Consider the following 72089-nt stretch of genomic DNA (forward strand, 5'->3'; position numbering starts at 1 on the left):
TTGGGTTAGTATTTAAGCCAATCAGTCGGGGTGTAGATGGGGAACCCGTCAAGCTTAGGAAACATTGTTAAGATTCCTGGTGACCCGATACCCTGTTTTTTCTTCCCCGATTTGTTGAGCTTTTCTAAGTGAAACTAGGGGTTGAACAAAAAGGCCACTTGTTAGCACAGCAGTAAAGATTGTCTGGGAATGACCCACATTTTCCAAATATAAACACCCAGGTGTTATTATTTCACCAGCTTTGTTTAGCTGTGTCTTGGGTTTTTGTGAAAGACTAAGTCAGCTTCCAGGATTTGAGGGCACTAACGATGGCCCAATCTTACACAATACGCTTTCCTAACAATTAGCCGAAATGTTCTTTCTTCCCCTCTTAATATTTATAATGAATTTTAATCCCTAATAAAATTTGTTTCAGTTTCCTTTTTGTAATTTTCACACTCTTATTTAACCAAAGTAATGATTTAAATTAATTTATATTACTATTTTTCACCACACTTCACATAACAATTATAAATCAATTTAAACATTACTTTGGTTAAATAGGAACAAAACGTCTGGAATAATGATTGTAGTTAAATTTAATTAACTCACTAATACTAGGCACTTTTCATAATTCAGTGCAAAATCAGTTTTCAATTCTGGAGGTAAGGTTCAGGTTAGAGAAAGAAGAAGCCAAGGTCTGTTGTGCAATCTTCATTACATACTTTATAGAGTACTTTGTTAAGAACTCCCGTGTCCTTCAGGCCTGGGGTTTTCTACTCCCAGGAGTAGGAGAAAAGAAAGTGAAAAAAACCAAAACGGCCCCATTTTAGGTTACGTAGGTAGTATTAGGGTTAGTACAATTACCGTAGGGTTAGAGTGGGGTGTACTTGGTTAGATAGGGTTAGGTTAAGTAAGGGAAGGTAGGGTTAGGGATAGTTTAGGTTAGGTATGGTTATGGAAAAAATGGCTATCTATACGTATGTAATATGTATGCAGCGATTCTTTGTACCCATGAACCCAGAATAACCCACCCATTTGCTCACATCTGACAGAGGCGAATTCCAGACTCTCATCCTGGTCACCTTAGAAGGAAAGGTTGAAGGTTAAAAAGAGTCGGCTTCTTTACGACCAATATTGTTTAATCTCAATTATTATCTAGGTCATTAAACTTAATACTTTTTACCAACAGAAGTAGAGGAATCTCAGCCTGCACAACCCTTCACTCTATAACTTACAATGTCATGAGATTGTTATACCGTGAAATTTCCTACTGTCGTCTGCAGGGTGATGAGCCTAATGTAAATGAATTTGATCGTTACTGATCATCTTACACAACTAATGAAAGTGGACAAACTCGCAAAAGAAGCTGTTATTAAAACCCTTTTACTACTGGGTTGACTGGAAAATAATGCCAGTTTATGGTTATAAAACAAAACCAATTAAACAAATGAATTTAAACATTTTTTATTAATTAAAATGCCCTCCATCAGTCTCAATACAACTTGGCAATTTCTCTATACCCTTTGAACAAAATTTTGAGTCTTTATTATTAATAAATTCTGTAAACACATTTTCTAATGACTTTTGATCGGTATTTTTTATGTTGTAAAATGTTGTCTAGGTGTATGAAAAATGGTAGTTGGTAGGTGAGAGGTCTAGAGAATAGGGATGGTGAGGCAGAACCTCATAACCAAGAACCAACATTTTTCGTGTCACATGTGAGACATAGGGCGAGCATTGTTACATAACAGAATCATTCTTTTTCAATTGACCAAACATGGCATCAATAATGCCAATTTATGGTTCATTTGAGAGCAATACATTTCGGCATTGATTGTTTTGCCAGTTATCAAGAAGTTGTAGTAAATCAGCCCAAATGAAGCCCTCCGAAGAATCACCATCACTGTTATTTGATAAGTTGGGGCTTTGGAAAATGTGTGCAGATTCTCCTTTGTCAAGCCACTGTCCAGAACGTGTGCTATTATCATCACCAATTCTGTCGAGAAAAGTTTTTTTTTTTTTTGGCAAAGAAATGTTGCTCGAACTTCATAATGATTTTCTGGTGGCTGTTGGCATGAGACCCCACACTCGAGCTTTTTCACCTTTCCAATTGCCAGTGGATAGCGATGGTCGATTTGTTAACTGAATGATTCTCTGCAAGTTCTCGAACAGTTGTTCTGGGATTTTCTTTGATTGAGGCTATTTAAGGCAGAATTTGTTACATTATTACCAAGAAATCAATGTTGGATATTCTGTTCTCAATTAGTCTTTTAATACTCAGGAGAGGATTCAGTCAGCCAAAGACAGGGGACGTTTTTTAATTGTTACATTATTATTTTTTTTATGAGGGTTCGCAACAGCAGAGGTCATATAAACCCTCAACACCCTCAGGATGCCGGTGTTTTAGAAAAAAAGCCCATTTGTAAGTATGTCGGGTTTGAATGCAGGGCCGCTGGATTCAAACCCGGGACCTTCACCTTACAGTGATGAACGCCATATCAACGCCTAAACCATTGCGGCCACCGACGCCCCCGTTCTATTATTACAAAAAAATAATGGAACCTTTGGATAATCCATTGACTCCAAACATTTTGTTTTCACTGACTGATTTCAAGGTAAGTTATGAATTTCTAAAGCAGTTGGTTTCATGGATACTTCAAGTAATGCAAATAGTCCTTAAATATAGTGATGTTTATATTTGGGCAAAAGTATTTATCACAAAATCAAACATTTTATTAATTTTTAATAACAATTCCTTTTTATTTTATTAGCTAACTTTTCCTTTTTTTACAAACAGGCTGTTGTGGTTAGATGGTTTTTTTAAGTTTTGGTTTAACTTAACAAGACATTAAGAATTTATGTACCAATTGATATTACAACAGTATTCAGTTTTTTGTTTGAGTTTGTTATGTTAAATATTCATTGGTTTTTATAGTGTGGCTATTAGGATTGTGCAGCTAAATATGTAGGTTGTTATGTAAGAATAAAAACTGTTAAAAATTTGTTTTTTCTTAATATTGCATAAATATCCAGGCTTTAAAATGTTCGAGGGATACCTGTTTAAATAGATAAACAATAAATTTAAAAAATGTAATTAATTTAATAAACAAAAATGACCTACCAAATTTACAATATGAATACCAATCTTCTGATTATTTTATTAAGTAATTTGCAATTGAAATTGCAGTTTTTAAGTGTTATATTCAAATCAGAGAACATCTTAATGCCTGAATGACAACTGCAATCTAAAATGAATCTAATAAATAATAAATCACATTAAACCCCTGCAATTATAATTCTTGGATCTTCCACTCCGGCTTTTATTTTCTTTAGAAATAGAACAGCTTCACGGCCGTCTATTAACCTGTGGTCGTATGTTAGAGCTATGTACATCATGGGTCGAATTACAACCTGTAAAAAAATAATTTTTAATGCATGGTCGAAATGGTATTGTTTTCTATAACGTACTTGTCCGTTGATAGCAACCGGCCTATTGAATGTAGCGTGCATGCCTAAAATGGCCGATTGTGGAGGGTTGATGATCGGTGTGCCCATCAATGACCCGAAAACACCTCCATTACTGATTGTAAAAGTGCCTCCATCCATATCCTCGACGGAAATCTTTCCATCTCTGGCTTTGACCCCAAGGGCGTTGATAGCCTTTTCGATTTCTGCGTAATTCATACTTTCAACATTGCGAAGAACTGGGACAACCAAGCCCTACAAAATTTCATGATTACATTTTAAGAACATTTATCACAATAAATACATACTTTTGGAGTTGCAACAGCTACTGAAATATCAATATAGTCCCTGTATATTATTTCATTATCTTCAATTACAGCATTAACGACAGGTTGATCTTGTAATGCATAAGCAGCTGCTTTTACAAAGGCGGACATAAAACCAAGTTTAACACCGTGTTTCTTAGTAAATGCCTCCTGGTGTGTTTTTCTAAATTCCATGATGGCACTAGAAAATTAAAAAAGTAGAGAGATAGCTTCTTACAAATATAAATTTAAAGAAAGTAAATAGTAATAAAGTAACCTCATGTCTAATTCATTGAAGGTGGTTAGCATAGCATTAGTATTTTGAGCCTCTTTGAGCCTTTGTGCTATTCTTTGTCGCATCCTATTCATTTTTACCCTAAATTCTGTTCTGGTTCCACTGATTTCTTTTGTGGGATCTGCAGGAGGAACTTTCACAGCAGCAGTTTCTAACGACTGGGCATGTTTAATGGCTGCCACTGGCATTTCGGATTTGGGCTGTGCTGGTGTTTGTGGTGGTGGAGTCGGAGGCGGCCTTTCAGCAGGTTTTGGTGGAGCCGCTGGTTGGGGTGGAGGAGGAGGCGGCGGTGCAGCAGCTGCAGGTGGTGGTGGAGGAGGTGGCGGTGCAGCAGCTTCAGATGGTTGAGCACTAGCTTTAGGTTTAACAGCTCCAGCCCCTCCTACAATTTAAACTATAATTAGTTTTAATTTTCGTTTCCATACTGCAGTAAACATACCTAATGTCATTTTGAAGAGTTGCTGACCAGCTTTGACAGTAGAACCATCATCAACCAAACGCTCCGTAATTACACCTGCAGCTGGGGCAGGTACACCAATTGATGTCTAAATGATATGAAATACAAAGAAAGTACTGCATGCCCAACTTCCATAATATTTTTATAAGAATGAAGTATAGAATAATTAATTATCATCCAAAATTTAATTGGCTATCTGATACAATGCTGAGAAATGACACTTAAATCTTATATCATGATATTAATTACCTTGTCGGTTTCAATTTCACATACCACCTCGTCTTCCGAAACTGCATCTCCAACATCTGCAAACAAGAAATTTACCTTTACTCCACTCAGTTAATTCTTAAATTATTAACTTTAGCAAAAAATGGTCTTATAACAATCCCCAAGTTAATTTTGGCTAGGAATCAAGTGGTAGTAACAGATTTAATATAACTTTCTCTTCTAGCTGGGAAAAAACGCTAACTTGATTATTTTAAATGAGACTCCCCTATTTTTTTGTACAATTCAATTCTAGAGATTATTTTATGCCATTTTTACTGAAAGGAATATTTTGACAAGATCGACCATTTCTGAGTTATACCCGACGCTTGAGGGGGGTATGGTTTTTGGAACAAGAGGCAGGCCCTCCCTGTTTATTTTGAAAATGATTAACTGTAGCAAAAATGTCTTATGCAAACCCCAAGTTAATTTTGGCTAGGAATGGCATGGCGGTACCAGATTTAACATATATTTCTCATCTAGCTGGGAAATGACACAAAATTGGTTATTTTAAATGAGAATCACATATTTTTATTGCACAATTTGATTCTAGAGCTTATTTTTATGCCACTTTTACTTGAAATGAAAATTTTGATAGGATTGACCATTTCTGTGTTATGCCTGACGAAAGATAGAAAAAAAATTTAAAAATCAAAGTGAAGTTGTAAGGTATGAACTAAAAGATACTAAGAAGTTTCTAACTACAATAAATAGTTAGGGTAGAGGTAGCAGGCAGTGAAGGCAGAGAAAATAGTTTCTAGATAAAAAAAATGTTTAATTTTTTCAATTAATTATAATTTTTATCTAAGATCTTTGTTAATTAAAATAATAATTAATATGGTCAATTTGACTATTAAATACATATAAGGATTTTTAAATTGACTTAAACTGCTGCCAACCACAAACCTGGCAGCAATAGCAAATGATGGAATGGCAAACAGCATCAAAATAATTTTAATTTCACTTTAATTTTAATAACATCACTTGACTTACATGACAACCAAGTTCCGTTAATAGTCAATTTTACAGTGGATGCTTTCAGAGCAAGATCTTTAGTCCAACTAAATTTCAGTGAAAGAAACACTCCTAAAAATTTATATTCATTTACCACCTGCTTGCCCTCAAATGACCAATGCTCTGTAGAACTCAATTTTCCTTCTCTTCTAAACGACGCAATGTTTGATTTATTTAAACTGATGGTCAAATCATATTGTTGGTGTATATTAGTACTTTAATTATACTTTTACAAATTCTAATAGCACATTTTAAGACTGACCGGAGATCATCACTGAAAAGAGTGAATGAAAGAGGGCTTATCAGGCAGCCCTCTGTCTGACCCCATTCTGGTCATCAAAATACTCTGAAACCACTTCCAGTGCCCTCACACAAGATGCAGATACTGAAAACAGTGACCTTAAAACATTAAGAAACTTCATTGAGCAACCCGAATTGCTGAGTTTCAATATCAAACCTCTTCTGTCAACTCTATGTAAGGCGGCCTTGCAATCTTCAAGGCATAAGTTTTTTGCTACGTCTTGCCATCATTTCTAATATTTCATAAAAGTTCCCCTTTCGAAAACCCATTTGATAATCATTCAACAAATTTTTGGAGACAAAGTTCTCAAGATGATTAATTACTAAACAGAAAAACCTTTCACCATCGCAACTAAAATGGAAATACCCCTATAATTTTTCGTACAGTTAGCGTCATCATCCTTAAACAAAAAAAAATATATAATAGATCTGCAGTTACCAGAGTTTTTGATATGCAAATGACTCAAACTGCAAATATATAAACCTAAATCACCTAGACTACTTTGGTGTGCTTATGGGTACTCTATATTCCCCCGAACATACTATAACATTCACGCTAATAAATAAACACTTAAATTAAGGATTTTATTTCAACCTACTTATGAAAGGGCTCGCTACATGTGACCATATGTGTTTATCTGTATCAGGTATTAATAGTTGTTTAAAATCTGTAGTCAGGCCACAACGTAAGCAGGAACACACTTATCCGACGCAATGCAATGTGACATGACCCAAAGCCACCTGACACGAATCCAATGTCCAATTTTCCATAAGATTGTATTATCCCTGTGCACATCTGCCCGATGCAACTAAGTTTCCCACTGACCAGATTTTCATCGAGTACAGTTGAAGACGAAAGGTTCTGGATACTCATAGTTTTTGTAGTTTATTTCAAATCTTATGTATTTTTGTTGTTATATTAATTACAACACGTTTATTTTAATGTAAACCAAATTAAACGAGATCAAAAATTCATGAGTTTTTATAAAAATTATTTAATTATGATGATTTGGCAGAACATTTATCAAAACACCAGAATGCATTTAACTAACAATTTATTACTTGGTTTTGCTCATAATAATGCATTAAGAGCAGAAGAGGTGTTGCGATTGTGATACACACTGTGTGTCTGTGGCGTGCACTTGATGTCAAACAGATGTGCACATCCTACCAAAACAAAACAACGCGTCAGGTCATGTTGCGTTGCGTCAGGTGTGTTCCCTGCTTATTCATAGCAGTGCTCATTCCTCACACTCTATTAATATATACTTTATAGATACTTGTGCACCGCATAAATGGCAACTCTGTGTTTTTCCTTCTGTGAGGAGATGACCAACTGTCAGCCAGGTGTGGCCTATACAGACTTAATTTACAACCTAATACATTTTTCTTTCACTTATACATAGAATATTCATATTAAAACTTACTTTTCTCCCAGCGCAAGTCTCCTTCAGTCACAGACTCAGGAAAAGGGGGCACAACAACTACTTTCTCTTCACCTATTGAATTAAAAATTTGATTGAAACCATGCTAGATATATTCTTTAAAAAAATTAAACTACTTAAAATATCATTATTTGATTTTCACTTTTTTTAAAATGAGATAAGAAGTTTGCACTTACATACAATGGAAGTGAGATGAAACAACCTGTGTAAATTAATATTACTGCTTCCAAGACGACTGAAACACACACGATTCTATGTTTTACCCCAATAGTTAATTATTCCATTAGCATTTTTTTCCCCAACATATAAATAAACATTCCATAAAAAAAGTTTTTTAAACTTACACATTAAGAACTCGTTTACCAGCTCCATGGTTCAACTTGCACCAAGGTTGGTCTAAAAGTAGGATAAATCAATACATTATTCATAATGTAAATATTTAAAAAAGAAGTTAGTATTTCTCACCCTCTTGGTATGCACCAGTTGCAAAACAACATTGCAGTTGTTCATACTAAAAACAGAGATGACAATTGTATAATGCATTGTAAGCCGGCCCCTGTACTAGTATAAGTTAGGAATAGTTGTTAAAATAAGTTAGAAATAGGTATATGGACTTTCAAACATATGTTGGAAATAAGGCCATAAATCTGATGTGTCACATACCCAGTAGGGAGCAAAGATATGCTTGCCATAACCCTGTATGTTGCAGAAACGCAACAGATGAATAGTAAATAACAAAAATTGAGGAGTTATTTAGTGAGGGAAAGTTGTCGCAGAAACAGTTTATCCAATCATCCCAAACAGTTTATCAAGCTGTGGGACACTATAAATTTTAGGTGACATCAGCCAGTTGGGCGCTGTACACACTTCGCCGGAAGTCCATCGACATAGCACCAGGAGGCTACTTAATGAAAACTCCTGAGTGTTTTGAGTTATTACACTGCCAACACTTGCAAGAAGGAAGTTGACAATCTGACCCAACAGTTTTTCCTTTCTTCCTCCCCTCCCCTAATCGGTAAACCGATATAAAAGGGGATGATTTGAAAGGCAAGTCAGTCAGTGGCTCACCCAGTCAAGAGCAGTCAAGCAACCTCACTAAGTTGGGGGCTCAGCCAGCAAGGACCTAATCATTGCGACAAGTTGAATAGAGTAATAGTTGAAGATTCAGGAAGCTGCGGGAAAAAGATTCTAGAAAACGCTGAAGGATATGGAAATTGGTGTTGGCAAGGATTGTTTGGAATCTTCTTGTGAATAAGCTCATCCCCAGAATTAGAGCTGTGACTGATTTGTCTTCGTTGTTTTATTTTGTTTGTATATTATGCAATATTAATACAGGACAGGGTAACAATAAACGTTTACGAATACTATCTCTCTGATTTATTGTTCACACTGACAGGTAAAAAATTCCACCCAATTGATTTTTTTTCCGTTTTCTCGATAAAAAAAATTTACCCTTAATTTCTCTCACTGTATTTACCAATAAATATTTGTTTATGGAGTTTTAAATAGGAAATATTGATATTTCAATTAGTGGTAAACACAATCCTTAATCCAAAACAACGATAAAGGAAGTATGTGCTATTGCCATCGGAGTTCCCTATGAAACTCTGCGAGAAGCCATTACACGTTTTCGAGAAACTGGGTCCTACTATAGAAGGCCCGGTTCTGGATGCCCTAGGTAACAGAACCACAGGATGACCGTTTTTTGACTTTGAGAATTTTGCAAAAGTGGCATCTTACTTTTGTTCAAGCAATTCACCAGCTCCAGGAAGTTCAAGGTGTCCAATTTTCTGAATGCACTGCTAGAAAATTAAATCAGTATGGACTGGCTTTTCACCACGTAAGAGGACCAGAACACACACAGAGTTGCATGGGTCCCATTTGCTCGATACACAGCCATTGGTCTTTGGACGATTGGTCTGCTGTACTTTTTACAGATGAGTGTAGATTTGCTCTACAATCTCCAGATGGGCATGAAAGAATGTGGAGAAGGCAAAATGAAAAATATGAAGCCTGTAATTTTTCCCTGACGATCTGTTGTCAAGTTGTCTTTTGAATAGTTATATCATCTTTTCGAAGTCCAATTTGGTGGTTCCAGGTTTTTTATCTTGTAAAGTCCCAAATAGCAGACAACATGGGTTGCATGGGAGAGGATCAGAATTTTGTGGTAGATGGCTCTTTCAAACCGAAAAAATGGTCCTAGAGGTTTCTGAAGGCTGCTGGGTCAAAGTTTGCTGAAAAGGTGGCATTATCGTCTGCATATGTGGGGAATACTGCTTCTTGATAGTTCGCAGTGTATAATGAATAGAGTTTGGGACAAAGGAACTGCCTTGCAGAACACCTGCTTTGACATAATAGATAGGTAGAATGTTCCAATTCATACCTATTGGAGAGGATTTAAAGGGGTAATAAGTGAACTGAAGGATGCCATTTAGTTTTCAGAGCAAACCAGAGTGTATAGCCATTATATAAGCTATCATATATAGGTAGAATACTGGCTATAAAAGTTCAAGTGAATGAAAATGAAAGGATTGAATTGCATTTAAATATGTATAAAAATGTCCACAACCTCATCAAAATAACAAAGCATATCTATCTACGACTCATGCCACATTTTCAAGGCTGCATGTATATCGGCCATAACAAGTAGGGCACAAATTGCAAGTATGGAAGCTAATGAATCATGTTGATGTTACCCATCCTTTTAAAAATATGGAAAAAAAAATACTTGTAATGAATTGGTTATATGATTATCACGCCAAGCATTACTAGAAACTCAATAGACAATAACCAATAGTGTCAATGAGAAACATCAGTAAAGAATATTTATTTGTTGTATGTAGAAAAAAATTGTGCTGTGAAAACCGACGAGGAGGCTGCCCCCAGCAATTGGCTTAAAATAAAATTGTGACTTACTTTTGGGCTAAACCTGAGGCATTTAAATAAAGGATGTGTCATGCAGAGGGTATGCCTTGATTTCAAATAAAGAATGAGTGTAAATATGTTTTGTTGAAGCTTTAGTTTAGAGTAGAAATGACCTAGATGTCAATAAAAGAAGAGATAAGGCTGAGGTCTGTCTAACCCTGGACTGCCAACCATCGCAAGTTTATTCTCATGTTTTATCGTAGAAGGTCTTATTCTAAAATATGTATTACTCTTACATATTTACATTTTAAATTTGTACATAAGGCATTTTTTATGTTAGGTTCAAATTAAAACTGTTTCCACCATGTTAGAAGAAATTTTCATTCAATTACATTTTTTGTTTTAAATTATAAATGTGTTATTTTAAAAAAGAATGTCTGCACACAATCCATCACATTTAAGAAAAAAATTATCACATGATAAATCTGAAAAGCCACCACTTGTTACCTTATCAAAGTAAAACACCAGTTATCTTTCAGCCCAGGTTTTTAGCAAGGAAGCACAATCAAGATTACATATTAACAATTTTAATAATTCCTTCCCTATTTATCTATTTTTCAACGTGTCTTTTTAATCAAAACACAGAACTACTACTTGAAAATAAAACTAAAAACCATTTACTTCACGTAGATGAATATGCCTAAAAGGATGGGGCCTCTTTAGGCATATAATAAATTGTTAATTTATAAATCCCGTAATATACTTACTTTGCAAAGCAAATAGTTTTTTCTAGATGATCTTAACTAATCATACTATTGAGCTGTAGCTTATTTCAGATTTTAAAAAATAAAAAACAAGAAAAAGGAATTGAGCAATTTGACGAATTATGATGTAACCCTAATTACCTATCAATTCATAAGTGAATTATGAATACAGCATATATTCATCTGAGCTCTTGATTTACTGCATATTTTCTCTTTTTATATAGTTTCAATACAAGATGATCCAGTGGAAATGCTGCAATTTTTTTAATTGGCAAAGATTCCCGAAATTCTCAATATTAAGGCAGGTGTGACTTGACTATAAGAACATCTTGGATTAATCATCACCAGCACAAGGGGAAAACATCAACTGACTTAAGGCTACTTTTTCGAGATTCGCCGTCTTTTTTCAGGCGTATTTCAACAGAAGGGGGTTCCAGTGTCTTTCCAAAGCACAATAAAATTATTAGAATCCAATAAATGTACAATTAAATTAAAGCTACTAAATAACTATCATTATGGCATGGAAAATTCCTTCTGCTGAAGGTGAATGAAAACATAAAAGAGGGCAACAACTAATGGGCAGAATAATACAAAATGTGAATTGAGACAAAAAAAGACTTCCCAAGAAGTTAAATAAAGAAAAAGAAAAAAAGAAAAACCTATAAACTAAAAACGAGAATAAATAAAATAAGAACAATAATAAACAAACCAAATTGAAATTAAATTATGCTAACATTAAATATTCATTTAATTGACATAAAAATATCTGTATTGCCATGCGTAGTACAATCTGTTGACATATCAAAGTAAAATACTCAACTAAATAGCCTCGACGTTCATCACTGTAAGGTAAAGGTCCCAGGTTCGAATCCAGCGACACTGCATTCGAACCCGACATACTTACAAATGGGCTTTTTATCAAAAACACCAACACCCTGAGGGTACATCACCTCTGTTGTTGCGAACCCTTTTAAAGTGTGTTTCATAAAGATGTAAAATTATCCATATTATGCAATAATGGGTGTCCCGCAAGGCAAAATCTTCAGTCCCATTCTCTAGCCATTATATATACTGCATTCCTAACAATCCCTGTACAGGACTCCTCGCATATGCCTAGAAAGGCAGTCGCAATCTCTTCTGGTTGAAATAATGGTCCAAATGTTGCTGTATCACCTCCAGTATACAACTCTTTTCCTCATCCACCAACCAATGTCATCTCCTATGGGATGTTAGATTGACAAAAGACTTGGAACACTCAGACTATTGACTAAGTGAACTACTGAAAAAACAACAGATTATTAAGCCATCAGAAACTTCCACTATAATAACACCCCATTTACACAATACTACCTGTCCAATAGGCCCTTTCAAGTACAAATCAGAACATCCTTCTCCCCCATAGACTACTACTACATGATCCTAGAAGCACTCTTTACAACTGACTACGAATGAGAAGAAGAATCAAGAGGACATCAGATGCAATGTTATGGTATAATTATTCAGAACTCGTGAGATGCGGTCTGGTGTGATGTCGGTTTCAGAAAAACATTTTCTTTATCGTGCCAACGTTTCGATCTTTATTGAGATCATCTTCAGGGCTCAAAGTGTTTGTTTTCTGAGTAAGTGTGTACTTTGAACCCTGAAGATGATCTCAATAAAAATCGAAACGTTGGCACGATAAAGAAAATGTTTTTCTGAAACCTACATCACACCAGACCGCATCTCACGATTTCTGAATAATTATGGACTAACAATCACTAATCACCACACGTTATGGTATATAGATGGCTCCAAAACAGATGAAGGAACCGGACCAGGCGTATTTGTACAAGCCCAAAACATGAGCAATTAAACTCATAGGAAACACCTCATTTTTTCAAGCTGAAATACATGCCATCAACGCTTGTGCCTTGGAAAATCAAAAAAGAGGTTACTGACAAAAAATCCTTTTAAGGCTAGTACACGCTTGTAGACAAAATCGTGCTACTGTCTATAGACAAATGGCCAATTTTATCTGTAGACTGTGGCGGAACAAATCCAAGATGATCTAAGACCTTTGTCATGTGTCCACACCTGCACAGCTCAATTAAACTAATTTCCACCATAATATGATAAGTGAGATAGCGGCCTGCAGCTTGTGCCTTTTTAATTTTACACCAAAAAAGGAAAATTAATCATAAACATTGGTGGAAAAGGAACGTTTTAGCAGACAGTCCTGTGCATTTGGATTGATCCTTCTGGAAAAGTTAAAATGAGAAGATAGGTCAGGTTTCAAAACTTTCATCCAGCTAGTCACCACGGATTTTGGCACCCATAGCAAAGGATGGAATGGCACAGTGTATTAAAGACTGCAAATTTTGATTTGAAACGAGCCGACATCCTAGTTGACAGGGACCTGAGATCCTCTTAAGGGCTAATCTTGCTGTAGACGCCTTTTGCTTGAAATGTCTTGACATTGCAAGTCAGGGGAGCGAGTAGTAGTACCTTGGAAGGGTTGAGTCGATTGAACTTAGCTAATTATAAAAGTATAGTAAGACGGAAGGCTTGGAAAACAAAAACCACAAATTACTTGTATCGATCATATGTATAGCTTAAACCTCCTTGGTTTTTTAACACTGAAACTTATTCACATCTTGTGGGAACAAGTCAGTCGTGTCGATTGACTATTCATGCTGGTCCAAAAACTAAATAAATAAGAACTTCTGACCTTATAACTTTTTCGATTCGTCCGGTTGTTACATTATAACATAAAAAAATTCTTTCTTTTTTAGATTTTCTTGTTTTCTTTGGTTAAAAATTCAAGTTATATCTTTATCTGATAATCGTAGAGCGTCCAGTACTCAATTTGATCATTTATTTACAAGTCTTAAATTCATAAAAGACAGATCAAACTTAAGTTTTTGATTTGTGAATAAAATCGTTTTGAAGTTTCTCGGGATAAGTGATTAAAACATTTGCACACCTGACCTAATTTCCGATCCAAAAGAACGAACTAAAAAATCTAACAAAAGAACTAATCCTGTAATGACTTTTTCCTTTATGTTTAAATAATAATAAGCTTTAAAAGGCAATGTGTGGAAATTCTTGCTATCACATTATGAGATATGTAGGTTAAAAATTTTTTGGGAGTGGGCCAACTGCCAGGAGTAAAAAAGAAGTAAAAATACACATTCTTTAATTTGTTAGACTGTTAGGCTTTAATATGTTAGATTTGACAAGTTAACTAGAAAGAAAAGAAAAAGAAGAAAAAAAGGAGCAAACGCCCAGGAAAAAAAAAAGCAGAGGGGGAAAAAGCCGACTTTACCTTAACTGATCGATTTTGTCGTTTGAAGAGAATCGAGCGGTTTTTCGAAAATATCCTCCCGGACAGTTTAATCATCCCGGCCATTCTAAATTCGAGGGACCGTTATGTCTTGAAACCTTGGATCCGCTATACTTTGCTCGCCAACATAAGAAACCTCCGGACTGATAGCCGACCGAGAACCCCCAGGACCTGTAGCCGCAGAAAGGAAGTGCGATACTACGAACCATCAGCAGTAACAGCTGATCGCCCTCCTTTCTGCCGTCCTATTTAAAAATATAAGAAGAAAACTCTTTTCCGCTTTTATATCAAACCTTTTTTTTATTTATTGTCTTTTTTCCTCGAATATATTGATAAATAAATACAAGCCGATTTTCCCGTTAATGATAATGTGAGCTCATACACGTCCGTAATCTGATATGAAACCTCTCCGTTACCTTCATTTATCATTTGTGTTGAAAATAAATGGCAAAGCTATACAGGAATTATTTGGCTCTGCTTGATAAGTGGCCGATCGACACTACTAAACAGTCTCGGTAAGTTTCCAAAATAAAAAGTACAAAAAATCTATTAATATGTATGGAATAAATTTGAAAAGAACCACCATTCCATGGTTATGTAGTTCTACCTATTTTAGTTTGTCAGACCATAAGCTTCTTGCCATCTTCAGTGCTGCCGTCTTCAACAAACCGTTTTCCAATAAAATATTCATTACCATCTGTATATTAATACAGTTTGTAATTTTATATTAACAATACACTATGTCATGAGGGGAGTTAGGAATCATAGTTGTTCTCCCAAATTTAGTTAAAGCCTTGGCGAGGATGTCCGGAGGCCATCTCTGCTTTAGTCGTCGGATTATAGGGATGGATTATGTTGAACATGTACTGGGCTAGTGGGTTCGGGTGAGTGGAGGGTTTATCATGGAACTTAGAAAATCTGGTGGGGATTAATTTATTTATGAAAAAAAGATTATATATATAATTTGTAAAGGCATAGAACCACAGCTGCCATAAAACATTTACTTATGCAGTCTCCTCACCATGCGCTATAATGAGCGTGATATATTAAAAAACATGACTAAACATCATCAGGTGCTCATGGCACTCAATACTACTCTAGTTAATAACAAGCTATGCACTATTGTAATGACACTTTGTTTTTAGATATGGGGAGATTATTAATTTTACAATGTTTATAAGTTATAGTTAAATAGCTTATTTTATAAAAAATTTAGCAAGAGCAATTGACAATACAAAGTAATATGAGATTTATTCCTGTGGTCTGCGGGGTGATGACTTACAATTTCATCCTTACTGATCATCTTGGTCTGCCTATCCTCACTGCGTTGAGAGGGACAGACTGAAACTTTCACATGAAAAAAAGCATATTTCATCCTGAGAACTTTAAAAACAAAGGTCATTCAACATATTCATGTCCTTCCAAGGAGATCCCGTTGCTAATTCAAGCAGAAGAGGTCCTATCTCATCCTGTTCTCGTTCTTCACCAAAAGAGATCCTGTTGAAGGGCTTACATTCTTTTGTTCACTATGAGAAAAAGACTGAGTTTCTGCCTCAGCAGTTCCTCACTGTATATGGCTTGAAGTCGAAATGTTTTAGACCTAAAACTGTCCATAATAAACAACCTAATAGAAATAGACGTATATAGAAAACCCACAACTACGGATACTATGATACCAGCGGATTCTTCCCACCCATGGTCCCAAAAGGCTGCTGGTTTCATTTGGCTCATAGACCGGATGTTAAAACTTCCGCTAACACCTGATGACTATAAAAAAGAATTAAAAACTATTAAAACCTTAGCAAAAAACAACGGGTATCAAGAAATATTTATTGATAGGTTGCTAGTTAAAAGAATAAAAAAATTAACTTTAAACGAATCAACAATAGGACTCAGCCACCCCACCACAAATGAATCATTAGGTTTCCGTTGTTTGCCATACATTGGTGAATTATCGGAAAAAGTTAGTAAAATTTTTAAACAAGAAGGTTTTAGAATAGCTTTTAGAAGTACGGGTTCACTTAAAAACATCCTCTCAAAACCTAAAGACAAAGTAGACAACTTGGCAAAAAGCGGGGTTTACCAACTCAATTGTAATGATTGTGATATTAAATATATAGGACAAAGCGGTAGAGAAATAAAAACAAGAGTAAAAGAACACTTGCCTAAATCGAGCAAATTTTCGGAATTTAAGGACCATCTAAAAGAAACAAAACATAATTTCAATTCAAATCTAAATACAAGAGTGTTACATAGTTTCAACAAAGGGAAAGAATTAGATTGGTTTGAGAAATTTGAAATTAAAAAATGTAAAATTGAACATGGTGATAAATGCATTAATAATATAACAGATTTTGATCTACCTCCCATTTTAAATATGTACATAAATAATATCAAACATCCAAATAATTAAACTAATTATTTTAATTGTTATTATTTTTATAGTAATTTAATAATATTAAGTATTTACTAGTATAATATTTATTTGTGTTATAATTTCCGCGTTTCGCACGTTCAAATTGAGCGCCATTAAAAAAATCAGCTGCTAATTGGAACGTCGCGTTGGCGGAGGTATCAGCGGGTTCACTTTGGCAATTCATGTCGAGAGACGTGGTTGTAGAAGTCCTTCAACCTGATGATGAGCTAAAAGGCTCGAAATCCGGATCGTTGCAAAACAACTTACTGTGAGTAGGAACTATCTTTTTAAAAAGGATTGAACACCACACTCACTCCATCATTTATCATTTCTATGTGTTTACAGTTGATAAGAATCACCAAGCCTAGAAAAATGATCTTTTAAAATCCTAGTGTTGCATCCATTACAGAGTTGGGTGTTCATAGTCCCCATTTTGTTGAAATACTTTTTAAAAAAGTCCATTTTAAGTCTCTTGTAAAGTTGTGGTCAGCTATGCTAGGATTGAAAGTGCAAGCATGATGAAATATAGCTAATTGGCCATTGCAAATCTCTACCTTATGATTTTCATTTTAACCTCTTTTTTCATGAATCTTGTCCTGTTGAGAAGGCGATCGCTTCTCAGCCTTTTGGCTAAGATCAAAGTGTAGTTTTATTATCCATAATAATACCCAGATATTTAGTAACCTTAGAGTTAATAGATTTTTTTTTAAAGTATTGTGAAAATTGCTTTTTGAAACTTTGAACATCTTGTTCACATTTTTTTATGTTATTTTATTTATTTATTTATTTTTTAGAGATCTTGGGCAATTTATTCGAGACCGATTAAAAGAAAGTTTCAAGGCTGGTGACCTACTAAAAAAAGAAGACGAGGAAAAATGTACAACTACATATAAATGCCTAAACCGGATTGCTGATAATTATTACTGCCGACTTTATGAGAGGAGTTACATCTCATCAGCTACAGGCTTGACTGAGGAACAGTGCAAAATTATTATTTCAGATGACTTTTTGGAACTTTTAAATTCTAAAGAACGAAGTTTTATTTCTAAAGTGTTTAACCGCAAATCATAATGATATTTAGGAATATGGTGAAATTGTTTCATCGTGTAGATAATACTTTAATGAAAACCATTTCTCAAAGTTTGCATACTCCTGTTTTAAAGGATGAAGTTAATTATTATTTAAATCCTGGTAGCAACAAAATTATATTAGATATGACTTTTGGTGCAGGAGGTCATAGTAGAAATTTATTACATTCTTCAGAAGATTTGAAACTAATTTGCCTTGACAGAGACCCAGAATCATATAAGTACGCTACCGAGTTATCAGAATTGTACCCAAACAGGGTAATCCCATGCATTGGTAGATTTAGTGAAGTCCCTGACATTTTAGAAAAATTAGGTATTCGTTTTAATTCGATTGATGGGATACTATTTGATTTTGGATGTTCTTCTATGCAGATGGATTCGGACGTAAGAGGGTTTTCTATAAGTCGTGATGCCAAATTGGACATGAGGATGGATGGAGAGAGGTTTCCAGATAACCCTACTGCTGCAGAAGTTATAAAGTATGCTGATGAGGAAGATTTAGTCAAGATTTTTAAGATATATGGTGAAGAAAAGTTAGCGAAAAAGATTGCCAGAGGAATTATTGAGGCGAGGTATATGTTTACTCCTGTTTCAACTACGTTTGAATTAGCATCCCTTGTTGCGAATATTTGTGACAATAAATATAAAAAAGATAAATTACAAAGACCGACACATGTCTCTACAAAAATATTCCAGGCTTTAAGAATTTTCGTTAACAACGAACTCAACGAAATCAATTATGGCCTTGCTGTAGCGCACAAATTTTTAAAAATTGGAGGAAGGCTTGTGACCATTTCGTTTCATTCTTTAGAAGATAAAATTGTAAAACAGCACATGATTGGTCCAGAAACGTCAAATAACTTATTGAGACACAAAAGCCACATTTCAGTATCTAGTGAAGAGGAAATGTCTAAAATTACAAATAATAAATGGGTTATGCTCAATAAGCATGTAGTCACACCGACTGAGACAGAAGTTCAGACAAATCCAAGGAGTAGATCAGCTAAACTTAGAGCTGCTGTGAAAATAAATTAAATTTAATAGTGAATAACTAATTTTCTTAGATCTCTAGTGGATGAACCTTTAAAAGAAAAATAGAAGGGCGTTTTAAATGTTTAAAGATTCAGATAAAATTATGTTCATAAAAAATCTTTAATTAGCACCTGTTATGGAAAATTTAATTTTGTAAATAACAAAGTTTGTGTTAAATTTACAGAAGTTATTTTAAACAATTTCCTGTGTATTTTATATTGTGTTGATTCCTTGAAAAACAGTTTTTTTTTACCTATCCTTGCACTCAATTTTGCCTCATAATAGCTAGATGTAAAAATTACCATGGCTTTTTCTTTAGGAAGATGCCTATTTATCAACATTGACAAGAAAAAGTGCCAATAATTTAAAATTATCTTGATAGTTTCTGGTGGGTGGTATGTTGGGGCAAGATTTACTCAAGAAAATGATAGATTTGTGTGGCCTTTAACAGTGTTAAAGAATTAGGCTTATTTGTTGGAGGGCCTGGTTTGCAGAGAGCACAGTCGATAGATGGCCCTCGGATCTAAATCACAGAAGATAGATCATCCACACCCAGTAAAGGCCATATCACACTTACTTTGAAGCCTTGTAAAAAAAAATTTGCTCGATCTCACTTAATTGAAGGATGCCATTCCTTGGCTCCATATTAGTAACTATGTCGATATTAGAATTGTGCTTGAGCATGGCTGCAAGCATTTGAATCCCTTCTTCCAATTTTTGGAGAAACAGGGCTGTTTTATTGTATATAGTACTTGGTGGATATCTTGTTTTGTATATAGTAAAAGTGAATGTACTTATCAGAGTGAATTTGTTGTATGAGATGGCTGATGGTGGAAAATTGACCAAATCGACCATGAATGAAATTAGTTATATAATATGTGTAAAAGGTGGTGTAGTCTTTGATATTCCTCCATCACCCTACTTTGAGCAAATGAAAAATAGCAAAGAACATATTTAAGAACTATTGTACGTGTATGTATGTTTAAAAACTGTGTTAGAAGCTGAAATGTTTTTGCCATTGTCAACCCCTGGAGTCTAACTTTGGTGAACTGAACGCTATAGATTCCAGTGTCATATGAAACAACTGAAAGAAGTCTGTGCTGATATTGCCATAAAAAGGAAGAAACTTATAGACAGGAGTCCTTAACAAAGATTTGGGATCTGGTTATAAATTTAACATGTTTAGTGTGGCCTGGTTTTTCCATTTTCCCCCTTGCACAGAAATTTTCTATTTATCGGGGTAAATATCGATGCCAGTGTTGATATCCTTGGTGTTAATGCTGAAATTTTCCTCTGGGTGTGACTAATTTCGTATTTCTAATGGACTCTCTATTGCATACTCTGGAAGAAGCCCCTTTCACTGTCAAATTTTCATGGTAGGTACAATTATTTTACTTCTTTTATTTTGAGTTCAATAGGGATTATCCCGGCCAAGATGGTACACTAGACTCTGATCATCCTCAAGACCATCTGGTGCTGTACGCTTCTTAATTTTCCTCAAATTTGACAAGATAATATGGTATTAAAAGTCATCCCATGTTTTTTTTACCTGGTTAGAGAAGGGTATTAAAGAGCCTCCAAGAGGTGCTAATGCAAGGAAAATCTTCAGTTGACAGATATGTGTTGTAAATAATTATCAATTGGGATTTGAGTGGGTTAAGTTTGAGACCACTGTTTAAATCCCAACTAACCCAGCTAGAAAGGTTTCTTAATGAGTTGAATGGAATGGAGGATTAAATAAGGGGGACATTGTGTATAGATTTGGGTATCATCAACATATAAGTGAAATTTGGTGTAATTTAAACAAGAAGGGAGGTTGTTAATAAAAATTGAAAACAATAAGGGTCTTAAAATTGTGCCTTGAGGAACATAAAACTAAAGAGGAAGGTCAGATAAGAGTTTATTATTAAGTAGTTTGACAACTTGTTTATGACCTGACAAATAAGTGGATATTAATTTCGAACTATAGGATGAAAATCGAACAAATTTTCTGGTTAAAAATAAGTTATGCTTGACCATCCCGAAAGAATTGGAAAAGTCACTAACAGAGTGCATTTGTGAATATCTATGCCCCCTCGTATATCTTCATTAATTTTGAGTAAGGCCTATTCAAAGCTATGTTGATGTCGAAAACGAAACAATTGAAAAGGTGAAAGAAGTGAATATCAAGAAAGTTATTAATATATTTAGACATAATGATACATACATATACATGATATACACATCTAATAAGTAAAATTGTAAAATGATTTATTACTTTAAATTTAAAAAAGTGAAGAAATTTAATGGTTCAAGGTCGTGAATCAACAGGTAATCATAGTTGAAATGAAAACAATTAAGGATGGGGGTTAATTAAAAGCTTCTGCATTTCTGGATAAATATTGTGTAACTAAATGAGAAAATAAAGATGTTCAGAGAGAAGGAATAAATAAAATAAAATTTTCAGGTATCTTTTGTAATAGTATCCACACTATTAACTATTCATCACTCGGGCAAGGCACTAAGTAATTACACGTATTTATTTAACCTCTTTATTCCGTTACTCTTCAGGGCACTGATTTTGCCCATGTTTGAATCCACATTTTGAACAATTGCCCTGTTTACTATTTCATTTGCATACTGTTTTCTGTTATCTGTTCTCACATAAAATTTTTGACGCAATTCTTCTATCTCATAATTTGGTTCTGGCTGTGCTATATTCCATAAATTCGCTCTTTGCTCCAAAAATGCAAATAGCTCAGTGATCTTATTTATTTCTGTAATACTGTGATAATGATTATCCAATATATCCCTGGTTTTAGTATCCAATTTCGTCTGGAATATATAAATCAATATAGGGTCCCACTCTTTTGTAGGAACATTGCATGCTTCCAATTACTGAAGAGATGAACGAGTTGTGTTACCAACTTTCTTAAAGCGTTTTAATCATTGAGTATGCAAGTCCCTAATTCCACAATTTTTTTTGTATGTTCAAAAATAACAAAACGGTTGTTCTGATAGTGATCTTCCAATGATTTATAAGCTATATTGTAGTTTGCAGATTTTAATTCTACATTTTCTACTAATTGTGCGGCCTTCCCACCCACTGATGCACGAAGTAAATACAATTTTTGAATGGGTTGCAAACATGGGTTCTTATGTACAAATTGCTGTAAACAATTGAAAAAACTTTTTGAACTCCCCTTTAAGCCGGGAACACACTCGATGCAACGCTACCCGACGCCTTGCCACGTTTTGGTAGGGTGTGCACATCTATGCAACGTCAAGTCACACAGTGTGTATCACAAATCAGTATCGCAATTGCAATGCCTCTTTTGTTCTTAATGCATTATTTTGAGCAAAACCATGTAATAAATTGTTAGTTAAATTTTATGAGCACAACAATGTAATAAATTGTTAGTTAAATTTTATGAGCACAACAATGTAATAAATTGTTAGTTAAATTTTATGAGCACAACAATGAATAAATTGTTAGTTAAATTTAATTGTTTTAATTAAAAGTGTGTGGTGTTTAGTTTTAAATAAAGTTATTCCGGTGTTTTGATAAATTTTCTGCCTAATCATCTTAATTAAATAATTCTTACAAAAGCTCATGAATTTTTGATCTCGTTTAATTTGGTTTATATTAAATAAGAATGTTGTAATTAATATAACAACAAAATTACATATACATAGTTTGAAATAAATAAAGTACAAAAAATATGGGTGTCCTGTTCTGACGCTACTCGACGAAAATGGTGTAATTTTATGAGCAAAACCATGAAATAAATTGTTAATTAAATTTTATGAGCAAAACCGTGTAATAAATTGTTTGTCAAATTCATTATATCAAAAACTGGTATTCCGGTGTTTTGATCAATGTTCTACCAAACCATTAAAATTAATTTTTTTTAAAATAAAAACTAACGACTTTTTGATTTCGGTTAATTTGGTTTATATTAAAATAAGTTTGTTGTAATTAATATAACGACAATAATACATGTAGTTTGAATAAAAATACGTGGGTCCGGTTCTTTGTTTTAATCAATTTTCCACCAAACCATTAAAGATAGCTGAAATAAAAATCGAGAGGAAAGTGTTATTAATTTGGAAAAAATAGTATTTAGATATAAATTGGAGAACAATTAATGATGACGACGGGTATTTGATAATTCTAGGGGTAAGGCCTTGGAGCGGATCGTTCACTAGAACGATTCACCCGTTCGTTCCTGCCTGTTCCTACTTATGAGTTATGCGGGCCGTAGTTTACACTACTGTTATGTTGTTTGTATTTAAACAATTTCTGTCCTTCAACACTTTTTTCAGAAAGAGTTCTCTTTTTTTTTATTCACGACTTTGAACAATGATGAAACACTGCTAATAACCAAGACCTTTTCTCCCTCTCACAGAATTTTTATTCTGTATTTCTGTCTAGTCAAAACGAAAAAATGGTGAATTTTCTGCCTCTTGCCAATAAGGTATTTGATTATTTACTTTAACTTTAACAAGATCCGTTTTTTGGTGAAGTTTTTTACTTTTGTTTTGCTTTGCTTCATGCCTTCCCTTTTATCTTTTGAGTATTAAGACGCTTAGCTTTTAGAAAGATTAAATCGCTTACACTGTAGTCATTGCAGCCTTTACAAGGTTTTAACCTTAGTTTTCTCATTTGTTTTTTGTTTTAAATAAAAGATTTGACATGTAATTTCACTTTTTCGTTTTGCCTTGACAATAAGTTTTATTCTTTTATAGAAAGCACATTTTTCTAACAGTTGGCAGAAACATGTTCAACCATTACACAAAATTAAAAATATAGATTCAACATTTCAAATTATATCCACCTTGACTTCTCCAGGGTGTCTCACCAGACCTTTAATTTAGACAATGAGTACTCTGGGACAAGTAGTCCCACAAGGGAGCATTCTTTGTCCCATCCTATATACACTGATGGACAAATTTAACGCACCATTCAAATTATTTAGTTTAAAATTTAATCCATTAACTTTCTACATTACTTACAGGTAATTAGGAGCTATCGTAAACAAATGTAAATGATGCTTTGTTTACTTCCAATTTACTTTTGTACTGATTAATCCCATTTGCCCAAAAAGTCCGATTATGACCTTCCATTCTGCTACGTCTAAAGATTGTTTTCAATTAATCTTTTTCCTTCATTGATTTCATTTCATATTATTCTTATTCTAAAACCTTTTTCAAAGTTGTAATAGTTCACACACTATTAAAAAGTTTATCATCAAGTTATGGAACTCAGTAAATACACTTGTTAATTTAATTTCTTTATTTTATACTCTTATATTCCGGTGATCTCTGCCTTGAATTAAACGTGCTTCTCTCCTCCTGCCACCTTTCCAATTACCCCCTTAATTTATCCATGTAATATCTATATCTGTATATAACATGTAATAGTATATATATATATATATAAAACACCATCCTTCTTTCACATGAAATAATAGAATACTTTATACTTAATATAAACAACTGTAGAACTACATTATGCAATACATGATCAACAATACAGAATATAATTAAACCACAGAATTAATGGTCATAGTCCTTCCAATAGTTTGGCACGTTTCTTTGACTTGTTTTGTTTGATTATGCCTCACATCTTCATCACTATCATTGGTAATTAATTACTCAGCGTTCCTGCTACATGTTGTTTGCTTTTCGTAAATGTATCCTATTCCTTCGAATTAGCTGGCCAGTTACAAAGTCTTTCACAATAAATGAAGGTGGGGTGCCACATTAATTTTTTGATCACACCCTTGTCCCACTCCTCTTGATTTGGGTATTGGATATGTACTTCATCACCCTCATGTAATTCTACCAGGTTTTTGGATCCTCTGTTGTAATATTTTTCTGTTAGTTGACTTGTTTCATTAACTTCTCTCCTGCATCCTTATCTTAAAAATTAAAATTATATTACATCAAGGACTGCACAGTTATTTAATGGACATGATATGTGCCAGAGGTTCAAATACAATTAAAGGAGACAATTTTTTTTACATTTATTTATTTATTTTTTTTTTGTTCTTTACTTAATAATCGTTTTTTGTTTTAGAACTAGGTAATAATTTTTTTTTTTTAAGGTTTTATTTTTACAACCAAACATATTTTTGGTGGGAAAAATAAGAATAAACCTACTTGCATTAAAATGTAAGGGTGATGCGTTAATTTTGTCCACAATGTACCATTTATATTGCTGACCTGCTGATCCTTACAACCTAGACAATACCGCAATTTTATTTCCTAACTCCATTCCTATTCCTGTATCCAGGAGTATCTTGAGCTATTGAAGAACCGTGGAAAAGGTGAAACTGAATGAGGTCATGCACCTAAATTATGTTCACGTTAACAGCTCCATGTCTGTATGGTAATAGTAAAGAACTACTGACATCTACACAATAAAAATACTTAGGGCTCTACTTAGTAACTGACAATTCTGAACAAGATTCAAGCAACAAGAACTAAATAGACGATTTGGACAACTATGAAAACTTATACATTAAACTCTACAAAACAATACTTTGACCTATACAGATATATGGAGCAGAGCTGTGAGGTATGTGATGCCATGCCATCTAATGTCCAACGAATCCAAGCATTCCAATGAAAAGTCCTTAGAGGAATTCACACTATTCATACTAATAAATACATACACTCTCCCATACAAATGGGAACACAAGACATCTATTATTACTTTGTGCAATTAAACAGCCCTGTTTACTCTAAAAATCGGAATACATCCTGCCGTGCTCAATCAAAATTCTCATATTAGGAGGTATTCCTACATGATCTCTATATGGAGCCAAGGAATGATACCTTTCAATAAATTAGACATGAGCAACCTTTTTCATGCCAGTGTCAACTTCACATGACCTATTCTTAGTCGTGTGAGAATTGTTCATCTATCAGATCCTTCAAGGACCAGCTCAACCTTGTTCTTGATACATCGGAACTTCCCTGTTAATCCCCTTTCAATCATTACCTAGACTGATGAATCCTCGCACAACATTCAAGCAACAAGAACTAAATAGTTGATTTGGACATCTATGAAGGCTCATTCCAAAATCAGACATGTCAGTAAAGAACAAACTGTATAAAACATTACTTTGACCTATTATACGAAGGAGTAGAGCTGTGGGGTACCAAGCCATCTAATGTCCAATGAATCCAAGCATTCCAATCAAAAGCCCTCAGAAGAATTCTCCAAAATCCTTACTATGTCTCCAACCTCCACAATGACCTTAACCTTCATTAAAGAATTGATCCAATCCTGCTTCCTCAAATTTCACTCCAATCTTTCAACTCTATGTTCAATCCCTCTTCACTACTTCCCATCCCAAGAACCCACCACTCACTTCAATGATGATGGTACCAAGACCTCCTTGCCTTAACCCGATAACAAACTGAATGCCAGTATTGGCTGGCTTCTCATAAACCGTGTCCTCCAGGTGCAGAACTGGCTGTAGTGTTAGTGTTTTGCCCTGGATTTTATACCATTAAGAAGAATTTGTAATGTGTATAATTCATGTACAGGAAATAAATATTATAATTAAAGAAACAAAAAATTACAACCTGAAGGGCTTGGGATACATGGTGGTTAACTAAATTTCTTGAAATGATACCTCTCTGACGGGAGTTTTAAAGTCAAAGTTGATCAAGCAGTAAATTCCTATCCAGTGCTTAGCCTTGTTCCGCAAGGATCCTGGGTCCAATTCTATTCAACTTTATATCAGTGATATCAATGACAAAATTCATTGCGAAATCAATACTTTTGCAGATGATACGAATATAGCAAAAATTTCTTGACTGCATTCACTGAACTACAAATGAGTATTGATAAGATTTCTGACTGGTTGCTACTTGGGGTTTTACTCTTAACCCTGACCCGAGTTCTCCATCTGGGTGTTAAAAACCCTCGTTTAACCTACAAACGTGATGTGCTTTGGCCACTACATCATTTCAAAAAGACTTGGTGATAACAATATCAGAGGACTTAAAGTGGAATAAACATGTCCTGGACATTGTCAAAAAAGGAAGCTTTCTTTCATTGCAAGTTACATTTCGGTCACTTTCTGTAATACTAAAAATTTTTGTTCCCTATGTTTGACTTGAGTTTGAAAGTAGTATTTGGAGCCCCTACTTCCAAATAGACGTAGAAAAAGTTCAAAAACATTTTACCAAAATGTCCAAAAAATTGAACCCATAAAGCTATGTCAACCGACTTAAATTCCTAACCCATATATGTATTTAGTAGTGATAATTGACTGTATTAATTATACTTTTAATCTAAGGTCTTGGTTGAGATGAAAAAGCCAGGGTCACAAGCGGGATAGCAAATTTATATAGCGGGAATGTAGCAAAAAGAGGGAAAATTCGAAAGGTCTTAGTTTGAGATGAGGGATTGGTGTCTGTGGGGATCGAAGTCAAGATAGCTCAAGTGGTTAGAGCAGTGGCGTATTGAGCCGAAGGTCGTGGGTTCGAATTCCACTCTGACACTAGCTTTTTCATTTCAACCAAGACCTTAGATTAAAAGTATAATTAATTAAAATTAAATTCTTAAGTTTAACAACCCTTCCAAATCATGGAGAAAGACAAAATCTCATCGAAATCTATAAAATTCTTACATATAAATATGACCCTAGCCTCAAACAGTGCTCCTAGAAATTGGTTGGATCAACATTCTTCTCAAACTGCGTCGTAGAAAATTGGAATAATCTGCCTTCAAATGTCATCGACTCAAGATCAAATGTCTTTCAAATCGAATCTTGACAGTCATCTTCGTGAAAAAAAAACCTTTCTTTTTTTTTCCGTCAATTTACAATATTTTATTGTAAAATTTGGTTGCTATACCTAGGTCATTAATATTATATTGATTGTAAATTGTTATTTGTCTCCAAAGATTTTATTTTAAATGTTATACACTTGAATTTTATTGTTTGTTTCCTAAGATGTTGAGTGTTTATTGGCATTTACGTTGTTTACTCATGTAACAATAAAATAAAATTAAAAACTAATTAAATTCAAGCTTCGCCCACTTTATTCTGGGACTTAAACCAATGTATTATTAATTATGAATAGAACACATTCGCACACATTCAAAACTGATGAGGCTATACAAAGGATGTATGCATAAATGTGATCGGAGAATTTATGAATTCAGGGAAGTCATTAATGGAACAGAAAAAAAACAGAAGCAGGATTGCTTCCTTAGGGGTGAGGGGGCTTATTTGGGAATGATACAAAAGAAAAGAGTGGAACCAGTGGCGGACATTGTCGGAGAAAGATAAGGTTTTAAAGAAAGGAATCTACGGTACTAAAGGCTTTAGAAAAATGGATAAGGTCAAGAATCATGATTTTCCGTTGTTCAATTGCAGTCTTTGTAATGTTGGGTCAACCTGGGTTTGCAATAATAAGAGATCACAAGGAAACTACACTTCCCCCTAAAATAATCATTGCCAAAAGAAGAAATTACTGGAATGTTCATTTCAGTTTTGTTAAAGTCGTGAGGAGCGGACAGGAATAAAGTATCTTAGAAAAACACCTTTTTCATTTTTTGCCGATGTTTAGACCTTTCTTCTAAACATGTTCTTCAGGGCCTGGGTGAACTACAAAATATGTTGATTGGAAAAAATGCAATACAGATGTAAATATAAATTTTGAACCAAGTATTTGATACTCGCATAAAGTAAGGTGCTATTATTGTGGTGTGATAATGTTTTGTGTGAAATGTGAATTTATATTTCGCTGTTTTTATATTATTGTGACAGGATGAGAGACGTAAATCTGGGAAATTTGATCATAGGTGGTTTTATATAACTCAAAGGAAGTTGAGTATGGGGATTTTCTGGATTGGATTTGTGATTTGGGATTTGTTCAATATGGAAAAGGAAGTTTATTATGGACGAAGTTTGTTATAACGAAAAAAATGATCTGAGAAGAAAGAAAATGAAAAAAAATATTTTCTGTAATTAATGCTGATATCTATCTCTGTTGATGTAAACCATTTCTAGAAAGTTGCAAATAGAAACGCAACTTTCAGATATACACAAGGTACATACATGCAAACAGCTGTATGCCAACATCATAAAGCAAATAAACCATTAAACTTTACTTTTATATTTCCTTTTCCTTCGCTATCATCCATAATAAACCTCATTCTTGACTTACTTTGAGTTATATAAAACCGCCTATGATCAAAGAAAATTTCCTAGATTTACCGCGTTCCCCAACCGTCCCTAACACTAACCCTACTTAACCTAAACGTCCCTTTTATTAACTCTAATCTGACCTAAATCGTCTCTAACATTAACCATAACCTGACATAATCATCCCTAACATACCCGTACCTTACTTAACTTAAATCATCCCAAACACTACCGTACTTAACAGAACCTAAATTGTCCCTAACGCTAACTCTAACCTGACCTAAATCGTCCGCAACACTAACTCTACCTAAGCTAACCCCCAATTGTCCCTAACTTTAGCCCTAACCTGACTTAAACCGTCCCTAACACTAACCCTACATAATTAATCTAAATTGTCCCTAACCCCAACCCCACCTGACTAATCGCGTCCATCACACTAGCTCTATCTAACCTGACCTAAATCGTCCCTAAAACCAACTAACCTAAATTAACCCTAACATTAACTCAAAGCTGAACTAAATCGACCGTAACTTTAACCCTAATCCAACCAAACCCGTTCCTTACACTGGTGCTACCTAACCTGACGTAAATCGTCCCTAAAACTAACTGACCTAACTCTTCCCTAACGTTAACTCTGAACCGTCCCAACACTTACCCTACCGTACCTAAATCGTCCCCAACTCTAACCCTACTTACCCTAACCTAAAAGTCTTTAACATTACTCCTACCTACTCTAACCTAACCTTAATCGTATCTAACAGTAACCCAACCGAACCTAACTCATGCCTAAAATTAATGTTAACACTATCTAGCCTAACTTATATTTTCCTTAACACTAACCCTATCTAACCTAACCTAAATCTTCCTTAAAACTAACTCTATTTTACCTAACCCTAACTCTACCTAACCTAACCTAATCTAAGCCGTTCCTAACCTAAATATTCCCTAACAATAACCATAGTTTATCTAACCTAACTCGCTGTAACCTGAATTGTCCTGTACACTAGCCATACCTAACCTAACTCATTTCTAACCTAACCTAAACCTTCCTAGCACTAACCCTAGTTTACCTAACCTAAATTTTCCTTAACACTAACTCTAGTTTACCTAACCTAACTCGCCTCTAGTCTTAACCTAAATCGTTACTTACATTAACCCTACCTAACCTTACTGAATGTAATGCATTTAGGCAAAATGTAATGTTGTTTATAAGTTTAATGTATAAATAGTTTTATTAGATTCGAGAATTCAGAGGTTATAGTTTTTATTATTTATTATAAAATTAAAATAAGATTTTAATGCACAAGTCCCAAATGTGGGCAGATTTATTGTACCTGTTAGTACACTAGGACTGACACCAGTCCTCTTTGTTTATGTTACATTTACACTTAGTCTGTGATATCAATTTGTAAAAAATAATAAATGGTAAAAAAAGAGACAATATGTTTTATACATGTTAATAAAAAAAGGATTACATCCCTGATCCCAAATATATTCTAAATCTTCCTAACACTAATCCTAGTTTACCTAACCTAACTCGTCCTTAACACACCCTACCTAACCTAACCTTAATCTTCCCAAACACTAACCCTACCTAACCAACCTATGCATACTCCCTGGTAACAAAAAATTTTCTGTATCCAGTCCAAAATATATGATCTGTAATTTAAGACAATTAAAAAAAAAAAATAAAACGTGAACACACTAATTTAACAAAAAGATAAGGGATGTCAAGTTGAAAATTAGTTATACTCAAGGGGGATACTTTTGTTTTTGCCTGACAGAAGAAAACAGAAATCCATTTTGAGCATTTTTTTTAACAATGGATACCAGGAACTGGAAGAATTAATAATTTTTTTAAACAAAGTTGTAATAATTGTCCTGTTTTTGTTCATTTCCCTCCTTTTTGTATTTTATTTTTTTTTATTTTTATAATGGATACCAGAAACTGGAGGAGTTTCTCGTCTGACGGCTTCTCTTTAGATGTGGTTTTACTTCCTTGTATCTCAGGAGACTGTTGGTCCACACAGCCACAGTTTACAATGCCAGTATGGGACAAGTATGCACCCTGTTTTGTCTCTTTATACAGTGTTTTTGGCCAGCATACTAAATCTCTATATGTGACCAGGGGCCTAACCGATGTAGGTTATAACCAATATGCCATCATGAGTTTTTGCTGGACAATCTCTGGCCAACGCATATGACTTCTCCATTTGAGCATTTGGTGAAGCTACCTAGATTCTTAGTTTCTTTGGAGAAGTTTCTGGCTTCTGTTAAATGGGTAGTTTTAGATTAACATCCTTCTTCATCACATTTTAATTCTTTCTAGAATTTTGTGATTGATCCTTAGATTTGGTTTTATTTCTTTGAATTTCAGGAGTCTATAGGCACCTGTTGAACACCATCTTTTGTCCTAAAAACCTCTTGCACATTAATGTAAAACAGGCTATTGAATTGAGCAAAGCAATTAGAAAATTTATTTATTTTTTAACAAAAAGCCACAGATGAAACATTCTGTCGGCAAGGATTTTTAACAGTCAGTTAACACATGGTCCCCTTTTAATAATGCAAAGAATAAAGAAAATGCACGACACAATGAAAATATAAAATGGTCATCTCCGAGGAGACGGATTATACAAACTTATCAATTAGTTTGCAATTTTTATTGTAGCAAAATTTGAAGATCAATAAGTGCTACAATTCATAAAAATAGTTCGTTGTCAATTGCCTTGAATAAGTGACCTAAGAAGAATTATAAACATGAATGTAAGCTTGTTTTCTTATAAAATTTAAAAAAAGATGATAACTAACAAAAACTTTATTTCAAATACAAATAAATTAATATTTTAAAATTACTCAAAAAGTATCTTCTACATAGAATAAAGCTTTAAACATTAGAAAAAGTATTATCATTGAAAAAAGAAGAAAGAAAACATCATACTGTTTATAAATTAGTATTAGCAAAAGGATAGTAGAAAGAAAGCAAAAATTAATTCAAGATATGCATGCATCAGTAAGTATTCTCCTTTCCAGTCATAGACTGAACTAATTCATTTATTGTATTTTCCTTTAAAGTATATTTATTTATAACAACAAAAAAATATACGACCAAATTCACGTGTAAAACAATACACAATTAATAGATTAGTTATTCATCTTTTTTCACCGATTAGTTATTATATTCCTGCTGAAAAATGTCTCCTACGATGAACTTAGTCGTAAGTAATGAAAACAAGTTTATTTGTATTGTGTTGGGTTATGTCTATATTGACATTAGATTTTATGTTAAAAATTCATCACTAAAACAATTTTTTTCAAACTAGCACTCCCATATTTTCTTCAATTCATAGAAAACCATTGCAATGTAACCTAACACTAGCTAATCTAATCTAAACTGCACTAATGCCAACACTACCTAAATTGTTCCTAACCCTAACATCAACTGTCCCTATCCATAACCCTACATTACCTAACTGATCCCTAAACCTAATCTATCTCTACCTTTTCCCTTCTCCCAGTAACACTGGAAGGAAAGTTTATTTCCACCTGCCTCCTTAATGATTGCAGGTACTTTGCTTATAGCCTTTGTTTGTATGACAATAATGTTTAATATTATTAATTACATTGTAACTATATGGTGATCTAGTTCCCACTATCAAAACATTACTTATTGTAATATTGGTAAAATGAAAACAATCATTCTGCCTTAGGTACTCAAGTACTCTAAGTCCTTTTTGCAGACGATTGGCAGATTTTCTAACAGATGTCATCACTAATATTAACCATCATTAATTCCATCTCCACATGGTCAATAGCAAATGTGAAATTTCACCTTGTTGTCTGAACCTATAATTCGATCCTTACTAATAATCTCAGTCTGCCAGACCAACCCAGCGAGGAAAAAAGCAAATCACTTTAAACCCATCTAAGACCTAAGCAATTACTATCTCCGTTTCATTCTTAAATGTCACAATTTCATATTCTACAACTGTTCGCAGTTTGAGGATTATTTTTACTGAGAGACTTTCCTGGCAGCCTCAGGTTAATGCATTATGCAAACAAGTTTACTTTGGTCTTCAATCTCTTAAAAAAATATTTTTTAGTTATTTACACCTTATGTAAGGCTTCATTTTTACACATTCTGTTATTGTATCTTCCTTTTTAATCAGTTGCTTGAATCTTTTGCATTTTGAAATAACTTGCAAAAATTACCATTTGGTTAGAGAGGCAACGTGAAGGATAAATTGAGGATACCGATGAGCCAAAAATGTAGATCCATCAAACACTAGGTTAAAACTAAGCGTTAGTTCAGTAGAATTGCTGATTGACACTATCAGAACGGAAAACCTGTGCAGATGTAGCTCGAAAGAAGATGATACAGCAGAACATGTCCTCAGTTAGTGCGAAGACATTAGCAGGCTGAGATTCTTACTTCTGTGGGTAAAAAGACTTTAGCTTAACAAAAAGCCCTAGATAATAATTGAGGTTACACAATAAACCAATATTGGTCATAAAGAAGCCATCTACTTTTAACTATTAACCTTTCCTTCCAAGTGGCTGGATTGAGAGTCTGGAATTATCCTACATCTGATGTGAGACAACAGGTGGTTCATTGGTGCAAAAGATCACATTGCAAACAATACATAGCTTTTTTTTCTCCCTAACCTAACTTAACCTCCTAAACTAACAATGAGACAGACTTTTTCCAATTTATAAACTCTATTGATTTTAAAATCGTAAAATAATTGTGCTTGACTTAAACATTAACACAAAAGTTGTTACTATAAACAAGTTAAAAAGAATTACCTGTAATCATAATGGGAGCAAGTTATAACTAACCCTAATACTACCTTACCTAACCTAAACTTACTAACCTAACACTACCTTACTTTACCTAAACTTACTAACCCTAATACTACCCTGACAGGTAAAAAATTCCACCCACTTGTGATATAACTTGATTTGTATATATTTTTATATATTAATCGAAGTTTTGTTTTTTAACGTTTAATAATTGAGTCTTTGTCTAAAAAAATTAAAAACTTGTAAATTGCTAAGGAAAACGAAAAATGGAAAAAAAGGACAGATAAAATTTATTTTAATTAAATTTTTAATTACCATTTCAATATCATGTATTTTGTTTTCTTACCTTAATTACATCTCGAAGATGCCTTGGCATACTTTCTACCAGTCTGGAAATGTCTCTTTGCTGGAGGTTAGCCCATTCTTCACAAAGAGACCTTTCAAGATCGTGGAGTTTATCAGGAAGTGATGGACGTGTTCTTATTCATCTTTTGAGGTTTTCCCTTAAATGTTTGATGGGGTTGTTCAAGTCTGGAGAACAGGCTAAGATTGTTGTCATTGTTTGTTTATTGATATGCTGTTGAAGGCATGTTTGTACTATGCGAGCGACATGTGTACAGGCATTATCGTGCATTAGAGTAGGATTGTCGCTGATTTCATCAAGGATAGGCAACACATGATGTCCCAAAATTTAATCCACATTGCGAGTGGCTATCAAAGACCTAATGACTGTGTTGTTCTCGAGCAAATGCGAGCCATGCAACAATGTGTGTTCTGGTCAGCTTATGGAGCGAAAAGCCATCAGTCCATACTGATTCTCTGCACTGAGTGCGCTCAGAAATTTGGATACCTCGAACTTCCTGGAGCTGATGAATGCTTGAACAACAGTAAGGTGCCGACTTCACAAAATGCTCAAAGTAAAAAAAGGGTCATATTATCCTAAGGGGTCCAGAACTGGGCCTTCTATGGTAAGACCCAGTTTCTCGAAAATGTCTAACGGTGTCTCGCAGAGTTATAAAGGGAACTCCAATGACAAAGCTACATACCTGTCCATTATCTACAAGTGCCACACCACACGCAACATCCTCAGCACTAAGTGGCATTTTTAAGTTTAAAAATTGAAATTAAGAAAACAAAGATGAAAACCAAACAGTTTATTGCTTCAGAATTCAAATGAGTCTGAATAAACATTTTAAATTCCATAAAAAGTAAACATTGAAACATCTCTTATCCTTGTTTTGGATTAAGGATTAAGTGTGTTTACCTCTAAATGATATTCCCAATTTAAAACATAGCATAAACAAATATTTGGTAAAAACAATGAGACAAATTAAGGGCAGAATTTTCTTTTAACAAGAAAATGAAAAAAAAAATCAATTGGGTGGAATTTTTTGCCTGTCAGTGTATCTAACTTAACCAAAAATGGGGCCATTTTAGTTTTTATCTCTTCTTTTGTACCGTTTTTCTTTTTTCCCTCTTTCTGCTTCCTCTTATCTTTTAGTTTTTAAATTAAGTTTTTACTATATAGTTTTGTTATTGTGCATTTGTTGTATATTACGAATGGGGCACATGCTCTTTTTGTATGCTTCATAAATAAATAATCTAAAAATGATGTTGAATTCACAATTTGCACACTTTCTCTCTGAGATGAAACTTGGGCCTCAACTTAGTAGAGATTGAGCTAAAAGAATATAGTCCAGCTTGTGTAGGTTTAAAAAAAAAAAAAAAAAACGGGGAGTGACCCTAATAAATTGACACCCTGAATATCCCGACCCTATATTGTAATAGTTTTTAAATATTGTGATTTCACGCTATAATATGACATTGTGTCTACAGTATGCCCACTACATACAAAGATAACATTAATTTATATTTGAACCTAACCAATTTTTCTTTTCTTTTCAGAATAAAATATGTAGAAAGTGTGAAAAGTCCAACTGTTCGCAATGTTTGAATGGGCAGATAATCATAACCGGAGAAGAAGATGGTTGCGATTTCGACTCGTCTAATGCAAGTTACACCAACATCCTCCATAATGTCCAACAGACCAATGATTTCCTATGGGCTACAAGGGATTTAAATTTTCAACGAGTTAACATCTCTCCTATACCAGCACCAAGTCCGAAGCAGTTAATACAGATTGTTGCTAAACATGTAGCAAATAAATTACAGAATCAAGTAATGAATATATTTTTTAATTTAATATATAAAATAAGTGAAAAATAATCAGAAGAAATAAGAATTTAATTAAACCAATTGTAGGGACAGTTTAGGCAAGGTAAGGTAAGGTAGTGTTAGGGGTTAGGTGTGATTAGGTTAGGTAGGTTTAGAGACAGGTTAGACTAGGTAGTGTTATGGTTATGGGTATTAATGGAAGTATGTGTTGTTTGTAATTGCATCAAAGGTTTCTTAAATGTAAAATATTATGTGTCACATGTAATGTTTTACCCTGGATATATTTACAGGATAGACAATTTTTGTGTGACTTAGCTTAGGTTAGGTAAATTAAGGTAGGGTTAGGGTTAGATATACTTTAGTTTAAGTAGATTTAGGGATAGTTTAAGTTAGGTTAGATAAATTAATGTATGTTTAGGGTTGGCGACAGCTTAGGTATTGTTAGTTTAAGTAGGGTTAAAGACAACTTAAGTTAGGTTAGGTAAATTAAGGTAGAATTACGATTAGAGACAGTTTAGGTTAGGTAGTTTTAGGAACAGTTTTAATAAGGTTAGATAGGATTAAGGACTGATTTTTTTTTATTTGTTCATTTATTTTAACATGCTCATCCCACCATTACAATTAAATGTAAGAAATTTAGATTTTTTATGCATAATAAAATTAAAAATGATAATTATTAAACTGAATAAAGTCTGGCTTAATTGACAGACATTGGGGAACACTAATTCACTGTGTCCAATAAGGCGAATATTGCATCTACGAATGCACCAAACTCCGTGATTAGTTCCGACTGGAGAAGCACTGAAAGCACTGACTCTGCAAAAGACCTCCATAGACCTAAAGTGCATCTTCAAGCATGCCCACCACATTCCCAAAGAGTTCGACTGTCTGAGGTGACAAATAATTGCATGATCAGGCAGGAGTTGAAAAGATGTTTAATGGAGATATGCTGTCATTTTTCCATGACCTAAAACTATTTTGAAATGCTTCGTTTTTAGCCTTGTGGAGGCTCAGGACAGTTCATGTTAGGTTAGGTTAGTTAGGATTAGGTACACTTTTAAGATGTCTTTTTCTCCAACCCCAGACATTGAAAGACTCAGCTGTTAAAGGATCATCTCGTGGTCCATTAAAGACTGAGTCATGCGACAAGTCTCTTTTAAAAAAAAGGTGGGTGTCAAAACTGAAAGCTCACCAATAAAATGATTTAACTCTGTAGAATAATTTAGCTAAAGCTCATTGAACATTGAGTCTTTTAATTTTAAAAAATGACAGTTGTACAATAATTATTTTTAACATTTTTAAGGACATGCTAACACCAGATACAGTCACAAGGATAAATCAAATTTTAAATGAGATTGGTTATGATTTCAATTTGCCAATTATTAGGTGGTTAGCATGGGTGCTTAATAGAACACTTAAATCGACATTGGATGGCCTTTATGTTTCAAACGTACAAGCGGTATGTTTTCCACATGGTGGCAGAATATCTCCAATATATTTATGTTATTAATTAATGTTTCAATAAATTTAGTTGTTGGCCAATCAAGGGAAAAGTCCAGTTGTGCTCCTACCTACTCACCGAAGCTACGCTGATTTCATTCTGATGGCATATATTGCATTTTTAAACGAAATTGAGTTACCATGTGTGGCTGCAGGAATGGGTATGTGTATAAATTACCTATATCATTTCTCTTACTTTGGTCTGACACCTTTCATTCCGAACCCATGGTTGAGGAAATATAGTGCTGTTATTGTATAATAATAAAAATATTAAAAAATTTTCATGGACATTTTTACAGACTTCCATGCAATGTTTATGATGGGTAGCATATTAAGAAAGTGCAAAGCCTTTTACATGAAGCGGCGTTTTTATGATGACCCATTGTACAAAATGGTATTCAACCATTACCTGAGATATTTATTAATTTATGGCAATTCCCCTGTAGAATTTTACATAGAGGGAACAAGAAGTCGATCAGGAAAGACATTACCGCCAAAATACGGTATTAAATTGCATATGAAATGTATCGGATGGAATGTAAAAGGTCTGCCTTTCAGGGCTACTTTCAACTGTCGTTGATTCTTATTTGAGAAACGAAGTTGTTGATGTCAGTATTGTACCGGCAGCGTTAGTTTATGATAAAATTATGGAAGAAGTTTTATTTGCTCATGAACACCTTGGAGTACCCAAACCGAAAGAGTCAACAATGGTATGCATCGAATTACTTTGTTTTTAAATTAATTTACAATCATATTATTTCAAAATTTAGAAACTGATTAAGAGCCTTCGCAGTATGAATCAAAAATATGGAAATGTCTATGTTTCTTTTGGCAATCCGATATCACTAAGATCGTTTGTTAAAAACAATATGGACAGAGAAAACAAAAATAATCCAAAAGCTATAATGGAAGGCCTTACTAACCTAGGAATTTCTATAATCAAAAGGTAAAATTTAAAACTTTCAAATTTATTGTTGTTTGACTATATCGGAGTTGTTTACTTATTTGTACACTTAGTACTTTCAGTAAACTAAGTCACATGTTATTGCATAAGTTGATTTTTTTACAGACAAAAGGAGCTTTCTGTTGTAACTGTGTTCAATGTCGTTTCAATTGCTGTTGCAAATATCATTATAAAATCAGACCAATACGCTACAGAGTTAGAAACCATTTGCCATCATGTAAATGACGTAACGACCATCCTTAAAGAAGCTGGAGCTACATTATTTATTCAAGGTACATGCATTAGTTTGTTACAACTCTCATGTTTCATGTGTTTTTGTTTTTCAGATGGTTTAAATTTAGCGGATGCAGTAACAGAGTCAGTGAAAAATCACAATAACCTTGTCACAATAAGTAAACATGGTCTTGTCCACTTTAAACGTATCTATGAAAATGTATCTCTTAAAAGCCAAGGTATACGAAATACACTTTTAACGATACATTCTCAATTATATAATATTGATCTATTTGTTTATATTTTAAGGGAAATCTGATTATTTTATGGAAAGAGGTCTTATGCAAACAGCCATACCGCGCATCATGTTACAACTGTACATTAATCCTTCGATGACTTATTTTTCAAATCCAGCATTGTTATTGGCCATTTTGCAGTCCAAAGAACAGGAACTTGACATAGGTAAAGGCTTTCATGTCTTTTTTTGATAATATACAGCTAGTTGAACTTTGCCATCAATTTGGCTTCCCTATTCACTATCCAGCTTATCCAAAGGTTGACATCACTACCCTCATTATCCACAACATCAACATTCTTTTTGTCTACGAAATGATCCGATCCTGCTTTCAAAAGTTCCACAAGCTTTTGATTCCAACGAACCCTACACAGTAACCCCACCATCCAACCAAATCCTATGCCTTCGGTTCTGCTTGAACATAAATGAAACACCAGTCTAAACAAATGAGACCTCAACAAAAATATGGAAAATTGAGAAGCTATATTTGACTAACAATTTTTTTGCGGTTCATTGTACTTTTTTGGTGGAACTCTTTCATCAAAGGTTAATATCAACGAAGCCTTTAGGCAGGATATTCAACCTTTGATGCATTTAGAATTGCAGAGTCAAGCACTTGGCCAAACCTTCCAACATCAAATGACCAAAATACTCAACAAGAGCTTCTATTTTAAGTAATCAAACTATCCATAAAGACCTAAATATCTCACTGTCCTTCCACACCAGCACCGTGTCCTTCAAACTGCCTAAGAAGACACTGGCCTTGTGACCTCCTAACATAACCCTATTATTCTTCAAAGTACTGAGAAATCTGGGGGAACTGCAATGACCGATTGGTTAGGGCTTCTGACTTGTATTGCCATGTTAGCAGTTCTGGGTTCGAATCTCAGCATAGCCCTTGCAATTTTATTTGAGATTAGTTTGGAATAATTATTATAAAGTTATTCTATCCCCTCATCACCATCAACGGACAGTTGGACATTGTTAAGCAATCTTGTATAATACTTCGCCATCTTCAGTAAGTCTGTGTAATTTCTGTCTAGTCTTTTCAAAGATCACAAAAGCTGGGGTGTAATATTTGCTTTCTATTATTTATTCCTTTGCTTATTGAACTTAAAAATTATAATTTTATTTGTTAATTTGTTATTCAATACTTTGGAATTATGTAATTATTTTAATCTTTTAATAGCTATAATTAAGGCAATAGTAATTTACATTAAAAAATCATGCCTTGCATTTGCATATTTTCTTTGCTTCATGGAATAGCAAGGAATCAGGCTAGGTTAGGGTTAGTGTTTGGAACTATTTAGGTAAGGTAGGGTTAGGGTTAGGGACATATTAAGTAAGGTAGCATTAGGGTTAGAGACATTCAGGTTTAGGTGGTGTTAGGGGCAGTTTGGGTTAGATGAAATAGGGTTATGGATAGGTATTTATTCAGAAATTGTGAGATGCGGTCTAGTGTGATGTAGGTTTTAGAAAAACATTTTCTTTATCGTGCCAACATTTCGATCTTTATTGAGATCATCTTCAGGGCCTGGGATTTAGAAACATTGTTTAAATTTAACAAATACATGTAGGATATGGAAAAAAGTGAATTTATACAATGCAAAAAAATATTTTTTATATTCAATCAAAGTATTTCTACTCACTCAAAGTGTTTGTTTTCTGCGTAATTGTGACATTCTTGCGTGTCGTCTGAGTGCCAGTTAGATATTGTTGTTTTATGTTTATATACGTTGGATTTTGAAGGGGTGGGGAAGGAAGTCGATATAGAAAGACATTTTTGTATAAGGAGTCAGCTTCTTTGAGGTGAAAAGAGCTGACGATGGGAAAAAACGTTGGTAATAGTTCGGCCAGATTATCCTTTCAGGATTATATAGACGGGGATAAATAGGAAAAGGAAAGCTAAATTGTTGAAAAAATAGACTATGTAAAATTGTTTGATGTGTGGAATGTGATGAATGTTTTATATGTTATAATATTGTTGTTTTGTGTGATGTGATGATATATGTATGTTGTCTATATTGAATTTGATTAATGATATTGGCGTAGCTGCGACTGAGTTTACATGTGTCTGTTCTGTAATTGATGCTGTGTTTATCTCTGTTGATGTAAACCATCTAAAAAGTTACATTTATGNGTGGGATTTAAAGTTGAGGTAGCAATCTGTGTTTCTTGGTTTTTGATACAATCTGTGATTAATGTGCCATCTGGTTGTTTTATTACGAGTGTATCTAAAAATGGTATTTGTTTTGTTGTTTTCGATTTCATGTGTAAATTGTATGAAAGGTGAGGTAGTGTTTGGGACAAATTAGGTTAAATAAGGTAGGATTGGGGACAGTTTTGATTAGATAAAGTAGGGTTATGGATAGGCTAGGTTAAGGTAAGGTAGGGTTAGTGTTAAGGAAAAATTAGGTAATGTATGGTTAGGGTTAGGGACAGTTTTGGGAATTCGATTTTATTGTCAATTTTTTTTTATTACACATCATAAGTGCTTCATACATTTCTTACTAAGACTGTATTAGAAGGTTTTGTATTTATATTGTTTTAAAAGATGATGATGAAATAAATTTAGACTTCCTCTTATCTTCCTTATCCTGCATCATTTTTTTCATCTTTCATGTTAAACATGAATTTGTTTGTTAAATGTTTTAAGTTAATATTTATTTTGAAAAAAGTCTTAATTTTGTTTATGAGTTGTGTTATGCATATATACTTGTGTAAGATCAAATATAACCCTTTTATTGAGCCGGTAAGGAATTTATCTGACAATTTTCAAGTGTAAAAAGCTTCCAAAACATGTTTGTGTACCTAATACAGAGGGCAATCCTTCAAAACAATCATAAAATAATTTACAAGTATTTTAAAACCCTTATCTTGTAGATTAAGGCAAAACGGTATTGCAAAGATTAGATTATAAATTAAAAACATGCGAATGTCCAATCGAAAATAAAAACAATATACAAATATTGCTTGTGGGCAAACTTTATGCGGAAGAATGAGGTATCTAAAGAAATACTATTATAAATCAACAAGTGTTTATAGAAACAAGGCAGTCCTAAGCCCCTGGAAACTGCTCTCTCGCGATACTTTTAAACATTTCAACGATATGCTGAGTAATTGTAAACCAGGGGCACAACTCCTTAAACTGGAGCATTGATTCAATTAAGTCATTTTTCCCATATAAGACTATCTATTGAGGGAAATAGTGAGAGAAACAGAGATCCACAATATTGTTTTAACTACTTTACTTTTTCAGCGTTTTAACTGTACATAGATGATGCAGGATGAAATGAAATAGCCTATCAGTTATCTTCAGACCTGGATCCATCAGTGAAAATTCTGCTCCGAAATATACAGATCAGAACTTGATGAATTCACCCTTAAAATTCTTTCATTTATTTGAATTCAAAAACATTCCCTTAACTTAGATTAGAACTTAGGTTAGATTAAGTTATGTAAGTTAAAATAGGGTTAGGGTTTAAGACAGTTTAGGTTAGTCGCTGGGTCTAAGAAAGTGAAATTAAAACCATTTGTAAACTTGTTTTTAACTGTTTTTGCCCTTTATTTACCACTTTTCAAGTTTTGCTAATACATGTACTTATGTATGTGTTATTTGTAAACTAATACACCCGGTACTTTCAAGATTTAATAATATTTCTATTGATTTCAGTTCATTTAAAAAATGAGTTTGTATTATTCAATACTACATTCAAAAGAGAATTTGTTAATAGTGATACTTCAGTCGATCGGGTAAAACATTAATGATTAAATACTGTTTTTTTTGTTTAATTATAAGTCTTATTTATTTTTTCCAGATATATAATGATGCTTTGGATATGCTGGAAAGACTTAATTGTATCGTTGTCAATGGACCAAAAGTTTTCATCAATAGAAATACAAACGATTATGTGGAGATATTGTTGAATGCATTAGCACCATTCTTAGCTGGATATATTTATGTAATACATGTATTACTTGAGGTATGTGATTTTTTTTTTTGGGGGGGGGGTCAAGTAAGAATACTTTTATCACTGCATCCTATCTGTTGTGGTATATTATGACTATACTGTGGAAAGTGTGCTTTTTCCTTACCAAACTAAGCACTTTCAACAGTACTTCTTTTTGCACTTTTCTTCCTTATAACTGTGCTTTTGTCATGTGCTTGAGTTTTCCCTTTCTTAGTCTATTTTTACCTCTTTTCTCCGTTGTCTTTTGTTCATAGCCATATAGGTATGTGTTATTCTTTATGCTTTTATGGGGGGTTTTTAGATCTAAAAAATTATGTATCACATGGTAATTATTAATGCATTAACACTGGATACAAGATTCTTTGTGTGTGGTCATTTTCGCATTGCTAGGGAATGTGCATGGGTTGAGTCAGGTTAGATTAGGCAGGGTTATGGTTAGGGATAGGGATAGGTTAGATTAGATTAGAAGTTAGGTTTATTTTAGTACGGATCTGTATGTATGTGTATATATGTAAGTATATAATATTGATATATTAGGCTTGATACTCAAATTTTTTGTGTGACCATTTTTGCGTTACTGGGGAGAGTGAATTGGGTGAGTTAGATTAAGTAGGGTTAGGGACAGGTTAGGCTAGGTTGTATTATGCTATGGGTATTAGTACAGGTTGTGTTGGTTTTATATAAATCTACGGGTTTCTCAGATCTTAACTATTATGTTAAGATTATAGAATCTTATAATTAATTAATAATTAATTAATTTAATTTTTTTAGAGCAAACGAAAATGTCAATTTTAAACATGCATGTCATGTTGTGTTATGGTTATGGTTATTATTGGAGGTATCTGTTTTTTTTGGGTTAGGTGAGGTTAAGTTACATTAGATATGGTTAGGTTAAGTTAATATTTAGGGTTGGGCTAGGTTATATATATCCATGATTCAATGTTTCTTTTTTGAATCTGAGAAAATATGCGAGTACAAGGAGCTTGTTTCTAAGGTTTTTATTTCTTTTTTTTTATTACATATATCTTGATTGTACTGTTGTTAATTTATGATCATCTGCATGTTATAAAAAAAGTTTAATGAATATAAAAAATTATGGAATATATATTTGATTTGTTTGGTACTCAGTATCATATGTTTGACAGGTTTCAGCTTCTTTGAATAGTTTTTCCAATGTCGCTTTTATGTGTCGGTGCACTTTTAATTTAAAATAGAGACAAGTTTAGTACCAATAAAGAATTTTTTTTTATTTTATTAGAACTAGGCTTCACATAATTTTCATTGTGCAAATCTAATAATGTTTAATATCTCTCATATGTCTTCATTGTTTATTATAACCTCAGCATACTGGGTTAGACAATTTAATGTTTTATCTAATAAAAATAATAATAATTGCTTTGATAGATACCTGAAGATCAACAGTACACAAATGCCGAGCTGCTGAAAAAAGTACAATATTTTATTGTGTCTGTTCATAATGAAGGGAACTTAAAACATCCGTATGCCCTGTCGTTGGACCTTTTAGGAAATGCTTTAGCGACATTTTTGGAACTAGAAGTTTTAATTAAAAGAGGGTACATATATATACAATATATATATACATATATTATTTACAATATAGAATAAGAATATATATAGAAGAAGAAAATATAATTTTTTGTTTTCAATATTTCAGGGGCACACCTATGCAACTAAATGTTAATAAGATTAGAGCTTTAAAACTTGCAAATTCATTGGGTACGTAAATACTCCCTGGCCTTTCCTTCTTTGTTTATTTCCAAGTGAGATGAAATTAATTTTTTTTATATTTAACGAAAAATTTCAGATTCTTTAATGTTGGGCTTTCAACTATTTTCCAACATTAATTTATTAACGTGCAAACTGTGAGTGGAGAGAATATGCTGAAATTCATATTTGTTTTTAAAATTTGTATTACAAAATTTTTCTAATTTAATTGTTATGTAGAAATGTTATATAAAATATAGATCATTAACAACCTTTATCTTCTATTTTTTTCCTTACTAATACCTTAAATCTACTACCCACTACATTGTAATTAACTTTAAAAACAACTTATATTTAAATACTGTCAAACCATTGCCTATATTTAGGATGTTCTAATGTTCTAAAATGTCATTAATAATAAAAAAAAGATTTGTGATTAAATTATATTTATTATTTCACCTTCCTGCAGGTAAGCATCAAACTATATCTGGTACTATCAATTTTTAAACAAATATATACTTAAATAACATAATACATAAATACTAATACTCAGGTGAGTGAATTGGTAGTATTAATTGCATGAACTTTGTGAAACGTCACCGTATTGGGCTAACGAAAGTCCAAATTTTTGCAGTGAAGCTTCAAGTTTCTGTTGAGTGTCTAGTGAGAATTGTGGCTCTCTACTTTTGGTCAAAATCCAAGATGACTCTGTAACCAAAAATTAATACTCTTTAAAAAAAAAAGAAAAAAGGAAAAAAAGAGCCATTGTACTGACATACAAAACAGGCCTTAAGAAGAAGAAAAAAAAACTGAAAATCATTTGAAACTTCGAAGATTATGCAGGGTTCCAGGTTCAATTATTTTGTCATATCCATCAGGTCAGTTTTTTTTTCTTTTTTGAAATTGGTAAAAGTGGCAGAAGACCTTAGGATGCTGTGAGTTTCCCTGGTGTTTAGTATAAGTAAATTTGGTGAAATTTTCTTCTTGCCACCCTTTGAGAAAGCAATATCTTGGAAGTCACACTGACTCAAAGCACAAAAAGTTGCTCAATTCAGAAGCAGGAAATTTTCATTTGGGAAACTGGTCATCGATGATGACCAAATTCAAGCTTTTGTCACCGATCAACTCTTAACATATCTTGTATGTTTCAAGGCAATAGCTGAATATGTTTGAGAGATTGAAGTTGACAGAGAAGAATTTAAAGAATTTATTGCACCGCATCTCCAGTTGAAAAAAAAAGAAAAAGACAATTTTTCCTTTACAAGAATATTCTTAAAAGAAAATCCTGGAGAAACGCAACAAATCAAAAAGCCAAATGTCATCTCAAGTATGTTGTGCATTTGCTAGGAAAGCTTTATTACAAGCTTTTTTAGCCCAACCGAACAACTAATTCTAGTATAACCTGGTGCATATAACATATTTTAACATACAGGAACAGATCTCCTTTGAATCGTGCATACTTGCATTGCACATAGAATGTTAATAGGTCATATGAACATGAAGAATATTTGCACAGAGACAGGCAGGAAAAAGGATTTTTTCCAAGTTTGTTGTACTTTTGTGGTGGAATTCCATTATCAAAGGCTGAAGCCTCTAGCTTTAATTGGAACTGAAGACTTATTGATATTCAACCTTTGAGGTGTAAAAAGGGTTCAAAGTCCAAATAAGTTGTGATTACATTGTCATTTTTGGCATCATCAGCAAGAGATGAAAGCTTTCAGTTGGCTTTTGTGTTAAATCTTGTATTCAATTATGGTTCTCCAAATCTGCACCCTTGAGGAAAACTGGATAAATGAGATAAGTGCAAAAACCAAGCCTTCAGTCGAAACCACTTCATTTTAAGCAAAATATGCCTTTTTTAGAAACCTCTAAACATTTTGATAATGCTTTTTGCTTGCTCAAAGAGTGGATAATACACACATAAAATTAAAACGTAGACCATTTTACCTGATGTTTTGAAAAGGCCATCTTTACATGACCAAAGGACGGCATAATTGCTGTAGTCTGCATCAAGTAATGTAAAAGTCACGTCAGAAGAAAACCAGCCTGCATTAAAATATAAAAGTTATTAAAATTAATAATATAAATTTACATGAATTTTACTATTTTACCATTTGATTTAAGAGTGAAGGTAGACGTGGAAATGACATTGATTAAATTTTTTGATGAAAAATGTATAGGTAACCTGAAAATTTAGTTTGTAAATGTATTCTTTGTACTAATAATAATATAAAAAATATATTTACAGTCGTGTCATGTATGAGTGCTCCCTGTAAGATGATGAATCATCCTTGGTGACATAAACATCCTTCAAACATCTTGAAAACGTTCTGTGGAATCCGTCTCCGAATGACTTGTACTGGTACCATTCACCTTTAAACTGTATTTAAAATGTGTGTAGAAATGAATGATCAAGTTTTAACGGTTTATTAAATAAAGTGTTTTTTTGCCTGATGAAAGCAGACAACGGATGGCAACCCAAATCTAGAGGCTGCCTTACAAAATAGGAAAAAATATATAAAAAATTAAGTTACTCTACAACATTTAAAAATATGCGATTTTGAGTTGTAAGGAGAAGAATCAAAGAGTTTAAAGATGGAATAGGTTGATGGTCGGTGCATAGAGTGAGAAGCGGATGCCACAGTTTAATGTCCAACTTCCCGTTTGGTCTTGGATGAGGGGTCAAACCATTTTATACTACTTTTTTCATTTTGTTCTTAATTAAAAAGCCATGGGTTGGAATTTGAACCAAGAACCAGTGTAAAAAATACAAGTTGTACATATTAACCACTCAGCCACTGTGGTCCATGGTAGGCAGTTTGCATATGAAACAATGAAAAATTAAAAAAGGATAATTAAGATCCTTCAGTGTCAAGTTGTAAGGATAATCAAAGAGATTTGGTGGAAGAGTGAGCAAGGGGATTCCTTAGGTCAGAGTCAATGATAAGGAAAGCACTGAAAGCTATAGGCAGCAGAAGAAACAAAATTTGTTAAACTAGACATTTATGCGTACTAAAGGGGAGAAGGCAGCTGAACTGATGGAGGGTGAGAAAGCAGCAGCGGGAAATCTTGAAAATACGGGGCAAGGATTCCCAAGGTGACGTTTGGACAGAAGGAAATAATGTGAACGTTAATGGTAAAAGTCATTGATTGGGCACATGGGACCATACCAAGGGCTACTTAAGTTGTCTTGAATTGTAATATTATGTTTAATATTATATGCTTCTTTGGATGGCAATATACAGACCGAAATAAAAAATATTATTAAATAATTAGATGGATATGATCTGTTAGCTTGTACTTACAAGGCCCCAATCGATTGCTGCGGCTGGTTTCTTTTGGCTACATTTTGCTGCATGAACTGAGCTCAAAAGGCAGAACACAGTTAAAACTAGTACAATTCCTTTGAACTAGAAACAAATTAATTAAAAAATTAAATTGAAAAGAAAGAAATATAAATTTTAAAAAAAACTTACATCCATGTTGAGAAGACTTTCTTGGATAAATCTACTGGTTGTTAATTGTTAAGAAGACTTATAATAATTAACCACGTCGTCAAGATACAATTTTTGTCAGTTTAAATATCTAATCGAATGCCAGGTAAATTCAATAGCATTATCTCATGTTTGTTCAACGATGAAGCGTTTTTATTTCTTATTTTTTAATAATAAGGTAATAAGTAAAGTAATCAATTGAACACGTCATTTCAAGTTTATCATTTTTGTCCTTCAGTCAATATTCATAATCCATTTTTAACTTAAAAATTCTTAATACTATTAAATATGTCAATTAATTACGAATACAAGATAAAAAACATTTTATAAGTATCTCTTAATAATGATGATATCATTATGTAAATATCAAAGATGATGTAATATTTTATCTATTCTTCTGTAATCTATCTATTAAGGCATCTTTAAACTTTCAGTATTGAATTTGATTAAATTTTTTGCAATCTTTAAATGTGGCATTAAAATTCTTGGGTGTATCACGTCTTTTTAACTGTACAGTGCAAGAATTGACAGATTATATTCATCATTCTGAACAAGAGATGAGAGATTATTTATTTTCTCTGATAAATATACCCAATTTTTGAATTTCTGGAAGGCTCAAATTTTGACTCTTACTTTGAATCTGCCTTCTCTCTGATTCTTCACTACTCACACTAGACTCTAGACTTTAAACTACCCTATTACTAACCTAATCTTGAGTTGTGATCCAGGCCTGTCTTAACGATGATTAGGACCCTCGGATAGTGAGGCCTTGGAGGGCATCTGGGTGTCCTTTGTCGGTGCAAAGACCTATTCACGATGAAATTCCTACTCCATTCAGAGAGCCGAGCAGAAGAATAAACACCATAGCTCTTAACAAAGCTTTGGGATCTGATAAAAAAAAAAAGCCTTGATTTAACAATAAACGCTAAATAATAATGGAGAGTGCAGAATAGGCCAATATTGGTCGCAGTGTACAATGTCGACACATAGGCCCCCATAGAATCTAAACCGAAGAAGTATCAAAACCCTAGCATGGGGGTCTGTTCTGCTGAAGCTGTGTATGCAACCTGGGAAGGTATTGAATCCCTGGCCCTTGCTGACAAGGCAGTTATGAACCTAGGGTGGTGTTGGAACCCTGAACCCTGCTTATGAGGTTGTGAATGCAAATTGGAATGGTGTTGGATCCATAGTCCTTGCCTACTAGGCTGAGTATGCAATATGGGATAGTGCTGGTATTGGATCCCTAGTATTTGCTGACTATGCTCTGTGTATGACCTGGGATGATGATGGATCCCTTTCCTTGCTTACGATACTGAGTATATGACCTGGGATGGTGTTGGATCCCTAATCCTTGCTGACAAGACATGCACGTGACCTGGCTTGGCGTGGACCACAGTTCATTGCTGATGAGGCTGTGCATTGATCTGCCTCGAGTGCAGTGTAACACATTTATAGTTATAAATTTACTCTCATAAAACAAATTGTGAATACACCTATCACCAACCCTTTTCACATACAATGGTAAAATTAACTGCAGTAAAAGAAATCTATAATTGCAAATCACCTCTATTTCCTCCAAAAATCTAAACAGCGGATCAAGATTCACTGATGATGATTTACTGGAGCACAATTCTCATATCGAGTGGCTCTCTATAAAGAGCCAAGGAGTGTCACCCTTCAATTAAGTGGTAATCAACTGCTGATTCTGAGTAGGGTTTTGATACTTCTTCGGTTTAGATTCTCTGGGGGCCTATGTGTCGACATTGTACACTTCGACCAATATTGGCCTATTCTGCACTCTCCGTTATTATTTAGCGTTTATTGTTAAATCGAGGCTTTTTTTTTTTTTTATCAGATCCCAAAGCTTTGTTAAGAGCTATGGTGTTTATTCTTCTGCTCGGCTCTCTGAATGGAATAGGAATCTCATCGTGAATAGGTCTTTGCACCGACAAAGGACACATTCTATTGTTTCTTCTTCTTCCTGGCAATATCTAGCTTGCATCTCCGAAATCCGCAGTGTTCTAGTCCTAACAAGTCTTAGGTTTAGTAGTTCTGCCCTCAAATATAAACCCTTGAACTGAGGACTTATTCTTAATCTGTTGTTTGAAGGATCACCATTTCTGACAATTTAGTGTGCCAGAAAAGGGTACAGGATAGGTGACCTCATTGAACTTGCTTTGGCAAATTGATCAGCATCCTCATTGCCTTGGTCTTTAACATATGATAGGACTTTGATACAATCTCAAACAGCTCTGGACTTTATACTGATGAGGGCAGTTACCTTTAGACCTGGCTGCTCGAGCGTACTATTACTTTTCCCGGGTATAGTGTTTAATACCCAGTTTCCACCTGAAATACAGTCACATATTACCCAAGGCATTCATTTTCAGGGATTTCAGCTCCAGACATGTTCAGTTTTAGAGCCATGGGTATATCAGATTGTTGGCATCCTTTCTCCGAATCTCCTCTATCGGGTATTTCAATTTGAAATTTCTAGCCTTCAAGCGTCAACAAGAATCCCTCGAACCTTGTGTGCCATTTAATGATGATGATGGAAATCTAAGAAATGTTCTCTGAGCATTGTACTTTTCCTAGTTCAGTTCAATTGACTTGATCTTTCTCTTAAGACTTTGGTCATTGAATGCTCTTGCTACAATTTCTTTCTTTGGCTCTTTTTGTATCCCAGGTTACATCCCCATTAAATGTTGATTCGGTTCATGACAGGTGGCTGTTTCTTCCTCCTCCTTGCATAACCTACAAAGTCAGGTAGTTCCCTTTAGTGCCTTGCAGATAGATCCAGGAGTCCTAGGGCAGCAATGGCGGTCATTCCAGGATCCTGACCACCCTCAGCTGTTTATAACTGTGGTACACCAATCATGGACTATAAAGGAATGAAAATAGCCCTATTTAACAATGAGACAAAATTTTTCATGAAAATTCCTTTCAACTCACAAACCTGGAGTGTGGTCTGACTACAGACTGCTAAAACTTGAAGTAGATGGTTCTTGCATCTACTCTGTGGAGTTGAATTTATATAAATTAATCAGTCAATATAAAATCTTACCATTTGCTGCTGTTTAGGAAATTTTATGGTAAATGGTAAATGAAAAGCCATAATTCTACTAATGTAATCAATTTATTTTCAAAACTTTTAGATTGTGCAATTAAATAAAAAAATCGTTGTCTCTATATTAATAAGGGTCTAATTTATTTATACCTAATCATATGTTCTATCACGTTGGTTTTTGTAAATTTGTTTTGTTTCTCAATTTTCTAAGTTTTAAATGCTTATAACATTAGACTAGAAAGTTCAGAAGTTGTTTTTTTTTTCTTAAAGAACATTGCAAGCTTTTGCTGTACAAACATAATTGTTTTATTTTTATATTTCATTATTGTTATTATTTAAGCACAAATCTAAAAAACATGTTATATCTAACTTGAATAAAAATTGGCGTGCAACTTTTCTCACAATAATTAATACATTATATATATAAGGACTAGCACAAAATCTTTGAAAATTTTATATACAGTAAATATATATAAAATATTTACAATTAAAAATTATCATAAAATGACCATCGCAAAGAATCTTCTTTACCAATGTATCAAAATTTTTATCACCTACTTATAATATTGGCGGTATGTTCGTTGAGAACTATAATCACAATAAAACCCTATTTTTTATGGCTTTTAGCCGAATGATATTGAATTAGTAAATTGCAGGGCTTTTTTTTTAAATAAAATAATAGTGAAAATAAATGCTAACCAGCCAGTAGTGAATCCTCAATACATTTGGTATGTTTTCCTTATAAACTATACATTTTTTTAATTTCACACATTTCTAAACTAAAATAGAAAAAACCATTAATAATAGATATTGCATAATTTAAATCTACTAATTTAAAACACGTCAGGCTTAGGGTCTATACAATAAGTTAAGACGTTACTCACTATGTTGTGCTTGCTTTTTAAGTACTGCTTGTAAAAAAATTCTATTTTAAAAAACTAAATTCTATCAGCATACTTGTTTACATTTATAAGAACTGCTTCATACATATTTAAATATTTAAAAATTTGCCCAAGATTAAAAAAGTTTATAAGAAGACTAAAAAAAAGTAAATCTTTTATGTCGACGTTCTAGCTTTTTAAAGTTTCAATGGATTTATGAGTCTCTTAAAATTAAAAAAAAAAAAAGACAACTCAAATGTGGTCAGAAGTGAGATTACATACATTAATGTACAAATCATTGAGTTTTTAAAGCTAATAATCCTAAGGGGGAAGCTTTTTTTAAGCTATAATTTTATATTAAATTCATTGAAAAATCTTATTTACAGTTTTTTTTTACTTTAAGAGATTTAAAATGTTTGGCAGGATAAAGCTTTGGTTTCCATTCCTTACTGAATAAAACAAACTACAATTTCCAGCACCTTAACCTGTTTATAGGATTTTTTGATCTGTAAATTGTATTATGTTTATATATTTATTTTTAAAAAATAAAAGATATGCTTTAATTGCTGATGAATGCTTTGTAAAATTTGGTCGTTTCTGATCATCCCGGTCTGCCTAGTAGCAGTGAGTTTTTCAGTACCATTTACTGGAATTTACAGGTATAAGTCTTTTTAATTGAATTTAATATTTAGATAATTTCATTTTTATTTGTTATAAGCAAAAGGCAGACTGTGATCACTGGAAATGACCGAACTATGTTCACCTTACCTTCTAAAAAAAATCTCACAAGATATTCCGTATTATAAGACTTGAGAAATGTTATAATAATAAATATGTTTAAAAAAATCAAACTGTTTGAAATAGAAACTATAAAACAAAAACAAATATTGGTAAATACATATAATAGACAGTATACATACTGTTTCTCCTAATCTTAACATTTGGTATACACACAAAAAAAAAAATAAATAAATAAAATAAAAAATCAGAACAATGACATGTTATTAAGTGTCCTTTTGGATCACAGCCTTCAGAAAGTGCAAAAAGGCCTTCTAAAAGTGTCATTTATTTTAGAAAAAAATCCCTAATACTTAAGAATAGAATACAATCATATTGTTACAAGTTTAGAAATATACTAGGACATAACTAAATCGTTAGTGTGTACTTTATGATTGTACTTCCTTCCTCGTGATGTCGACCCCCGACCGCCTGACGTGTTGTGACTGTAGCCTGAATCGGAATCGTGACTGGGTCGAAATGTCGTAAAATCCGTTTGCCTGGGTTGATGGTGGTATTGGAGGACTGTGTCGTAATGGGGATGAGGAACAGGAAGAATGTACGGCAGTTTATGGTGAGAAGTCGGTATTGGGCCCTTCGGGTAGAGCTGTAAGAGCGCGTCGAGAAGGAGACCTTCGTGGAATTCGGCGCACTCCGTCACCTTGTTCCTTCCAGCTCTCCTTCTTTCTAAACTCCTCGGTCTCCTCTCACCGTAACATCGAGCGCGACTTCCGGGGGGTAGGGAAAAATTTCTTGAACCTAAAAATCTAACTCTATCATCAGGGTCAGAGCTATCAATATCCCTAGAAAGGTCGTTTCCAGTTGATCCTTGTAAGGAACTTGTCCCAGAGTGATGATTAGGCATCGGCACACCGGCAAGACTAAGCTCATCTTCAGCAAATTCATCTTCACTACCAATCCCTTGTCTGCCACACTCACTATCACCTTCTGATTCTCCTCGGCCACCAGAACCTTTAACGTTAAAATTGTTGTTTATATATTAATAGTAAAAAAGAAATTGTGCAATTAATCATCAGACATTGATCAATAATAATAAGTATGCTTTAAAAATATTTCAATGATTAATTTTCATCTTACCATTAGATAGTTCTTCATACACAGGATTGTAAAGATCTTGTGAGCAATATTGATGATGTGGCAAAGTTCTTGGTGGTGGAGGGCAAATAAATACAGGAGAATGAGAAATCACAGGATAACTTGGAGGGGCGAAGCCAACTTCAGATCGCCCCTTCACATCTAACATCTGAAAAACGAGAATAAATTATATATATAAGAAATAGAAAGAATTATAAAATTAGATGTAATTTCTGTAAAAACTACTTTTTTCATACTATTCTCAATAAAAAAGACATGGATTCGAATCCAGAAACTCTACCTTGGTAAATACAGATTGTCTTAAGAGAAAATTTAAACTTAATAAGTTTTCTTTCCAAAACATTTAAAAATATAACAATATTTTGTATACAATTACCTCGATCGATGGTTGAGGTAGAGGTCGTGGACGAATATTGGTAAGGTCTTCATATATTACTCCGTTTCCATGAGAAATGTCACAATGATTCTGAGGCGAAGACTTGCAAGGTAAGAAGTTTTGCATCTTCTTCTTGTGCCTGTAGAATTTTTTGTTTATAATTCGGACAAATTATACGTCAATAATATGGTGTACATACTTGCAAAGAAAAGCTGTAGCAATTAAGACCATCACTAAACCAAAAAGTGTCGATACAACTATCACAGCAACAGATGGTAGAGCAGGTGAACTATGATACTCTGCATCTATAACCTAAATAAAATATATATATATATTTTTAATCTGCCTGTACATATCAAACAATTACAAATATGTGTGTATAGTTTTTTTTGTTTTTTTTTTAATCTCTGACACAATACTGACATTATGGCCAGCACTGCACACAGAAGACTTTTTTTAATTGTTAGTTATGTTTTAAACATAAGTAATAAATGACTTACAGGCATAGCATTACAAGTTTCCAGATCGAGCGAGCAGTCCGGAAGATCGTGGAGAAATGGGGGACGAGGTGGCGGTGGAAGATGGAAAACTGGCGGTGGTGGTCCTGGACATTCTGGATCACCAAAATCGCTACAGTCCATACTCCAAATCACCGAAACTTCCATTCCTAAAATTTAAAAAAAATTAGTAACTAAGAAAGCTGTCATTTTAAATCTGATAAGTTCGTTGTTGAATAATCCAACAGATTAATAAAAACAGGCATAAATAGTTTTATCGCTTCAGATATTATGGGCTTTACAAGCATTAATTAACACTCTGAATAATTTAATTTAGAAAAACAACTTTTACTTTTATAAGGATGAACATTCTTCAGTTTATTATCACAATTCTTTTCATCACACCAAAAACTAAAGATATAAAAAATCATCAAATATACTTATTTTATAACTGCAAATGCAATTTCTTCAGTTGAAATAGAGACACAATATCCACTGTATTTTTCACAAAGTTTCAAAGTGAATCAAGTGGTGGCAGCTGAAACTTGCTGACATTTCTGTCCACCAGAACTACTGAATAAGTATTTTTATGGAACAGAACGCACTTTAAAAGATAACAGGCCATATTTTCTTGTACTATTTATAATTAGTGTAAAAACCAATTTTTTTTTAACAGTATGAATTGGTCTTTTTAGTTTTGATATTTAATATTTGTGTAATAGGTTGATAAAATTTTTAATTGTACAATTATCTGCTAGTAATAAATAATATAACGATAAAAACGCATAAATAATAATAAAATAAAGCTTGCTTCTTGTACAAAATGATTATTTCTCACCAATGATTGTCACATGAATATGTTTAGATTTTTTACCTAGGATGCTTTCAAAAATTATTTTTGTTGTTTGGGTATATTTTTATTTTTTATTATTGAAACTTTGATAAATTTAAAATTAAATAGGGAATTGTGGTAGCCGAGTTGGGTGTCAGACTCTCAGCTTCTAAATCCCACGGTAATGGGTTCGATTCCCACTGTCGTCATTGAAATATTTGGCCCCTCCCCCTCAATCAAAAAATTCATCAACATACACTGAAGCTAAGGTTAATGCATTAGACTCAATACCATTAATAAATAACATTAAAAAAATTATTGGTTAGTGTTTTTTCTATATTTTAATAACCCCCTTTTTTAGCCAGTCTGCTTCCTCGTTGCCTTTAATACCCTCATGACCTGGGACTCATTTTAGCATTTGGTTATTGGCAGATAACAGCTTTTTAGGATATTGAGACAGTTTCAGGCTAGTTTTGATCTTGTAGGCTTGAAGAGCCTTTAGAGCTATTGTGTTGTCCAGAAAATAATGCAGGTTTTTATATTTTCTTTCAATTACCCCTCTATATAATTAAACTGTTGCATTTGATGGATTATTCTTTTGTACGAATGTCAATACTTTTTATCCTCTCAAACAAAAATATCTGTTTACATTAGTAGCATTTTGTTTTATTTGGAAATAATTCAGTCCATATTAAGATGTCAACGTGTCATTTTTGTGTAATTTCGTTTTACGAGTTTAAACTTAGTCAGAAAAGTGCCCAAACGGCCAGAAACATTAATGACGTCTGGGGCGATGGCAGTGTGAGTGAGAGCACCATTCAGAGATGGTTTAAAAAATTTCAAGAGGGAGACTTTAGCTTTAAAGACAAAGAAGGTCATGGAAGGATTTCTTCCCTAGATGATGTTGTTCTGCAAGCTTTGGTTGGAGAAAATCCCTGAACGACTGTTCGTGAACTTCGCTGACCTCTTTCCCTCATGCATTAAACGACCAAAAAAATCATCATTATGAATTTTGTGCAACACTTCTTTGCCAAAATAGAACCTTTTCTGGATAGAATTGTTACTTATGATAAAAAGCTGATTTTCTACGATAACAGCAGACATTCTAGACAGTGGTTCGACAAAGGAGAAGCAGCACTACGTTTTCCAAAGCCCCCCAACTCATAAAAAGGTGATGATGACTCTTGGTGGGCTTCATTTGGGCTGATTTACAACAGCTTCTTGAAACCTAGCAAAATAATCACTGCCGAAATGCGTTGCTATCAAACTGATGTAATTCACCAGAAATTATCATTATTGAAGTCTTTGGTCAATCGGAAAAGGTCGATTCTGTTACAAGACAGTGCTCAACCTCATGTCTCACATGTGACAACAGGAAAACCGTTGGATCTTGACTATGAGGTTCTACCCCACTCTCCCTATTCACCAGACCTCGGTGGATGGATTACCATTTTTTCAGACACGTGGACAACATTTTACAACATAAAAAATTTATTAATCAAACAGAATTTAGTAATAATAAGGCTCAAAATTCTATTCAGAGGGTATAGAGAAGTGTATTTAAAGTAATGGAGGGTATTTTAATTAATAAAGAATTTTAAAATCATTTAATTGTTTTTATTTTATAACCATAAACCTCCATTATTTTCAGGACAACCCAATATTTGGCTATCTGATATTATTATTGCTGCACACTTGAAATGTTTATTTATTTAATTTCCTCATTTTCTTTGGCTAGCAATTTGGCTAATAAGTTATATGTTTATTACAATTATTATTTCCAATTTTTATGCAAAGAAAAATTAGTATCATGAACAGGATTCGAACCCTAAATTGCTTCACCTACTTGTGCTATCGGGACCTTGATCACCCGAGACATCAACTTCTCCTCTCAATGCTGTTTATATTGCACATATTATATTATATCCCTTTACTGCCAATATTCAAACCTCGTAGCATCATTTAGTTGCATTACAATGTATGATTAGCAACGAGGAATTTTGATGTAAGGTTAATGTCCTTTGATTATAATTATTTAATTAGTTATCTATTTATTATTAATTATTATTTCCAATGTTTCTTCTCAACCTTCTTTGCATAAAAATTGGAAATACACTTTTATTTATGCCATGAAAATGGATTTGGGTCTACATGTTGTTCTGTGGCTACCTTTTTAGCTAGGCTGATTTTCGTTGCCTGAAATTTCCTCAAGACCTGGGACTTATGTTAACTTCAGGCTATTTGTAGACCCTAGATTTGTTTTAAAGATATTCAGGTATTTCCAGACTAATTTTGATTTCATAGGCTTGAAGAGCCTTTAAGCTGATTGTCTATATGATATTATTACTGTTGCACTCTTGAGATATTTATGTATTTAACTTACACCTGTTTCTAGGGCTAGCAATTCGGCTTGAAAATCTAACTTTTATTTATGCCAGGAAAATGGATTTGGGCACATGCGTTTTTCTGTGGACCACTTTAGTCTGCTGCCGTTTTTTTTTCTTTTAAGAAAATTCTGCAGTGCCAGATTAGTTTTGACCTCACAGGCTTTTAAAGAAGTGAAGTTGCTTGGCTACGATTGAATTAGAGGAAAGAATCTGAGTCCCCTGTCCTTTGGATGAAGGGTTGTTTTATTATATATAGTATTGACAGTTTGTGTCCTCAAGTGAATACTGATAGTGACTGTATTTGTAAGAGCGAATGTGTAGTGTGAGGGACAATCCCGGAATATTGAATGCTCCCTCGACCCTCAATTTGGTAAGTTATTAGGTGCAATGTATGTAATGTATTAGATGGTGATGGAGGAATATCATGTACGATGCTACCACCCTATTTGAGTGAATGGTATGTTAATAGGAAAGAATGTATTTAAGAGTGAGTGGGAGTGTGAATGGAAGACTGATCTACACTAGGAGCTCAAATAACCTAGCTGTTGATAGCACCTGAAGTCCAACCGCAGCAGCTGGATGGATAAGTCTGATTCTGACCATGGATTGCCAACACCCTGGATGATTCTCAAGGATTCTCTCAACTCTGTAAATGTGCAGAATTTTTTTAACATAAAGGACCATGAAAACGATATATTTTATCTCGCCAACAAAACTCTCAAGAGTTAGGATAAACAAACTTATCAAACCATTATTAAATAAACTTAAAAAAAACCTTTCATGTGAAAACAGCCCCGAGATAGTCTTTTTGCCTTTAAAAAGATTAAAACTGCTATTTCATCACAAAATCGTGCTTATAAAAAAAATTGTTGTAATTATTTTATACATGTAACCCATAGCTGAGAATTGTTTCTTGAATATAAAGCAATTGAGACAATATATTTTTTTTAAGTGGATCTTTTTTAACTTTGTTCTTTATTGAAAGGGATCTGTGTTTAACTGAAAGATTGAATTATTATAATAGTGTATGCTTCATCTCTTATGTTCATATTTTTTATAACTGAGTGAGCTAATATTGTAATTAACAGTCACATTTATGTGCACATGATTTCACAAAATTTTCTGTCTCCCAGTAAATATCTGTGGATATGTTTGGCACACTAAGGACAAAGTGCATATAACCAATAACAGTCCACCTCTGTAAAGTCAGATTTTTTTAGCTAGCAAGGGAATAATTTATGAATTGCTCCAATGGTTTTGTCACAGGCAAGGTTGATGTGGTGGGTGTTAAGTCAGCTTTGAGTCCAGCTGCATTCCTAACAATTTTATGGAGCTTTCCCATGGTGTAAATTATCATCATGTACTCTATATGACACTTTGGACTTCTTTTAACGAATAATATTGCCAGTTTTCCTTCTTTTAACAAATAATACTGCCTGAGTTTTGTCAATGTTGAGTCTAATTTTCTAATTGTTGAAATATTTAAAATATGTTTTTAGAGTTTGATAAATGATTGGTGGTGCAGTTGATTCTAAATGAAGACATGCAAAAAAGCCATGTCATCAGAGTATGTTAACATGTAGTTCATAAATTTAACTAGCTGGCATTATGATTATTATTAATAATAATAATAACAATAACAACAATAATAATAATAATGCATTATTAATACAAAATGTTTACAAAACAAAACAAAATATATGCCATAACATAAAATAACGGCATGGATAAAAACCGTCTGCTGGAGGTTGAAGCCACAACGATCAAAAAATATATAAATAAAAATAAAATAATAATAATAATAATAATAATAATAATAATACGCCCTTAAAAATTAATAATAATAATAATAATAATAATCATAATACAATGATACTAAATTAAAAAGGAAAAGGACTATTGATCATAAATGAATTCCCTAATTAGATCATGACGATACGACCAAGCCTGTCGTGCGAATCTGATCAATTGCAGACTGTTCCTGCCATTAAGAAATTCTATTATATGGGTTCTGCTGAGCCTGCTGTGACCTGTATGGGGATATTTAAATTCTAAGAGGACGGGACATACACCCAAGAAATGAATCGCATCCTCCCTTTCTCTGAGGTTACAGAGAGCACAGAGGGATAACTCTCGCCTCGCCACAGAGTGTAGTTAAGAAAAAGCAACTCGCCTCTTAATTTAAAAAACCAGCTCAGCTCCGTGGACAAAAGATCTGTATTTCTTGAATTAAGTGACAGCAAGGTAGGGGGGTACTGCAGATCTTTATATAAAAGAAAAAAATTGGAATATCGAGCCGACCACACACACTCTTCCCGGTAACATTCATCCATCCTTTGATGTATGCCCATCAACTGGGCAAACCATTTATCTCGATCTGGAAGTAAGAGTCAAAAGGGCATGAGTACTTTTCTGCCAAATTAACCCAATGCTTGAACCAAAATGTTTTTTTTTCTTGATAACCTCAAAGGCTAGAGGACGAGAAAGGCGGTGAGCAGGAAGATCCAAAGTCTTGATGCAGTATCTAACATGGAGGTAAAAACATGAACCAGAGATGTTGAAGCCTCAATAGAAACCATATAATTTGGTGTTATGAGGAGGAGCCCAAACAACTTCTTGATAAAGAAATGTTGAAATTTTTCCACCAAGTCCTGTCATTAAAACCCCCAACACTGGGTACCATAGCACACAACTGAATGGAAACCACTTTGAATAAGCTATATTTGGTGGAAGGAGGGACTCTACCGTTAATAATGAGGGCCTTCAACGAAAAAACGATTTATCCCAAATTTAGCCTATAATATCCTCTCAGTAAAATGCCGAGTCAAGGACAGACGGGGGGGGGGATACTACTACTACAATACCCAGATATTTGTAATAGTTAACAACTTCAATAGGGTTGCCTTTATATTTCCATTTCTCACCTCCTTTTCTGAACACCATGATCTATGACTTATTTAAATTGACTGTGAGGTTCCATAGATTACAATAACGTTCTACGATATTTATGTTGTTCTGGAGAGTAAGCGGGTCTTCAGCCAGAAGAAGCACATCATCTGCGTACATCAGGACCTTCACAACTGTTCCCGCCACTCTGACACCTCCCTCAAGTGTTGCAGGAAAGTCGTCAAGAAAGAAGAGAGAACCCCTGAACTATCGCTAAAAAATTCAGACACACCCTGGCTGCCCCTTACTGCCGACAAAGGATCACGATAAAGGCTCTTCAATGTATTAATGAATTTAGAAGAAATCCCCAGGTAAAAAGTTTGAGAAATAGAGCATTCCGATCAATTTAGTCAAAAGCTGCTTTGAAGTCGCCAAAAAAACAATAAACTTTCCCTCCCTTGCTGAGAAATTTTAACTTATTAACATTCATTAGAATGAACAAATTATCAAAAGTTGAATAACCTTTACAAAAACCCGACTGGTACTCACTAAGGAAAGCATTGTCTAGTATAAAGGACTCCAGGCGGTGAAGTAGAAGAGCAGTAAAAATCTTTTTCACCGAATTCAAACAAGAGATACCTCTATAGTTGGATGCTTCATTAACATTGCCTTTCTTAAATAAAGGAAGAATAATAGATAAACCAAAAGATAAGGGAGTATTTTCTGAATCGTAAATCTTATTAAATAAATCTAACAACTTAAGACGAAAATTATCTGGGGAAAATTTAAAAAATTCATATCCTATTTGGTCAAAACATGGAGCCTTGTCGTATTTTAATGAATCCAATATTGCATTCAATTCTTTGATTGTAAAAGGAGAGTCAAACTCTGCCGAAAGAATAAAAGGTTCGGCAAAGAGAATGCAAGAAGAAGATGCGACCGAGTTAAGCAAGAACAGAAAGTGAACCACCCAATCTTTTAATGTAATAGAAGAGCCGCAAGAAAAACCCCTACACTTAAGGTGTGATACCAGCATTCAAAATTCTGTATCGTTATTAATTGAATTGAATTGAGCATTAAGGGAAGCAAGATACTCTTTCTTCTTCTTGAGACAAAGACTCTTATATGAAAAGTTAGCTTTTAGGTAAGCCTGCCTTGCCAAAATTGAATCTGTTCTACGAAACAAATTTAACAAGGAAAACACTCTCTTACGGACCTTCAAGCACTGAATGTCAAACCAGGGGGATTTTCGAGTTAAATGTACAACCAATGGTGAGTTCAGAGCACCAGGGCAAGAAGATTCGATCAGCTGGAGTAAACTCTTCAAATAGTCTTCATTATTGGATGGAAAGCCAGGGAGCCTGAGTGCCTTTCTCTAAATTAGACTTGTAGACGTCTGACAGCTTGGAATGGGCTGGTAATATTAATATAGATGTTAAATAATGTGGGGCCAAGAAATGAACCTTGAGCCAGCCGGTTGTTAAATTGTAGATAACAGATTGACTGCTGGAAATGTTGATGAAAAATTTCTGTTATGTAAATAGCTATGGATAAGATACATTAAGTAATTAAGGAAAGTGTGATGGATTAACTTAAAAATTAGACGGTTGTGCCACACACAGTCCAAGGCCTTTTTCACTTCTATTAAAACCAAACTAGTATGTCTTTTCAAGTTAAGTTGTGAGCTATTACATCAGTAAACAAGTGGAATGACATGAACGGAAGCCAAATAGATTGGATATTATATTGTTATAATTTAAATGTAAATTGATTCTTGTGAGAATAAACCTCTCAGCTAATTTTACTAATTTAGCAAAGAGATTGGACGGTAGCTAGTGACCAGAGACACGTCTTTCCAGGTGTAAGCCAGTCCCCATCTTAGTATAAGTTAAAAATAGTTGCTAAAATAAGTAAAAAATAGTTGTAAGGAATGTCAAACATGTATCAGAAGTAGGACTATAATTAATATATTTAGTAAATCTGACGGGTTCCCCACCCCGTAGGGAGAAAATACACATTTCCACACGCGCCTGGCGATCGTTGAATAGGCTGCCCTCTAAATAACGAAAGTCGAAGAGTTATTTAGTGTAGGAAGGTTGACACAGACACAGTTCATCAAGCTGTGGGACACCATAAATTAGGGGTCATCAGCCCCAGGTGGGCGATATACATCTTCACCAGATGTCCAGCGGGACCAGGAGGTTGTGTAATGGAAACTCCCCCAGATTCTATTTGGCCCAATAGTTTTTGCTTTTCCTTTCCTCCCCTATTCTGGTCAGGAAACTGGTATAAAAGAAGATAATTTGGAAAGCAAAGACAGTCAACTCTAGGTCTCATCATCATCTACACTGGATAATTAACTTAATTCAAGTTAAAGTTATTAGAGTGGACTTTTTCAAAATGAGTGGCGCATAGTAACTGTTTCTGACGAATTTATTGGCTAGTCCAATGTGTTTATGAATCACGGGGAAACAGTTTCGTCGATTCTTTGATTGGCCGATCAGAAAAATATAAAATCAAAGAACAAAACGTGTCTAACTGACAAATAAATCTACTTTAAATTAAGTATTAAAGCTTAATTAAATCGGGTGTTCGATGCGTTTATTTAGGAAGGGAAAGTAATACGGTCGAAAAGGTCGGGTTCGACGTACTTAACTCGCATTCCAACTAATTAAGTCTAAATGATTATTTTTTTCTATAACAATTAATTTAAAATAATCTTTATTTTATTTGTTTATGATTAAGTTAAAATGTATTTTATTTTACTTAATAAACTAATATTAATACAACCTAGATGGAAGGAAACTATTCATAAAAGCTGCTCGTATCCTTTTATTGTTACCGCTTTGTTAAATTTATTTTTCAAATTGGAAAAACGTCGCATTATTGTTTTATAAAGAATAAAATGGAAAATATCTCGTTTGTTTGAAATTCTTACCTTTTCTCATGACTGCAGTTTGTTGATAAGCCCGTCGAGGAGAGTCAGAGACATTTCACCGTCTACCATGGGCCCATGTCGACAATTTAAAAAAAAAGAAAAGATTTTAACCGGCCATCCAGACTTTTTTTGCCCTTTACACAAGTTTATCCAACCGGAAGAAGTAAAAAAGGCCCCCCAAACTTTAAAATAAAAACACAAACGGGACTTTGTTTGACTTCATGAAGTGGACGAGAGGTGCAAGACCGAATTCAACGTCACGCATGCGTCAAACGAATAATCACAAAACTGATAACTTTGAACAAAAAAAGGAAAATTTTATTTTTCCACTCAATTTGAAAAAAAATAACAAATATAATTTCCATATATAAATAAATTTCAACTGGATTCATTTTTCCAAGTTTTTAACAAATTTACATAAAACATAAATTTGCCATTCTGGAGGGGGCGCACACAAAAATTTATTTATTACCCTTTACAAACAAAAAAAAAAATAATAATAATAATAATTTAGAGGTATTGTGTTTATAATATGTTTTAAATGCACATTCATCTTGTACAAAAGATAAAATTAAACTTTACAAACAAAAAAAAAAAAAATAATAATAATAATTTAGAGGTATTGTGTTTATAATATGTTTTAAATGCACATTCATCTTGTACAAAAGATAAAATTAAAATATTTAAATATATTATAAAATAAACAAATATCATATCTATGAGTATTTGGTTCAGTTGTTCTATTCCATATTATGTCCTCCTTTATTTTCCATGTACAATAAGATTTGATGCATATGAAAAAATAGGCTTTTTATCACTGCTTTCATTTCAGCATCCTCATCCTTTGAGAATAAATGCTATTGACCTTCTTAGGCGAGTCACGAGCATTCAATTGTGTAGCATGAATCTCCTATGCAGAGTAAAGTGTGTCGTTCCAAACTTAATCCTTCGCTCTTAACTAAAAGTCGATTCTACTGAGTTTTTCATGGGCCAACTACTGTCCTGTGATATGGCAGTGCCAGAGGGCAGTATGCTCAGAACAATCCTGTATCTCCTATACACCTCATATATCCTCTACCTTCCTTGCATCCTTTGCAGATGACACAGACATGCCTGCAATTACTTTGGAGGAGCTCCAGGCACATCATGTTCAATGAATAGCCGAATGGAGAGCTAAGAACAAGCTTTGAAGGATAATTTTTTTTATTTTATTGCCTATTACCATCTGTACAAATTATATAGATTATGTAATGAGATACACAATTATTACATACTTCCAATAAATCCTGAGGGGAGCCAGCAACCAGAGTTACTCGTCAAGATTTCTGAATAGTTAAGTATTATTTGTGAGTTGGGATAGAACCCAAGTTAGCGTATACAGACAATTTTTGGGATAGGATATTGAGGAATATTATACAAAGGGTTTTGCTTCAGAGGGTAAAAGTAATATGGGTGCATTTTCTTTCTTTTAACTTAAGGTGCCAGAATTTGCTCCATTCGCCTACTTGCAGGACATGTGCCTGTAGCTTCCCTGAAGCAATTGCGAGATCAGAATATAAAAAAATAGTACAGCTGTGTCCATTGGAGGAAGCTAGGAGAGTAGGGGGGTATAGTCGGGATATCTGTGGTAAAGATGAGTTACAAGATTAGTCCGAGCACTGCCCAGTAGCACTCTTGCTCCCAGAGGGCAATATTTGGAGTAGTCTGATCCTACGTAAACTCAGAAGAATCATTCGGTTAGGTAGAAGCAAAGTATTAGGTGTAGGGAAGTACTTGTATTAATTTGTACAAGAGATTCCCATGCCACACATGATCAAATGCTTGTGCCAGATGAAGAAAAACCTCCATGTAGTAGTATTCAAAATAAAAATTAACAAACATAAATGCACCCTTAGACATACTCTCTGAAGCACTCTGAATATTTCTCAACAATATTCTTATCCCTAAAACCGTCTGCTTACGCTCCCTTGGGTTCTTTGACCCACGTTTAACCTGGAACTGACACATACAATTAAAAAGACAGGAACTGAGCAAACGCTTTGCAATACTAAACTACTTGGATGCAAATCTAACATGACAAAAATCGCTTGTCTTTTGTAACACCTCACTTCGGGTTAGTACTTGTACATTATGAATTGTTTCTTGCTGAAAACTTACACATTTTAATTAGCAATGGGGAAAAATGAATATTTATGTAATGAAATAATAATAATAAGTAGGGTGTGCAATATTCGCTGATGAGTACAACCTCAGCTGGACTCTTTCGAATGAGGCTAGCATATACACAGTTAAACTTCACGCAAGAAGATCAATTGAAGCAGATTGGAGTTGACACGCACGGGGCTGGACTCCTTATTATGGGATCCCCGAGATGCTGACTAGTAGAGAAGGGCTCCCAAAGAATCTATTAAGGTCAAATAAACAAATTCATTTTTGTATGATCTTTTAATTTTTTTTTAGTTGAAATAATATTTAACTTTTATTTAATCCTTTTGGTTTCTAATTAATTTTGGTGAAGGGTAATTCTAGGCTAGTTTATAGTTTTAAAGGTGTTGGGTTTAGAGTGCTAAATGTATATATTCTTTTGAATAAATTTTTGGGGACAGTATTTATCTTTCATTTTATATTATTTTATTTCCCCAGGATAAATTGGAAATTGTTTTGCTTGGCGCTTTTTTTATTTGGGGACAGATCGATCCACTTAAACGATCCCCCTCTGGCCAATCGGTCCAGATCATCACAAGTATTATAAAGGAATTGCAAGGAATTTGTAATGCCATTATTTGCTCTGGTTTGAAGAGTGGCCTCAAAGCCATCAAAAATAAATTCTCAGTTGACCTATATCTTATAAATTTACAAATACCTCTACGAAATCAAAGCACTTAACAAATAGTAGTCTCTTAACAACCAAGCAAGCTTAGCTACAAATTTAACTTCAGCTCTGCCATTGTAAATTTTTTTATTTCATATCTGAGTAGTCACTCACAAATTGTCAATTTAAACTCCAAAAGATGTGACTTGGCTTTATTAATTCTGGAGTTTCCCAGGGGTCCATCTTAAGTCCACTTATATTTTCCATGTACATCAATGTTATAATTCAGGGAGAGTGTACTATTCTTATAAGTGTTCTCATTAAACTTTCATGTACACATCACTACTAACCAATCTATACAGAACTGAACTGTTTGGTTCAACCAAGCTTTCTATCTTCCAAAAAAAAGTTACTCCAGTCTAAAATCCTCCAAAACATCGCCCAAGCTCCCTACTTCATTCAACTGATCCACACAGATTTTCGGATCCCATTTCTCCTCAAAACCACAAAAAGTCGATACAGACATCTCATCTACACAATTTTACATATAATAAATTACTACATTTTTATTTTACATTACATAATTTTTATTTCATATCTGAGTAGACACTCACAAGTTGTCCGATTCAACTCCAAAAGATCTGACATTGGCTTTATTAATCTGGAGTTTTACAGGAGTACATCTTAGGTCCTCTTCTATTTTGCATGTTCATAAAATGTTATAATTCAGGGAGACTAGTAATTGGATATGTATCCTAATCAAACTTTCTGTAACAATTTATCAGCAGCCTGGAATAATCGAGAGTTAACTATAGACCCGACTCATATTATCTACTGTTTTAGTATTTCTCTATTTTTCAAATGTGTTTGGATCACTCAAACATAGTCACTTAGGAGGTCTAGGAGTCTGCCTTTTAAAAGTCAAATACACCATGTCCAATAGTATACTTCAGCCCTATGCTATTCCTCTCCCAGGATTAGGAATTTCAACCTGCAAGGGAGATATGCTACGCTGTTTTTCTTCTTCCTTGCACTATCAGGCTAGTTTCTGCTGTTCCAAAATCCATGTACGGGTCATTAGTCCTACTATCAGTCTTGTCCTAAAATATCGTAGGCTTAGAAATTCTGTCATTAGTTTCTGACCTAGAATACAAACCCATTGACTTATTCTTAATTCAGTGTTTGATGGATTGAGATTTTTGGCAACTTGGTATGCTAGAAAAGGGTTCCAGATAGGTAGGTGTCCTCATTGAGCTCTCCTTGGCCAATTTATCTGCATCCTTGATGCCTCTCTGCTCTGTGTTTGGTACTTAATATCTGATAGACCTTGATGCAAGTGACTTCTTCATCTTTATTGCATAATCTACAAACAGGTTCATCACTGAATTACGCATGTTGTGTAGATGTTTTTCTGATGCCAGTGACCAGTATAACATTTTTTTGTCATCCCAAGAATAGGTTCACAGCCTATATATGGTATTGCATTTCCTCTGGCAAGTTTGCCTTTTTGTTACCGAAAATTCCTTTGTGTCCTGTTGCTCAAAATATCATGTTGTGTTTTCCTAGGTTTTGGAGATTTTCTATGCATTCACTAACTAATTTTGATCCAATTTTTTACATGTTAATGCTTTAATCTTTTGACTGCCAGAAATACATCTCAAAGCTTGAATTGCTCTTTTTTATGTGAGTAGGTGATTGTAGCCTTTCCCTGGATGAAGAAGTAGGTAGATTCAGGAGGACTTTCAGCCTAGGATAGCCTCTGAGCAGTACCAAGGATCCTGACTACTGGTCTAAACCGCTGTTTATTACCAGGGCAACTTTTGACTGAAATTTTTATTCTCTCAGTGTAGTAATTGTTAATGTTATTGACAAATAAGGGAAACAATTTTGATAAAGGCACCACTTTGTTTTTCTCACAAGTTAACGTTATAAAAAGAATTATAACATGAAAGATCTTTTATTTAACCAAGTACATATGTTAAAATAAATTTTGAATGGAAAAACAAAATACTACATTACAATAAGTTGTATACACGATAAAATTTATGTGCATTAAAGCATGAACTATTTAAAATAACGCTTGTGTAATTGTATTCGCTAATTTATATGTTAATTAAAAAGAAGATTGTTTACAAAAATACATTCACTTATTCATTCTAATAATTTTTCTGCAAAAACTAAGTTTTTTCTTTTTAATCTTAAAAAACAGTAATAAACGTTTTTGTGAGCTGATTCAAAAATATGAAAAAGCATTATATCCAATGTACATTAACAATAAAAGATGGATACATTGTAACAATTCTAGCTGGCGCATCTATGAACAATTCATATAAATAAACTATTTTTTATTTTAACTTAGGACTTTCTAATTATCTAAATTACAATTAGTATTAAAGCATTTGGAAGAACTTACAGACGTATTCTTGTAATAACATCGGTGAACGATAAAGTTTAAATATGGCATTAACATGTGTCATTTCACATAACTTTTTCATAATATCTAATTTGTTATTAATCCCTTATTTTTAAAATCACAAATGTATAGAGTTTTTGTTCTTTGAATACATATACTTTTCTCATTCTATGCTCTAAACGATATAATATTATCTAAAGCAAATTATGAATATTTGTAGCAATATAATGATAAATGCTCATTACTATCACCTTGCCCTTTTTATTATTTACAAGTCAATATTGTCTAACTTCAATTGTTAGCAGCATCTATCCAGCAACCCTCTTTAAAAAAAATTAACATTGTTTACATCACAAAAAATTAATGAAATTAATCTTTAAAAGCAATAAAATTCTATAATTAAATTTTTTTTTTAGTAAATTTCAAAGCCCCCTTTATACCTAGGCAAAAAATTACCACCATTAAAAAAATAAATAATTCTTTACTAAATACATATTAAAATGTTTTGTTTTTGGATCTTTTTTTTTCAATATGAAATTTAACAAATTGTACGATCACTGGTTAAATTAGGACTTGTACAAACGGGATGCTAGAATACTGTCACAAAAGAAATTTATTGATTAAGTAATTGTCGAAAATTTAATTTTTTTTCTTTCTTTCTGAAACAAGGAAGTCCCATTCTATAATGTTATAAAAAATCCTATATACACTTTTAGTTTTAAATAGTAGGCCACAATCACACTGATCTTTTTGAAATATCAGTTTACTAACCGTTAACAGTTGTATAAAAAGTTTAGAAATTTACCTAACAAAAAAAAAATAAATAAATAAAAAAATAAAAAAAACAAGCTAAAAAGCAACGTTCACAAAACCAAAAATAATTTAGTGAAAATGGAAATTTCAAATTTACAATAAACATTTTTTTAATCACTTTTTGCTGTAAAAAATATGACTATAAAAACCTTGTCCTATTATCGATTGGAATATCATTGAAAAGTGTAATGATATGAATGTGTACTAGTCTATAAAAAGGTTATTTTATGTAATATTATATAATAATAATGTTATTATTACAAATATCAACAATTTAACAGTTTTAATGATTATTTTACAGACACTTAGATAATTGAAAGTTATTTATTTTTGATAAAATACAACATATAATTTACATCTAAGAAAGTGGTAAACATTTTTTAAAAATTGTTTTAAGAAGTATTACTATATGAAGCTATGTTATATTCACATACTAAATCAACAAATTACAGACACTACTATCACTTGTTTAACCACCAATTAAATAGGGAAATATTTATTATTAACATGCCATAATTTTCAACTAGATAAATATGATAGTTCTAGGACATTTTTTGTTGGAAATGTGTTTATCACCAAATTTTTAATTAGTGATTGCTGTAAATTATATCGAACATTAGTCAAATTATAAGTCACAATTTATATGACGCCTTTTATTTAGTTATTTATTTTTTTTAATGCCAAAATAGAAAATGCATTAATATTTTGTAAATAATAAATCCAGAATTTGTTACTTATATCACAAATATTACTGGGAACTTTTAGCAGCTTCAATTATTCAAAAAATATTTAAAGTAATATAAGTAATAAAGTACTTTAATAGTTTAAGTAATAAAGATTTTGTTTAATACTGGATTATTGGAATCTATGGCAATGAACTACGGGTATGTATTTTAAAAAATTGTTTTAGAAAAAAATTACGTTTCAACAATTGTCGATAGTTTAAAGACACAAGAACTTCATTAAATTTTGTATTCGCTCTGCCTATGATTTTTATGTAAAATTATCTTTAAAAAATATTTTAAAAAATTCTCGCCATTTGAAATAACCAGATCCGGTTGGTCGGTGCATGGCCCCCTGAACAAAATTTTTTTATTAAAATCCGACACACGAGCACTTTTTTCTCTTACTCCATTCTATCAATGAACCTATAAGCTTATAGGAATTTGAAAAAGTATCCAATAAATTGTATAAAAAATAGTAGAAGAAAAGTTGACAGTTGCAATCTTCTAATGTTCACTTACAAATATCACCTTAAAAGAAAAAAAGAAATTCAAAACATTTTCACGAACATCAGATCCTAAAAGTAGGGTATAATATTTTTTAAAAATGTTTTCAGTTTAGTAAAACAGTATAAGTCAACAAAATTTGTGCCAATAGGCTTAAAGTGATGGCCAATCGACAAGTGCACCATTTTAAAGGATCTTGTATTTACACTAGGAAATCTTGATTAAAATTACTTTTTTATTATTATTATTTTTTAATAGACTGGACAAAAGCTTATTATAAACTAATTGTACTAACTTTTTCCTTAAACATCAATTTTTCATAAATATTTATGTACAGTTTAATAAAAAATATTACATTTATATAAATTGAAAAAACTTCTTTTGTTTCGATTATTAAAAGTATAAGGCTACAAGTTGGAATAATTGCTTAATATTTAAATATACGCAACATTAGTACATAAGGGATCTATTTTTCAAGTCCCAGACTATTTTGTTTTTCTATATAATAACAAATTAGAAACCAAAATATTCTACTTAAATATGACTGTTTTACTGAATCTGATAAACAATAATATGCTCAATACGTAAAAACTATACCTTAGCAATAATTTCAATTTGATATAATGATTCCAGGATATTTACAAGTTTTATATTTTTCTTTATTAAAATTGTTCATTGCATCGGTTATTTTCCTTGTGTACAAAAATAAATTAAGTCTTTTTAGTATTAATTTAATGAGTAAACTATTTAAATAGAAAAA

The 72089-nt window shown here is 33.3% G+C and overlaps 5 protein-coding genes across 7 annotated transcripts; 2 read left to right on the forward strand and 3 right to left on the reverse strand.

Annotated features, from left to right (window-relative positions):
• Positions 1 to 2764: 2764 nt before the first annotated feature.
• LOC106666876 (dihydrolipoyllysine-residue succinyltransferase component of 2-oxoglutarate dehydrogenase complex, mitochondrial-like) lies at positions 2765 to 14690 on the reverse strand. Its single transcript, XM_014394383.2, has 11 exons — positions 14461 to 14690; positions 7993 to 8038; positions 7872 to 7923; positions 7704 to 7762; positions 7510 to 7581; positions 4754 to 4809; positions 4487 to 4592; positions 4030 to 4429; positions 3756 to 3954; positions 3451 to 3702; positions 2765 to 3393 (listed from the first exon to the last, which is right to left on the reverse strand). The coding sequence occupies exons 1-11, from the start codon at positions 14542 to 14544 to the stop codon at positions 3259 to 3261; spliced, it is 1461 nt and encodes a 486-aa protein (XP_014249869.1). The 5' UTR covers positions 14545 to 14690; the 3' UTR covers positions 2765 to 3258.
• A 124-nt stretch (positions 14691 to 14814) lies between these two features.
• Positions 14815 to 19139, forward strand: LOC106666877 (probable methyltransferase-like protein 15 homolog). Of its 2 annotated transcripts, none has more exons than XM_014394385.2 (2): positions 14815 to 14993; positions 17689 to 19139. In XM_014394385.2, the coding sequence occupies exon 2, from the start codon at positions 17965 to 17967 to the stop codon at positions 19015 to 19017; it is 1053 nt and encodes a 350-aa protein (XP_014249871.1). In that variant the 5' UTR covers positions 14815 to 14993; positions 17689 to 17964; the 3' UTR covers positions 19018 to 19139. The 2 variants fall into 2 exon arrangements, with proteins under 2 accessions (XP_014249871.1, XP_014249872.1); XM_014394386.2 differs by lacking the exon at positions 14815 to 14993 and having other exon boundaries at positions 18203 to 18295; positions 18355 to 19139.
• Positions 19140 to 23239: 4100 nt separating this feature from the next.
• Positions 23240 to 45088, forward strand: LOC106666885 (dihydroxyacetone phosphate acyltransferase). Of its 2 annotated transcripts, none has more exons than XM_014394402.2 (15): positions 23240 to 23471; positions 35874 to 36146; positions 37447 to 37602; positions 37675 to 37804; positions 37943 to 38146; positions 38202 to 38353; positions 38414 to 38589; positions 38713 to 38879; positions 38934 to 39059; positions 39130 to 39282; positions 42789 to 42868; positions 42934 to 43098; positions 44491 to 44660; positions 44762 to 44823; positions 44912 to 45088. In XM_014394402.2, the coding sequence occupies exons 1-15, from the start codon at positions 23442 to 23444 to the stop codon at positions 44971 to 44973; spliced, it is 2106 nt and encodes a 701-aa protein (XP_014249888.1). In that variant the 5' UTR covers positions 23240 to 23441; the 3' UTR covers positions 44974 to 45088. The 2 variants fall into 2 exon arrangements, with proteins under 2 accessions (XP_014249888.1, XP_014249889.1); XM_014394403.2 differs by lacking the exon at positions 23240 to 23471 and adding an exon at positions 31843 to 32178.
• A 152-nt stretch (positions 45089 to 45240) lies between these two features.
• Positions 45241 to 48407, reverse strand: LOC106666887 (lazarillo protein-like). The gene is made up of 6 exons (XM_014394404.2): positions 48288 to 48407; positions 48117 to 48221; positions 47058 to 47191; positions 46923 to 46996; positions 46759 to 46857; positions 45241 to 45519 (listed from the first exon to the last, which is right to left on the reverse strand). The coding sequence occupies exons 1-6, from the start codon at positions 48291 to 48293 to the stop codon at positions 45383 to 45385; spliced, it is 555 nt and encodes a 184-aa protein (XP_014249890.1). The 5' UTR covers positions 48294 to 48407; the 3' UTR covers positions 45241 to 45382.
• A 4731-nt stretch (positions 48408 to 53138) lies between these two features.
• Positions 53139 to 64319, reverse strand: LOC106666920. Its single transcript, XM_014394459.2, has 6 exons — positions 64063 to 64319; positions 55023 to 55189; positions 54722 to 54834; positions 54523 to 54661; positions 54129 to 54294; positions 53139 to 54002 (listed from the first exon to the last, which is right to left on the reverse strand). Exons 1-6 carry the CDS (start codon positions 64070 to 64072, stop codon positions 53389 to 53391), a joined length of 1209 nt encoding a protein of 402 aa, XP_014249945.1. The 5' UTR covers positions 64073 to 64319; the 3' UTR covers positions 53139 to 53388.
• Between the last annotated feature and the right edge of the window lie 7770 nt (positions 64320 to 72089).

The sequence above is a fragment of the Cimex lectularius genome, unplaced genomic scaffold, assembly GCF_000648675.2.
Source record: "Cimex lectularius strain Harlan isolate CLEC.00 unplaced genomic scaffold, Clec_2.1 scaffold21, whole genome shotgun sequence".
Lineage (NCBI taxonomy): Eukaryota > Metazoa > Arthropoda > Insecta > Hemiptera > Cimicidae > Cimex > Cimex lectularius.

Coding starts and splice junctions, on each gene's coding strand:
- LOC106666885 (XM_014394402.2), top strand. CDS start 23,442: ATGGTGAATTTTCTGCCTCTTGCCAATAAG. Junction 37,603..37,674: donor ATGTTTCAAACGTACAAGCG/GTATGTTTTCCA, acceptor CAATAAATTTAG/TTGTTGGCCAATCAAGGGAA. Junction 39,283..42,788: donor AGAACAGGAACTTGACATAG/GTAAAGGCTTTC, acceptor TATTGATTTCAG/TTCATTTAAAAAATGAGTTT.
- LOC106666876 (XM_014394383.2), bottom strand. CDS start 14,544: ATGGCCGGGATGATTAAACTGTCCGGGAGGATATTTTCGAAAAACCGC. Junction 4,810..7,509: donor AGACTTGCGCTGGGAGAAAA/GTAAGTTTTAAT, acceptor TCTTGTTTGCAG/ATGTTGGAGATGCAGTTTCG. Junction 3,394..3,450: donor CGGTTGCTATCAACGGACAA/GTACGTTATAGA, acceptor ATTTTTTTACAG/GTTGTAATTCGACCCATGAT.
- LOC106666877 (XM_014394385.2), top strand. CDS start 17,965: ATGATATTTAGGAATATGGTGAAATTGTTTCATCGTGTAGATAATACT.
- LOC106666887 (XM_014394404.2), bottom strand. Junction 46,858..46,922: donor CTTCACTCTTAAATCAAATG/GTAAAATAGTAA, acceptor ATTTTAATGCAG/GCTGGTTTTCTTCTGACGTG. Junction 45,520..46,758: donor TGGCCTTTTCAAAACATCAG/GTAAAATGGTCT, acceptor TTTTGGTTACAG/AGTCATCTTGGATTTTGACC.
- LOC106666920 (XM_014394459.2), bottom strand. Junction 54,835..55,022: donor AAACTTGTAATGCTATGCCT/GTAAGTCATTTA, acceptor TATTTTATTTAG/GTTATAGATGCAGAGTATCA. Junction 54,295..54,522: donor TACCTCAACCATCGATCGAG/GTAATTGTATAC, acceptor CTCGTTTTTCAG/ATGTTAGATGTGAAGGGGCG.